The sequence below is a fragment of the Coptis chinensis genome, chromosome 5 (genome assembly GCF_015680905.1).
Source record: "Coptis chinensis isolate HL-2020 chromosome 5, ASM1568090v1, whole genome shotgun sequence".
Taxonomy (NCBI): Eukaryota; Viridiplantae; Streptophyta; class Magnoliopsida; order Ranunculales; family Ranunculaceae; genus Coptis; species Coptis chinensis.
Genome location: NC_141460.1, coordinates 72,228,015 through 72,300,103, shown reverse-complemented (window position 1 = coordinate 72,300,103; position 72,089 = coordinate 72,228,015). Strand labels below are relative to the sequence as shown.

General features: G+C 38.6%; 5 protein-coding genes across 10 annotated transcripts in view; 1 reads left to right on the top strand and 4 right to left on the bottom strand.

Moving 5' to 3' along the window:
* Positions 1–27,510: 27,510 nt before the first annotated feature.
* On the bottom strand, positions 27,511–29,586 carry LOC147498756 (putative pectinesterase/pectinesterase inhibitor 20). Its single transcript, XM_086560676.1, has 2 exons — positions 28,495–29,586; positions 27,511–28,314 (listed from the first exon to the last, which is right to left on the bottom strand). Exons 1-2 carry the CDS (start codon positions 29,510–29,512, stop codon positions 27,623–27,625), a joined length of 1,710 nt encoding a protein of 569 aa, XP_086416802.1. The 5' UTR covers positions 29,513–29,586; the 3' UTR covers positions 27,511–27,622.
* A 1,672-nt stretch (positions 29,587–31,258) lies between these two features.
* Positions 31,259–33,277, bottom strand: LOC147498755 (Plant invertase/pectin methylesterase inhibitor superfamily). Its single transcript, XM_086560677.1, has 2 exons — positions 32,324–33,277; positions 31,259–32,085 (listed from the first exon to the last, which is right to left on the bottom strand). The coding sequence occupies exons 1-2, from the start codon at positions 33,264–33,266 to the stop codon at positions 31,415–31,417; spliced, it is 1,614 nt and encodes a 537-aa protein (XP_086416803.1). The 5' UTR covers positions 33,267–33,277; the 3' UTR covers positions 31,259–31,414.
* A 3,669-nt stretch (positions 33,278–36,946) lies between these two features.
* On the top strand, positions 36,947–40,726 carry LOC147498754 (Plant invertase/pectin methylesterase inhibitor superfamily). Its single transcript, XM_086560675.1, has 2 exons — positions 36,947–38,109; positions 39,963–40,726. Exons 1-2 carry the CDS (start codon positions 37,068–37,070, stop codon positions 40,655–40,657), a joined length of 1,737 nt encoding a protein of 578 aa, XP_086416801.1. The 5' UTR covers positions 36,947–37,067; the 3' UTR covers positions 40,658–40,726.
* A 178-nt stretch (positions 40,727–40,904) lies between these two features.
* On the bottom strand, positions 40,905–47,546 carry LOC147498753 (sucrose synthase 4-like). Its single transcript, XM_086560674.1, has 15 exons — positions 47,149–47,546; positions 46,929–47,061; positions 46,691–46,842; positions 46,405–46,600; positions 46,199–46,317; positions 45,865–46,081; positions 45,606–45,701; positions 45,290–45,463; positions 43,980–44,096; positions 43,721–43,887; positions 43,256–43,480; positions 42,238–42,559; positions 41,922–42,166; positions 41,675–41,813; positions 40,905–41,178 (listed from the first exon to the last, which is right to left on the bottom strand). The coding sequence occupies exons 1-15, from the start codon at positions 47,244–47,246 to the stop codon at positions 41,146–41,148; spliced, it is 2,433 nt and encodes an 810-aa protein (XP_086416800.1). The 5' UTR covers positions 47,247–47,546; the 3' UTR covers positions 40,905–41,145.
* A 24,521-nt stretch (positions 47,547–72,067) lies between these two features.
* The window catches only part of LOC147498752 (tripeptidyl-peptidase 2-like), a 4,198-nt gene continuing 4,176 nt past the window's right edge, over positions 72,068–72,089 (bottom strand). For all 6 annotated transcript variants that reach the window (XR_015195589.1, XR_015195590.1, XM_086560671.1 and 3 more), the window contains one exon: positions 72,068–72,089. This exon is cut by the window's right edge and continues 467 nt beyond it. The gene's annotated coding sequence lies outside the window, so the exon portion shown is untranslated.

Genomic DNA, 72,089 nt, shown 5'->3' with positions numbered 1-72,089 from the left:
TCTCGTGTGTGAAAATGGAGGAGATCAAATCCACATTTTCGTGCATGGGATGAGGAGCCATGTTTTGGGCCGGAAAATCGAGCCCAAAGCCCAATTTCTTCAATCCACAAAGCCCTTTTCAGCTGGCTTTAACTTCAATAGACTTTTCGTCCACTTCTGCTCCTCTGATTGGGTCAAGATTTAAACCATTAGAAAGCTCTTTCCGAGACGGTCGTTTTAACATAAGGTACGCCCAATTCCAAGGTCTAAGTCCAAAGATACGCTCTTTGGAAGTTTTGCTGACTTTTGTGTGTTGTTTCTGCCCACGTGGACTTTGACTTTTCAGCTTTTGACCGGGCTTTACAAAGGCTTTTTCTCCTTGAATCTTGGCCTTTAATCACAGAACTTCTTAGCAACCAACCCTTGGTCTTTTATCTCGCCAAAGTGGCACATTTCTGTACATAATTGACTTCAATGCCTGAAATACATAAAAGCACGTAATCAGCATTAACTCTTATTTATTACTCGCATAATTGGTCTAAAAGTATTATTGTTAAGGGGTTAAAACTACAGTTTTGGGCTCTTATCAATCCTCCTATTTGTATATGGATTAGGGTTTTGGTGTAAATTTGATGTATACGAATGTATGGAATTTGAAGTTATTGTAATATAAATTTGGAATTTGAAGTTATGTGTATAAATTGGGTCCCCATATGAATTTGGAATTTGGTTCAAATTCACATTCAAATTTTAGTTCAAACTCACGTTCAATCCATATTCATTTGAGTTGAAGTTGAAAATTGCAAGTTTTTGCTCCAAATGACCCAGTTAGGTCGCATAAAAGTGTTCAAAACAATCTGAAGAAACCGTTTCCATACATATTTGCCCTTGACAACCCACGCAGACCGCTTGGCTTTAGACCTAAACATTAGATCGTTTAAGTATGCAGCCAAGCGACCTAGACATGTCGTATACATTTGCCTTAGACGACCTCATCACCTCGCGAGATCATCTTAAGATCGTAGCCACTCACCTCGCAAGATCATCTCAAGATCTAAGGGTCTGTAATAAAAAAAAAAACCAAACAAAATTAAAACAAAAATAACACATTTGCAATTTCAAAACTAGCGCCATCAAACCCTTAACCCTTAACTAAAAACTAAGAATTAACTCTGTCCACTAAATCAGCAAACCAATTCTAACTAATTCTCTTCTCCAGCAAACCTTTAAACTCTGTCAAGTTTCCCGCCAACCAGAAAGATAGATGGAATCGACGGCAACATTGAATGATTCAGGTGAGCAAACATTTATTTTTTCATACTTACATTGAACAAACAAAATTATTTGCATCCCACTTATATTGCCAAGTTATATTTCAAAATTATTTGATGTTGATTTCAAACTAGATTAAAATCCTCAAAGATGATTGATGTAGCTTTCAATTGATTATCTATTGTGTTTTCTGTAGAATCAATTGACCACATCTTTTTTCATACTGGAGTATCTGAGGAAAATGAAAATGAGGCCGCTTCGTCTTCTCGGCCAACTCGAGACGACATAGACATAGTGGATAGCGAAAAGATTCTGTATTTTGGGATAAATTTTACAAGTCTAGAAAATGCAAAATAGTTTTATATAGACTACAGAAAAGCATTGGGATTTAGTGTCGTTACTCGAAGTACCCAAAAAAGAATTCCATATTCAGACGAAGTGACTACTTGTCAAATGACTTGCGAGCGTTTTGGGACTTACATAGAACGAGTGAAAAAAAGAACAGATGAGGGGTCCGAGAAAGAAGTAGGGTCCGAGAAAGAAGTTATAAACAAGAGGAGAAACATGAATATGGTGAAATGCTGGTGTTTAGCAACAATGAGAGTGACAAAACAAGTCAGTGGATTATGGAAAGTGGTGAAATATGTTGGTGCACACAATCACAATCTTGTTAGTCTGGCAAAAAGGATGTGTATGCCTATTTGCAAAAATTTGCCTATTGTAGCTAAAATGTTGATTGACTCGTTTCGTGATGAAGGTTACCTTTGAATAAAGTTGCTGATATACTTGACGGACCACAAAATGATTTTTTTGACAGAGATTGCTAGAACCACTTAGGTCCATCGAAGGAGTATAAGAAACCTGTCAAAGGTGATGCTACCACAGTGCTAATTTTTTTTAAGAAGAAGAGTATAGAAGATCCTAATTTCTTCTACACAATACATATGGATAGCGAAGCACGGGCAATTTATTTTTTCTGGGTAGATGTTCGTTCACGTATGCAGTTTCAGTATTTTGGTGAGGGTCTTTTCTTCGACACCACATATCGCAAGAACGTATATGAAATGCCATTTGTGCCGTTTACTGGAGTAAACCACCACATGCAGTCAATCTAGTTTGGTTGTGCACTCCTATTGGATAAGACAGAAGAATCTTTTGAGTGGGTTTTTTAGACTTAGCTTGTAGCCATGGGCAGGCATGCCCTATCTTCAATCATCACAGATCAAGACAGAGCTATGACGGCGGCTATTGCGAAGGTTTTCCCAAATACACGACATAGATTTTGCCTATGGCACATTTTGAAGAAATTCCCTGAAAAACTTCCACATGTTTATTTCAAGAAGTCATCTTTCAAAAAAGCTATCAAAATGTGTATTCGGGAAACTTATATTCCTAGTGCTTTCGAAACGAAGTGGAAGGAATTTATGTCTACATATGAGTTGGTGGAGAATGAATGGCTCATAGGACTATATGAGATTCAAGAAAAATAGGCACCGGTTTATCACTTGGATACTTTCTATACTGGCACTAATACTACCGGGTGTTCCGAAGGTATGAATTCTTTTTATAAAAAAAATTTCCGTTCAACTACAACTCTTAGAGAGTTTGTATTAAAGAATGATAGGTATTTGAGTAGAATTGTTCAAAGAGAAAAAAGATAGGATTATACTACAGAACACTCGGATCGCATCGTCGATAGTAATGCCTTTCTCTTGAAGAGTGCATCAAAAGTTTATAGGAGGAATCTGTATGATAGGTTCAAGAAAGAATATGAGAAAGCTCGAGCCGAGTATGTCTTGGATGATGATGAAAAGGGTAGTGATGGCTACACGACCTACACATACAAGTCTCGAGTGGTAGGTGATCAGCGTCAGTGGAAGGTGAAGTTCAACTCAGCCACAAAAGAAGGTAACTATGAATGCAAACTTTTTGAGTTCCTAGGGATACCATGTGGACACCTTGTAAAGGTTTTTCAGTGTCGTGATATAGAGATACCCGATCACTTTATTCTAAAGAGATGGATGAAAGGGGTTAAGAAATATAGAGCTTAGTATGACGGTGGACTAGTAAGTGGCCATAAGAGTTCTGAGGTACTGAGAACTACCCAACTTCATATGGTTGCCAATCAATTAGCTAGTCTATGAAGCAGTTGAAGCAGATGAGACTTACCAATTGATGTTGAAAAGATTGCAGGAACTATCGTTGGAGCTCAAGGAAATAAAAAATACTAATGACCAGAGCAAGATTTCAGTTGTGGATTCGTGCACTGTCAATGAAAACTCACAACCTGCAATTTATGCCTCTCAAGTATTACTTATGAATCCCAACATCTCATAAACTAAAGGAAGGAAAAAGGAAGTGAAGGTTTACAAAAGTAGTACTAGAATCAAAGGAGGTTTGGAGAAAGGCATTGCAAAAGCTACCAAAGAGAAGATAGGCAGGAGATGTACTAGTTGTAACCAGGTTGGTGTTAATCACGACAAACGCAATTGTCCACAATCCAAATAGGAAGAAGGGGATAAGTAAGTAAAGTGATTTCCATAGTTTTCATTCATTCCTAGTTTACTAAATTTTCTTGTTTGGACTTCACTGTAAAATTGACATTTGTCATCACTTTCTTACTTGACAGTTATTGATAAGGAAATTGAGGATGTGGACGATCATAAAGATGATGACGATGACGAAAATAGAGATCGTGATGAAGACAATGAAGATAGAGATGGTGAAGAAGTTGAATTTAAAATTTGAAGTTAGAATCATTTGTGTTTGAATTTGAAGTTATGTACATAAATTTGGAATTTAAAGTTATGTATAGTAGGGTTTGAATTTGGAATTTTAAGTTAGAATCATTTATTAGCCGAGAAGTTATGTGCGTTTGAATTTTATGTTTGAATTTCATGTTATGTGTGTTTGTATATGAATATGAAAATGTGCGATTGAATTTCACGTTGAATTTGAATATGAAATTTGAATGTGAATTTTAATTTGAATTTGGTTGGATATGACATGAACTTGGTTTGGATATGAAATGATATTGGTTTGAAGTTTGATTAGGGTTTCGTTGGATATCAAATGAATTTGAGTTTGAATTTGGTTGGATATGTGCGTATATGAATTTGGTTTGGATATGAAATGAACTAAAATCAAATAAAAAATTTGATTAGATTTTGGTCTAGACGACCAACCCAGGTCGCACAAAAGCATCCAAAACGATTCCCAAATATCGTTTACAGACGAAACTGGTCTTAACGACCTCTATAGATCGCTGGGATACAGACCTAAACGATCTTATGGGGTCGTTTAGAGGGCTGATGAGCGGTCTGAAGAGATCATTTCTAATACTTCTCTGCGACTCACTGGGTCGTTTGGACCAAAATTCCAAATATTTATAACTGGATTTCGATTTATATTTCTCACTTACCATCTTTTAACACAGTACGAAAAAAGAAACCCAACTACTTAGAAACCCTAAGAACTTAGAACTTAAAACCCTAACCCTAAGAATTAACTTCTGTCAATTCCTCTGTCAATTCCTCTGTCAATTCCTCTGTCAATTCCTCTATCAATTTTTGGTGTAACAACGGTATGTCTGATTCCTCTGTCAATCTAGGTTAGTGTAGCCACATCTCACCTGATGATTGGGACCTGCGCTTCACTAATGTGCCGAGTCGCACTAATACATTGAGTGATTTTTAACATCGCAATGAAACGTTGGAGATACTTAATGATCGATATCAGGGAAATATTAGTCGTTGTGGAGAAGGGAAAAGAAACTTTTAAAGAGTATTGAAGAATTGAAGAAGGAAAATGATTCAATGAAGAAAAACATTTTTACTGCCAAAATTGTGTTGTTCTCAATTGTGAGTTTGTTGGTTGGTGTGGGCATTGGCTGGATGGTTTTGGTTTAATTACCCTTAATTAGGTGTTTGATATATGTAAATTATATTGTCTGTTGATGTAAGAGATCTCTATTTTGTCTGTTCATGTAAGAGATGTCTAATGTTATTTGTTCATGTAAGTAAGACATCTTCTTATGTGTTTTGTAATTAGTGCTTGTACGTATTTTGTTGCGTAATGTTATCTAATGTTGATTTATGCATGTTTTGATCTTTAAGTTCTATAGGAAATTCCATTGGTGTGGGCATAGGCTTCATGGTTTTGTATTTGAGGAATTGGGTTTGGTTAAGGATTAGGGATTAGGGTTTGGTTAGGGATTAGGGTTTGACGTTGAATTTGAATATGACATTTGAATTTGACATTTAAATATGAATTTGACGTTGAATTTGAATTTGACCTTGAATTTGGAATTTGAATTTGACATTGAATTTGACATTTGAATTTGAATTTGAATTTGACGTTAAATTTGAATTTGAATATGACATTTGAATTCAAATTTCACTCTAAACAATATTGGCAGACCGCTCGAAGTCACTCTAAACGACCCCTTCAAACCGCTTCAAGTTGATATAAACGACCCCATCAAATCGTTTGGCTCTATCGACCAGCAATCTGAGCAGGTCGTTAAGGCCATTTTCGTCTGTGAACAATATGTGGAGGTCGTTTTCTATGTTGTTGTACGACTTGGGTGGGTCGTTTGGACCAAAATCAAAGAAAATTTACTATTTGATTTAGTTCATTTCATATCCAAACCAAATTCATATATGCACATAACATCAACTTCATATTCATATACATACAATCAACAATCATATTCAAATTTAAACTCAAATTCACATTCAAAATCAAATTATATTCATATACATCAAACCATATTCCAACTCAAACTCAAATTCAAGTTCAAATTCATATTCAAATTCAAGTTCAAATTCAAACGCACATTTTCATATTCAAATTCATATACATCATTTCAAATTTGAAATTCATAACTAATAACTTCAAATATATAAATTCAAACTTCAAATTCCAACTCATAACCCTAATCCAACCAAACCCTAACCAATCCCTAATCCACCTTCAAACCCTAATCCCTAACCAAACCCTAATCTATATACAAAACCCTAATCCAACTTCAAAGCTCCAACTTTAGACACGATCACGACGGTAATGCCCACCAATAAACTTACACCGGGTCAAGTTTTCTGCTTTGTGGAATGATCTCCTTGCTTCCTTGGGAATCATAGGCCCACCCAATTGTAGACCTTTCTCAAGCATAAGAGTAGTTTCATCGAGAACATTGCTCTGTAAAAAGAAATACAAACCTAACTTAGCATTTACAGTTTTAAAAGAGTGGAACTACAATAATAAAAACACAAAACTCACCAGCTGAGCACTGGAACTAGGAAGTGATTGTAGGGAGAAATGAATAGGAAGCTGAGGATTTATCATGCGAATGTGAGTATTCATTTCATACCATTCCATGTAGCTGATAATAGTAAAATGATAGTTTTACTAATGAATAAAGCGATGAAACTCTAAACGAAAGTAAAACTAAAAATTGAACTTGTACTAGACTTATCAAAGATTTCTACTCTTGATACTATTGAAGTAGAGTTGGAATAGAAGATTCGTTCCACTCCTAGTTCTTTAGCATTCAAGTTTCCTACGACTATCAATCCTACCAAAGTCAATGAGAGAATTACGAATTATACTACAAAATGCTACGGAATACTAAAGGTGAATCTAGAATAAGAATTAGGGGGGAATTGAATCCACCTTGAATCCAACTTCAGAAACTAGCATAGATTGTTGTAATCCAATTCTTACATTCTTACGGTAAGAATTGGTCGTTCTAATCCCTAATTATACATGGCATCTCTACCAATTCATAACTAGCATGTGAGGACGTCCACCCATTCTCATGGCAAATCAACGACCTTCTAGAGTGGAATAGACTCTTACAACAATTCTAAGCTAACAAAATCAAGTTTTCATCAAGGCTTCATCAAACCCCTCTAATGAAGGTTTAGCCTCGATTCATCAAACTATCATTTCCAAATGAAATTGAATAAGATATAATATAAAAATTATAACTTTATTAAATTTAACTAAACAATAATTGAAATCTAAATTAACAACTAAGAAATCATTAAATAACAATAATCGAAATTAATCTAAACAATCATTAAATAACAAGATCGAATTTAACAAGAACTAACTATTTTATTTATCTAATTAATGATATTCAATGATTCAAATAACTAATCTAAAACAAGAAATGAAACTAATTAATGGAATGAAAACTAACTAATTAAAATCCAAAAACTATATCTAGAACTAAGCTTTTTAATGGCTACTCTAATGGCTACCTTCTAACCTAAGCTCATTTCTTTAAAAGCTAAGTCTTGTGTGTGGAAATAGAGGAGACCAGATCCACATTTTCGTGCATGGGATAAGGGTCCATGTTTTGGGCCGGAAAATTGAGCCCAAAGCCCAATTTTTTCAGTCCACAGGGCCTTTTTAGCTGGCTTTGACTTCAACAGGCTTTTTGTCCACTTTTGCTCATCTGATTGGGTCAAGGTTTAGACCATTGGAAAGCTCTTTCTGAGCCGGTAGTTTTGACATAAGGTGCGCCCAATTCTATGGCTTGAGTCTAAAGATACGATATTTAGAAATTCTACTGACTTTTGTGTGTCAAGTTTTACGCCCGCCTTGGCCTTTTTAATCCTTAACTTCTTAGCAACCAACCCTTTGCTCCTTTCTATCGCCAAAGTGGCACATTTCTGCACATAATTAACTTCAATGCCTGAAATACATAAAATCAATGAATTAGCATTAACTCTTATTTATTACTTTCATGATAATTGGTCTAAAAGTATTATTGTTAAGGGGTTAAAACTACAGTTTTGGGCTCTTATCAAACCACCCCCAAACAAAGATTTTGCTTGTCCTCAAGCAAATATGAGAAATTAGCATAAGTGACCAAAATGGAGTTCTAACTAATCTCGTTTTGCCGAGTGCGATTGCATTGACCATATGCAACAAGGCCTTAAACCAATAGGAATTCCCTAGTGGACGAGTTATAGCCTCGTGAGAGTTTTCCAGTGAAGGTACTCACAAACTTCATCTATACTATAACAACTCAGAAATAAACTATTGTTTCCTTATCTATGTCTCAAATATCTATACATCTCACTAGTAATGAATACAGAATAATCATGTCGAAACCTAAGCTAATATATGCATAATAATCAATCATCTACGAATAAACATATATACATTGAGTAATACTATGAGATGAACTAGCATGTTCATTTCTGAAAACTCGGAATAGCGCCCTTAAGTAGGTCCTCACATAAATGTCAAGACAAAAACCACTCTGAATTTTCCGCTCAAGTTTCGCTACTCCAGTGTGCAGTGGGACACTTTACCTTATAATCTCAATAACACACAAGGAAGCCGGAGTCGATCAAACACATCTGCCACTTACGATCACACTAACCTATTCCTAATTGAGCTAGAGGTCTTTATTAGGTGTTGCGGGGATTAGGAGATGGTTTAAGAATGAAGGAAATGGATATTCAAAAAAGACAAGTCTGAAATAATAGAGTCTTCATATTATGTAACTAGAGAAAACCTTATTCTTTACTTTTGCTTCTACACTTTGTTTCCATCCTTAGCCATATTTTTTTTTTCTTTTTCTTTGGCTTTTGACTCTTTGATTCTATTTTTGGAGTTCTAACTTTTTATTTTCTTTTTTCTTTTTATTTTCTTTTTTATTTTTATTTGGATGGAAACTTACTTTTCTCATCTGAGCGACTAACGAATTCTTGATTTCAAAGGTTCTTCTCTTTTCTATTCTTCATCTCTATTCTCAGACTTATTCAAAGAATTGGGTAGGTTGATTTTTTTATTTTGTTTTGTTTTGTAACAGGGTAAAGGATTTGTGGTTTGTGAAAGGCTTAAGAAAGGCTCAGAGGGGCGACTAGCGGAAAATAATTCATAGGTTTGAATTTCTAGCTATATCGATCCAAAGAAGGCCTAAATTCTCGCTTAGGATATTGTATAGCAATCAAGCAAGTGGACGTGTGATTTGTCTATCCGGATTTTACTTCTCCCTTGTGTCATTTCTCAAATGTTCACTCATATAAGGCTGCTATATTCTCACAGGATTTGTAGAATAAATACTCTAGCCTAGATTTCAGAAACTTACTGTCAACAATCATAGATACTCATGTAACATATTTATAGGTAGATGCAAGGATTATTACCTACATATTAGCCTAAGTTTCTAAAAATTATTCTAATGCAAAAGCTACGTGAGACTTCTAGATTATTGAGAGCATAGAGAAAGAAAACAATACCAATATTCCTAAGTGTATAGCATACTTTTTATTTATATATATTTTTTTTAATTTTTGAATTTTTTAACTAGAAAACAAGTGCATATTATACATGTCTATATCATAACAGATGCCTTAATTACACGTGTTTCTAATCCTCCCCCCCCCCCCCCCCAAACAAGAAGCATGTTTTGTCCTTAAAATATTTAAATAACTAGGGTAGAGAAATACCATTGAAACACGTGAAATTCTGGAGCATCTGCAAAATAAGGTTAAACATACTAATATAGAAAAGAAAACTTACGCAACTCTATAAGAGTTCCACCCGTTATGGGGTTAATGAGAAATAAATTACTTAGGACATAAGCAGACACTAACTGAAATAAAAACTAACCTTAAGTCCCGTTTAAACATTTTCCTCCTCATCCTTAATGAAGAAATGAGGTTCCTTCCCATCCTACCACGCCATGGTAATTTGTCAGGCTTCACGCCACTTATCGTCTACTATAGCTAACCTGTCAAGCGCCACTTGGTCGGATGGGGTGTAAGGCGCAACCTAATGAGGTTGTATCCTCTACCCTTGCCAAGTCATTGCACGGAAGGATCGAATAATACAATTGGTGGGTCTCACAATGTCAACCCCAACCCAATCCGTGAAACGGGCACAAAAACTAGGGAAGAAACATAGCATTATACGGCAAATTAAAACAGACATAAGAAGGTACTCATGCCTCTTGCCATAGGCTCGGGCTAAACTAGACATTAAGGTCTGGGGAATATCATAGAGTGTACGTCCCCCAACTAAAGCAAGGAAAATATCACAAGTTTCATCACTCACAGAAGAATAACGCCATTCCCCTCTAATGTTTAGCATAATCCAAAACATAATAGTGCACACGTTCATAGACAGGCTACCAAGGGCGACGTTATAATCCCCTTGGTCCTCTATAAATATTCCTGCCCCGTAATGCTCATGCAAATCATCATAGTTATACATGTACATATTATCTACCAAATAGGCCCATGAGTCTTGTATTTCGGCCGACATAGCAAGTCCAAGCACAAAGGCTATCAAAAACCTGGAAATTTCCATTGGTTCATCCCCGATGGTGATGGAGAACACTTGTTCTCCATCTGGTCTATCAAAGAACTTACAATTTTCATAAAAATACGATGTAAGTGCGGGAGAATAAAGTTCATCAGGACTTACCAATAGTGGCTCCCATCCTGCTAGAATGATCACTTCGCGAAACCACGCACCATAGGTGTCACTTTGAAACAAGTCTTCAAAAGACTGTTCCAGTATGATACGAGGGAATGTTATCCCTAATAAACTCACTGGAATAGCTGCGAAGGATCTTGGAACAACCCACAAAAAATTGGAATTTTTCTTGCCCACGGGGCTCTGGCGCGGGTTGCGCTCCACCTATGCCTGGATAGGGCGCGGGGTGCGTCTTGGTGATTTTTTCGAGTTCCAGGCACTTGGGCACAGGTCGCGCTCAATTTGTGCCTGGGATGGGCGCGGGTCGCACTCAGGATGAAAATTGGAATTCCAGTGTTGTAGGCGCAGGTCTCGCTCAGCTCAGGGCTTAGTAGGGCGCGGGTCGCGCTCTGATGAAATTTTGTCAGAGAGTGCCTAGGGCGCAGGTCGCGCTCCGAGCTGCTGATAGTGCTAAAATGGATAAGAAGATGGGAATCGTGGGAGTGAAAGGTGAGAGATGAATGTGAAGTGTAGTGTGGGTTGTGAGTGTAGAATGAATGAAGTTTTTATAGGTTTTAAGTTGCTAAAATGAATCGGAAAGTTACCAAAAAGTTTTAAGGCAATTGCCAGAAACAAAAAATTTCCAAACCTGAAAACGGAAACAACTCATATTCTCTATTCCAAAACAAATCTAATATCTTTTAGGTTGAATTTAGGATAGAAACTGCCTAATTCATTGAGATTTCATCCTATCACAATATCTATTCATAGTGATGCCCATATCGGCAATATTCTCAACCCTCACTCCAACACAAATTCTAAACCGGTGGATCATATAAAAAATCATGCTAGAATACATAATACCACCCCAAACAATTCGGGAAGGTGGGATTAATGATAAAAACAATGCACAATTTAAAAAGAACTGGATTATATTAAAACGGACATTCAAACAACATTTAACAACCAAATTCAAAATTAAGTACGGAATTCATAAATTAACATCCGAACTAAAATAAAAAGCAAATACAAAACAACATCAACTCATAATATTCCTAAACCACTCGCTGCTGGTAGTGGAAGGGACATGGGAAGGTGATGTCTCCTGAGCTCCTGATGGGCCAGAGTCATCCGTCCTGCGGCGATGACGCTCGTGCCTCACAGATTGCTTCTCAGAAGAAGCATCCCCCTGGGGTGGAAAGCGTGCAAGCATATCGTCTCTAAACTTGCGCTGAGATTCCATCTCCGCCCTCGTCTGTTCCCACCGCTCATCTTCGCGCTGGGCACAAGTCTCGAAGTTATGATGCATGGTAGCATGCCGAGTTCAGAGGTCTTCACAAATAGTATTGAAAGAACGCATGCCACGATGAATCACAGCCATGCGTTCTGCATCCGATCTACACCTCTTCAAGGCATCGGCATCAAAACATGTCATGTCCTCCTCATCCTCCGAGTCATCCTCTTCGACTACCCTCTCTTTAGGCAACCTCCAAACTCTTTGGATACACTCCGTATAAATATGAGGATTTCGGTGCTCTTTCAAGCAAATCCTATCAGAAGTCGGAGTCGCTCTCAAGGTCATCATGATCTTGGTTATCAAAACAGGGAGAGGTGCAATACTCTTCCCAACTCCCCTAATCATGTTACCCAAAAACTCCAAAATACAGAACTCGTACTTCTGCTCTTGGAGTATCCATAGAATGTGAAGGCAATTCAGACCGATGCCACTGACTTTCTCCTTTCCTATGACATTCCTACCAATCCACTGAGCTACAGCCAACTGGTTGGTTTTGAGAGACGACTGGAGAACACAATGCGAGCTCGCATTGTAGTTCCCTTCCGAAACAGTCACGTTCATCAAAGGTTCGACCCCAGTAAATTGGGAATCATGTAGTGTGGCATCGAGATGACATCTAGGCGGAATGAGTAAAATCTCAACTAACAACCCAGTAGATACTTCCCTCCTCCTCCCAGCCACCTTAACAAAAATCATATTTCCATCTAACTCCCTCATCCTATAAAACGTGTCGGACAAAATCTTCATGGTAAAAATCGTCTGTCGAGTACCACAAACCACTCCAATCTCTCCTAACCATCTCGTCACCGTAAAACAGCGTGAAGTGGTCAGCAGTAAACGTGTGTTCTGGCAAAATCCAACGTCTTTGAGCCATTTTAAGATTTAGGATAAGTTGGGGCTTTAAATTGAATGTGGGGATGGTGTTTTAGACAACCTCACTAACCAAACAGTGGTAATGGCGCATCAGTTCAAATTCATCAAATTTTTTTTGTTTTTTCTAATGTTTTGGTGGTGGGAATTTGTGGGGATGGTGGTGAGTGTAGTTTGGAGAAGATTTGGGGTGGATTTAATTGATTGGCATGGCTGTTATTAGATTTCTTTTTTTTTTTTTTTTATTTAGGTTAGGTTTTTGAAAATTGTTAATGGCGGTGGTGGGAGATGGAATCACGAACTGTTGCTGTGAAGGAAAGGGATACACGTGCGTGGCACGTGCGCACGAGTTTGGGCCCAAGCCTAATTTGATTTTTCGATTTTTGTCGAGTTTTCGCGCAACTTCAAACTAAAATTGCCGCTTCGTTATCGGTCTGATTTTTGCGAATGAGCTATGGAAATGATCAGGAGAGAATTTTCAATCCAATGATCCATAAAACACTCTATTCCGACCGTGGATGACATATAAGAAGATGGAAAATACCTCGAAGTACGTGTGTGATGTAAGTTATGCAAACGAATGAACTCTAATTTCATAGATAAAGTCAACCCAAATCGAAATACAATTAAACGGCCTACGCAACACAAATGGAAAGTTGAACAATCCAATACAGAAACGAACACCCCACCCCCAAACAAATGTTTGGCAACGAAGTTTAGAAAATTTGTTTTAAAAACGGGTCTTTTAAAGTCAGATTCCCGAGACTTCCTAAATTACTATTTTTATGATTTTAACAATTTTTATTTTTTATGAATAAGGTTTAATATAAGAAAAATAATAAAGCAATAAATGCATAATTCACACCATAAAAGAACATTACTCAAAATCCGAGAAAACATGCAAGAGTGGAAAACGTGAATTATGTTTAACGTGGACTTAGGATCCGGTACTTACAGCCACACACTCCATAAGGAGGGCCCGGTTACCTGAATGGTGCACTTACCAATATATGGAAATGAAAGGAAGTACACCAATGAAAAAGGTCAGTCCTCATAGACAGGGTCCTGTAAAAGGACTTCCTCTACATCAGGGGACAATAGCTTGTGAAAATGTTTCAACCGTTGCCCATTGACTTGAAAGGTACTGTTGTCCTTGGGATTTACCAAGGTGATTGCCCCATGAGGGGTGACTTCAGTAACCAGAAAAGGACCAGACCAACAGGTTTTTAATTTCCCTGAAAAAATATGTAGACAGGAGTTGTAAAGCAAGACCTTTTGACCTACCACAAACTCTTTGCGCAAGATTTGCTTATCATGAACACGTTTCATGTTAGCTTTATAATCCTTCGTGAGATCATAAGAATCGCTACAGATTTCTTCAAGCTCATTCAATTGCAACTTGCGCTTGACACCCGCCTGATCGACATTGAAGTTAAGGCCTTTTATAGCCCACATAGCACGATGCTCCAATTCAATGGGCTAATGACAAGGTTTCCCAAATACAAGTCTAAAGGGAGACATACTTATAGGAGTTTTAAAAGTCGTCCTATATGCCCATAAGGCATCAGATTGACGCTTTGACCAGTCCTTCCTATCAAGATTTACAGTTGTTTCTAATATCTTTTTGATTTCCCTATTAGAAACTTCTACTTGTCCGCTAGTTTATAGATGATACGGAGTTGCTACTTTATGTGTAACTCCATACTTTTTCACTAGAGATGCAACAACTTTGCTGCAAAAATGTGTTCCACCATCACTAATGATGGCTTTGGGAATGCCAAATCGACAGAAAATATATTCTTTAATAAAGAACACAACTGTCTTATGATCATTGCTACGGCAAGCCTTGGCCTCTATCCATTTAGACACGTAGTCCACGGCGACTAGAATATAAATGAAACCGTGGGAAACTGGAAAGGGACCCATGAAATCAATGCCCCATACCTCAAAAATTTCTACCACCATGATTGGATTCAATGGCATCATATTACGCTTTGTGATTCGCCCAAGGTTGTTGGCAACGAATGCACATTTTGCAATGCACTTGGGCATCTTTAAAGAGAGTAGGCCAATAAAACCCACATTGAAGAATTTTAGCAGCTGTTTTTATACCACTAAAATGGCCACCACACTCTTTGTCATGGCAAAATGAGAGAACCTCATTATATTCCCATTGGGGAATACAACGATGAATAATCTGATCCGCACAATACTTGAAAAGGTAGGGCTCATCCTAGTAGTATAGCTTAACTCTGGCCAAGAACTTCTTACATCCATTTCTTGACCAATCATAAGGAATAACATCAGACGCTAAATAATTCATAATGTTAGCATACCATGGTGCAGAAAAAATAGCATACAGATGCTCATCCGGAAAAGAGTCTGGTATAGAGTCAGAATCACTATCATCATCGTTTGTAAGTCTAGATAAGTGGTCAGCAACTATGTTTTCGACCCCTCGTTTGTCTTTTATTTCTAATTAGAATTCTTGCAGGAGAAGAATCCATCGGATTAAGCTCTGCTTAGCATCCTTCTTTGCGAGAAGGTACCTAAGGGTTGTATGGTCCGTGTAAACTAAAGTCTTAGAACCAACCAAATAAGGACGAAACTTATCTAAAGCATAAACGGCAGCTAAGAATTCTTTTTCAGTAGTTGTATAATTCCTCTGAGCATCGTTTAGAGTTTTACTAGCATAATAAATAACAGTGGACTTATTATCTAATTTCTGTCCCAAGACAGCACCAACTGCATAATCACTAGCATCACATATGAGTTCAAAAGGTTTAGACCAATCGGGAGGCTGTATAATGGGTGCAGAAGTTAAGGCGGCTTTTAAAGTTTCAAAAGCCTGTTTACAGTTAAAATTAAAATCAAAGATGGCCTCCTTTAAAAGCAGATTAGTTAAGGGTCTAGCTATTTGTAGGAACCGTTATTTCAGAACGAATATTTCTACAAACCGCGAGAACCCACACGCAGCGGAATCAATGGGGTTCTCACGATTTTGAATAAAGAACATACCTTTTGAGAATCAGCTTAGATGTAATCTCTGAGAATCAAAGCTTTATGAAATCCGAAATCAACCCCTTGATCTTCTGTTGTATTCCTTTAGAATATATTGGACATTGTGTAGGCAACGATCTACCAATCCCCTTCTTTCTCACAAAGCTAGATCCAATTTTGGATCTATCTTTCCTTGCCTCTTTTTTTAATCTAGTGAATAGTGAATAGGTTAATTTCGGCCAGAGAAAAAGAGTATTCTATTTATAGGCTACAACAGGGACCATAAGGAGAAATTAAGGTTGGGCCTCCTGACGGGCTTGGGTTTCCCATGTTCACCCCGAACACACGGCCCAAGTCCGTCAACAAATGGCTTATTCCATTAAAGGTCATTGTTGCACTACCGCCCTAATCCCAAATTACGTGTCAGTGTTTATGGGCTCCATATTATATGTTCGTTGATCTCCCCGTGTTTAAGATATCGAATGTCCGTTGATTAAGTCAAGTTACTGACAACTACATTAATCAACTTCTTATGTCCTTGAGTAGTACCACTCAACCTCATTATCATGTCGAAATAAATCCACCTGCAGGGTTTACATGACAATCTTTTTGAGCTCCTCAAGGGGACATCATCAACCCGACTTCTTGTAGGACACGGATTCCTTCTATAATCAATAGCACACCTTACATACAATATCATTACCTAATCCATCGAGTTTGTTGATTCACATATGAATCTCACTCATTGATAATTTAAAGCAATGTACAATACATGTAAGTGCCCGTTATTATATCCGGATTAGGAGGACAAGCATCCATAATAACAGAGGCGTTTGTTCTCTTATATGGTCAGTATAAAAAGAAACAACCTCATTTGGTCCTGTTAAATACACACAAAGTGTACTAGTGTAATCCTATAGTCAAGATAGACTAATACAAGATTATACTACAACCGTACTAATGGTTTGTCCAAATCCATCTAGGTTATGAACGATTACTTATACTTTATAAGATACTGATGATATGATCTTCTGTGTGTTCACACCATATCATCTACAACATAAAGTATTAGACACATGCATATAACTAATAACATATATAATATGCATAACATTTGCCCATATGATTCTCATTCAAAATATAAAGAATTAGAGTTAATATAAAAGTAATTCTTTTAGTATATAACCCTATCACTATTTTTGAAAAATCTTTGATAAAACGCCTATAAAAACCTGCATGGCCTAGAAAGGCTCTAATATCACGGACAGTCCATAGTATAGGTAGAGTCGCTATCTTATCTAGTTTGGCCTTATCTACTTCGATGCCATCACTAGATACGATGTGACCTAGTACTATGCCTTTTTTCACCATGAAGTGATATTTTTCCCAATTTAAAACGAGACTCTTCTCTTCACATCTTGTTAAAACTTTAGACAGATTAGACAGGCATTCAGTGCTGAGTCTCCATAGATAGAAAAATCATCCATGAACACTTCCATGAAACGCTCTACCATGTCACTAAATATATGAAGCATACACCGCTGGAAGGTACCAGGAGTATTACAAAGGCCAAAAGGCATTCGTTTATAGGCGTATGTTCCAAAAGGACATGTGAAGGTAGTCTTTTCTTGGTCATCAATATCAATAATAATTTGGAAATAGCCAGAGTAGCCATCCAAAAAACAATAAAAAGCATGACCAGTTAGACGTTCAAGCATCTGATCTATAAAGGGTAAAGGAAAATGATCTTTTTGTGTCATGACATTTAAACGTCTGTAATCAATACAGATCCTCCATTTCATAGGACCATGCGTGGCAACATATTCACCCTTGGCATTCCGTACCATGGTAATCCCTGATTTCTTTAGAACTACATGAATGGGACTTACCCATTCGCTATCAGAGATTGGGTATATGATACCCACATCGAGTAACCGTAAGACCTCTTCCTTGACCACTTCTTTCATGGCAGGGTTTAAATGACGCTGAGGTTCGCGGGAAGTCTTTATGTTATCCTCTAAATGGATACGATGAGTGCACATATTAGGGTCAATTCCCTTAATGTCGGCTAGGGACCAACCAATCGCAAAACGATGTTCCTTAATCACCCTGATCAACCGTGTCTCTTCCTCCTTAGATAATAGAGAAGATATAATGAACGGATGACTACCATCCAGATCAAGTTGAATATACTTTAACTCGGGAGGAAGAGGTTTAAGCACCGGGGTGGAAGGAATATCGATAAATGCTTCTGGAGGGTCCTCATCTTGAGTAATGAATACTTGCTTAGACAACAGGTCTTCAAACTCTGTATATGGAGCAACCGAAGGGTCTACGATTTGTGTAGACTCGAAGATGGTGTTGACTTCCTCTATGTAAGAGTCATCGACAAAATTTGAACTTCTAAAAGAAAGGAATTTATGCATATGGTTTTCTGGAAACATGTTATTAAAGTAATCTTGAGTTAACCTCTCGATCATGCTAACCTCTCCATCTATAGACACATCTGGTAACTGTTTCATCATTTTAAAAACATTTACCTCAACCGAAAGATGGCCAAAAGACAAGGACATTGAACCATCGCGGCAGTTTATAAGCGCGTTGGCAGTCACCAAGAAGGGATGCCCTATGATGATCGGAACAGAGTCGTTAGCGACTTCTGTATCGAGGATAACAAAATCAACAGAATAGTAGAAATCCTGGACCTTAACAAGCACATTTTCAACCACACCCTTAGGGTACTTAATAGATCAATCCGCTAATTGCAACGTCATTTTAGTAGGTTGCATCTCTTGTAGACCTATTTGTTTGTATAGATAATACGGGAGTAAGTTAACACTCGCCCCCAAGTCTAGTAAAGCGGTCGTCATGTGGGAATCTCCTAAGGTGCATTGTACAGTAGGACGACCCCCTTGTACTTAACGATTCCATTGTGTTCCGTTAAAGTTGGAAACTGTTCAGTTAAAAACGCGTCTTTAGGAATATTTGTCTTACGCCTTTTAGTGCAAAACTCTATGAGAAACTTAGCATGGTGAGGTAATTTTTTAATTGCGTCCAGAAAAGGTAAGTTTATCGTTAGATTTTTAAAAACTTCCCTAATCTCGTCGAAGTTTGTATCCCTATTTAACATAGCTAATTTCTGGGGAATGGAGAGTGGAGATGGCATTTAGTTCACATACATTTTCATTTTCCGTACTAGTATTACCATTTACCTCAAAGGCTGTGTTTGTTGTTTTAGGATTAGCTATCGCTTGACCTGGAAACACACCTTTGGGTTGCACTTTCTCTTAAGCTAACTGCTGTAAGAAAAGTTGGATGGCTTGTAAAATCTATTGTTAAGATTGCATAAAGGTATCAAAATGATCCGGTTGTGGAGTAGTAGTTGCTACTGGTTGTGTGACAGGAACTATGTCACGTTGATTATTAATGGGTGGATTTTGGTAATTATTATTTACCGGAACGATACTTCTATTAGTATTATAATTATTATTGTTATAATTATTATAATTACCCTGACCTTGTCCTTATCGTGGTTGAGCTTGGTTGTTATAATTATAATTATCCTGACCTTGTCCTTAACCTTGTCGTGGTGGTCCTTGGTTATAATTGTTTGCTGGCCTAACATTTTGATTATTAAACCCTGGAGGTGTTATTTGTTGATTATTTCTTCAACTTAAATTAGGATGTTGTCTCCAAGGGGCGTTAGGAATAGGAAAACTATTAATCGAGCAAACATTATCTTGTTATGACTGTTGTTATTCATAGGCGAAAGGACAATAGGAGTCGGGATGCTTTGGACTCAAACAGAAATTACATGGATTGGAGTTGACATTCATGACGGGGATCGGTGTTTGTTGAACAGAAATAGCCTCTACCTTTTTAGTTAGAGATTCGATTAAATTTTTAAGTTCCGGATCGAGTTTCATCTCAAACATACCGGCGTCTTTAACTATTGTAGAAGAACTAGTGGAGCGGGAGAAATCGTCACTACCCCCCCCATTATTACGCTTAGTTTGATCTTCTAAAAAATTATAAGCCTTCCTTACTTAGGAAACTACCCCCATTCATTATGTCAAGCACCTCCTTGTGGTGGTGTAACAGTCCCTTGAAAAAGGCACGAACTAGCGTGTCTTTTACGAGGTTATGGTGTGGACATTCTATAAGTAGATCGGTGAAATGTTTCCAAGCCTCTGAAAATGATTCATGAGGATTCTGTTAAAAGAAATGAATCTTGGAAAGCATTTCATCGGTCTTCAGTGGTGGGTAAAAATGTTCTATAAATAGTTGAACAAGTTTAGCCCATGAGTCCACAGAATTTGGCGCTTGGGCAGTTAACCAAAACGCCGCCTTATCGGCTAAAGTGAAGGGAAATACCCTTAGTTAATTTGTTCAGCACCAACCGTAGGATGGTGGAATGTAGTAAGGACTTGTTCAATCCTACGCATATGCTGATAAGGCTTTTCATGGTCTAACCCATGAAAAACGGGTAACAAATTAAATATATTTGGGGATTCGAAATCCCCAGGGTCCGATAGAAACGATGCAAGATTTAGGGCTATCGTTTAAGGCTTTGTAAAAGTCAGAGAGAGGAGACTCTCTTTCTTCAGCCATTACTTCATGTGGTGTGTGTGGTATATTAGTTAGAGACTTAGAGGTGTAGTGAGTGGTATACTAGAAAGGCGTGTTTATTGACGTTGCCGGTTGATTACGTTAGGCATTTTTCTTCGGCCTGACCTTAATCTCATGCAAGGCTAAGCCAATCTTAATGAACACAACAACACTCCAAACAATCCTGATATGCTAGTATGAACCTCTAACAGGAGATGCAAGGTGTGGAAGAAAAGAGTACCTGAATACCTCCTTGCTTCGCTTATAAATAGCATCTTGTTTACGCGTGCTCAGTGTGTATAACAAGTTAAAACACTGAAAACTATGAAAAAATGGAAATTTGAAACAAACCTGTGGAAATCGGGCGGTTCAGCGGAGGGCTGGTAGCACCTCGAATAATAGGCCTAAGTAGGTAGCGGTAGTGCTTCGGGTTCGAAATTTGGAGTTCCAGGCTCTTGGGCACGGGTCGCGCTCCGTGTAATTTTTCAAGGAAAATTTTCAGTGCTGAAATGGACAACCACAGTGAGAATCAAACAAGGGTGGGTGGGTTTTAGGACTTTGGAAAATTAACAATTCTAAAGAAAATAATGTTAAAGGTAACTAAGATGGCAGCGGCGCCATTTGATAATAGTAAAATGATAGTTTTACTAATGAATAAAGCGATGAAACTCTAAACTAAAGTAAAACTAAAAACTGAACTTGTACTAGACTTATCAAAGATTTCTACTCTCGATACTATTGAAGTAGAGTTGGAATAGAAGATTCGTTCCACTCCTACTTCTTTAGCATTCAAGTTTCTTACGACTATCAATCCTACCAAAGTCAATGAGAGAATTACCAATTATACTACGAAATGCTACGGAATACTAAGGGTGAATCTAGAATAAGAATTAGGGGGGAATTGAATCCACCTTGAATCTAACTTCAGAAACTAGCATAGATTGTTGTAATCCAATTCTTACGTTCTTACGGTAAGAATTGGTAGTTCTAATCCCTAATTATACATGGCATCTCTACCAATTCATAACTAACATGTGAGGACATCCACCCATTCTCATGGCAAATCAACGACCTTCTAGAGTGGAATAGACTCTTACAACAATTCTAAGTTAACAAAATCAAGTTTTCATCAAGGCTTCATCAAACCCCTCTAATGGAAGTTTAGCCTCAATTTATCAAACTATCATTTCCAAATGAAATTGAATAAGACATAATATAAAAATTCTAACTTTATTAAATTTAACTAAACAATAATTGAAATCTAAATTAACAACTTAGAAATCATTAAATAACAATAATCGAAATTAATCTAAACAATCATTAAATAACAAGATCGAATTTAACAAGAACTAACTATTTTATTTATCTAATGAATGATATTCAATAATTCAAATAACTAATCTAAAACAAGGAATGAAACTAATTAATGGAATGAAAACTAACTAATTAAAATCCAAAAACTAGATCTAGAACTAAGCTTTTTAATGGCTACTCTAATGGCTACCTTCTAACCTAAGCTCATTTCTTTAAGAGCTAAGTCTTGTGTGTGGAAATGGAGGAGACCAGATCCACATTTTAGTGCATGGGTTGAGGGTCCATGTTTTGGGCTGGAAAATCGAGCCCAAAGCCCAATTTCTTCAGTCCACAGGGCCCTTTTCATCTGACTTTGCCTTCAATAGGGTTCGTCTACTTCTGCTCCTCTGATTGGGTCAAAGTTTAGACCATTGGAAAGCTCTTTCTAATTCGGTCGTTTTGACATAAGGTACGCCCAATTCTGAGGCTTGAGTCCAAAGATACGATCTTTGGAAGTTCTGCTGACTTTTATGTGTTGTTTCTGCCCGTCTTGGCCTTTAATCCCAGAACTTCTTAGCAACCAACCCTTTGCTCCTTTCTATTGCCAAAGTGGCACATTTCTGCACATAATTGACTTCAATGCCTAAAATACATAAAAGCACGTAATTAGCATTAACTCTTATTTATTACTCGCATAATTGGTCTAAAAGTATTATTATTAAGGGGTTAAAACTACAGTTTTGGGCTCTTATCAGTAGCCAAACTCACACTCCCATGGATAACTTGCCCGGGGTCCTCGATTTTGGGGTTGGATCACGTGATTCTCCCATGTGGTCCAATATGCCGAAGCAAGATTCCATTTGACCTCGTACCCGCGTCCGTTGGTAGCTCTCGTCACGATATTTGGCTGTGGAGGATTAGCAGGTATAAGAAGCAAGTGACCCAACTGACGGACCGCCCTACAAATAGCATAAAGCTCAAAGACACCAAAAAAGCATATAAAGCTTTCAAAATAAACAATATCATCCACCGGGTGTAAAGCTCTAACATTGTTGTAGGGCCACCATTCAACCTGTCATATAAGAAGTTGAATAAATCAGTAATCACATACTCCAACCATCAATTGATCAATAAAATATTAAACAAGCCTATATACTTACCATCAAACAAGTTGTCTCATCAAAAAAAATTTGAAACACTGCAATACATGTTTTGCATTAACATAATGCGGAGCGGCAATTGAGTGCCTATGACATTGAGGCTGCGCCAACTCATACTCTAGGTTTGGGATTGGCCTGAAGCACGGGAAGTACTCGTAGATCCATGCCTAGAAGAGAAAATACACATACAATTAAAATACTATTAAGATAAAGGGTTAACATATAAACGGAAATACTAAATATTTTACCTGTAGGAGAGTGAAATAGCTTGAAATGCCTTTGACTTTGCCACCTGTGGCAGCCCCAAAACCACGGTACAAGTATGCAAGTATTGTTGCACCCCATGCATAGTCTTTGATCTATCTAAACTTCAACAGCAACCTCAAATAACAAACTGGCACTACAGTCCCAGACTTGTCAGGAAAGAGAGTACATCCAAAAAAGAATAACAAATAACCTCTGATAGCACACTGTACCTCTACCAAAGTCGATCCCTGCTTCACAACCCCTTTTACTTTAATCGCACGACCATGCACCTTCCCATCCATGTGATGCTTCAGGAATTGTAACCTTACTTTTGATATGAAGTGGCTGGCTTCCAACTCCTCCTTAATCGCTCCCAACAATATATTAAGAGCGCGGTTAAGAATATTCTGAGTCTGTTCCAACTTCATATCAATGTTCCCTTGCACGACTCTTCCTCTGATCGAGACTCCTAGGAGTTGGGAGACATCATCCAAAGTGATAGTCATCTACCCAAACGGCATATAAAATGTATTGGTCTCCGGATGCCACCTCTCCACAAACGCAGAGACCAATACTGAACTCTGATGCTCCTATACTCCCATCACGAGATCATACAAACCCGTCCTTCTGAGCTCGTTTTCAAATCTAGGAGAGTTTTTAAATTTTGACTCCATATTCCATTGATTTAACTTGGTTAGGTGCTGACCACACTTCAAAACTCTGCGCTCATAAAACAATAAAGACAACAAAGAGTCAATGAGGAGAAAATTTAATTTCATAAAAAAAAAAAATTAAAGTACTAATTAATATTAATATTACCTACCCCTCCCAAACATCGCGAGCAACGTACACAACATAGTCACACAACAGCTGGTCTTTGACACGTCCTCGCTCTCTAGTCGGACCACCACCATATGTGCCTAGTTGGTACTCTTTATCTTTCTTCGATTTTCTCACAAAAGTTTGAACAGGACGTACCACTGATGCCTCCATTGTTTCCTCCACTGCTTCCTCCTCCTCATCATCCTCTTCCTCATTGTCATCCTCCTCCAAATCGTAGTCAACCTCCTCCAGATCGTCATCCTTTTCGTCCCCCTCCTCATCGTTGTCACCAGACTCTTCACCATCCTCGATCCTCTTTCCCTTCCCCTTCCTCTTCCTCATCACCATCAGCATCCTCCTCTTCCCCTTCCCCTTCCTCTTCCCCTTCCCCTTCCCCTTCCCCTTCCTCATCACCATCATAATCCTTCTCTTCATTATCACCACCATCTAAATTCTCAACAAGAACTACATCGACATCCTCATCCTCATCTATATCTTCATCTAAATCTAAATCTAAATCTAAATCTACATCTTCATCTACAATAGGGCCCTTATTTCTTTCTTTCTTCTTATTTTATTTTTTTCTACTACCTCTAAATCACCTACACCTACACCTACTACATTACTCGGATCAGTGGCTTCTCGATCATCTCTACGGGCGGATGCCGACGTGGCCTTTCCTTTTTTTTCTCAGGCAGGTCGGGTCAGCACGACTCGAACTACTATTGCCGCTACTAAGCAATTTTTTCGCACCTGTGTAGATGGTTTTCGCTACATTCTTCACATTCTTTGATCAATGAGCCATTATTACTACAAAAAATAGTAATAAACAAGTATTAGTAACAAGGTAATTTAAAAAATAGTTGTCGTCTTCAGAAAATGACAACAAACAAAAACGAACATAACCATTCCAAATCGAAAAACAAATAAACATAACCACTAAAAAAAAAAAAAAAAAACTCCAAATCGAAAATGGCTTAATAACCATGAATATAGAGACTAGTTTTATGATCCATAGTACAGCTGTAAGTGGGATGAACACAAATAACGGATAGAGTTGGCCAGTCTAGGAATTGAATTAGATCTTCAAAAGACGGTGAGGCGGGGACTCTAATTTAATTTTTGGTTAACAAAAAAATATTAAATACTCGCATCAAGGATCCAAGTTCAACCTTGACCTTTCACAATCTCTGAGTCTATAGAAGATTGCTAAAGCTACCCTACTTACAAGATATGTTACAAGTCCCAGGCCTCTCGCTCTAAAAGGAGTAAACTCTTCTCTCTCTTTCTCCCTCTCCTAGTTTGAGATCACCAACTCTATAACCAAATTTAAGAATACAACATTGTATGTTGAGAAAACTAATAAGCTATCTTGTCAAAGGTGTCAGTACCACTTAGGTGCCTTATAGAGTGAAAAATGTTGTAGATTGTTGTCAAAGGCGTTTCCATGACGTTGCTAAGGAGCTTAATGCCTAGCTCCTCCCTCGCCCTTTACAAACATAGCTTGTAAGAGAAAAGTATAAGATACTGAACAGATTGATTATGACGGTAAGATAAAGACAAAAAGCAGTAAACTCACACAAAACAAACCAGTAACCTCCATTATATTCTTCACTGACTAAGGACTTATAAGGCTCAAGGCCCATATCTCCTGTATAGCAAACCTAACAGTAGTTATTGAATAAGCCTTAACATCATAAAGAAATTACGTATTCCAAATTATCCAAGAGGATGCAACAAAAACAAACAGAACAATAGAAATCATCTACAAAGGTTAGTAATTTAGTATCACTCAGAAAAATAGGACAATTGATAAAAATCTGTCAAAAATAATAGTTACAAATAATAATAGTTACAGCAATAATAATTTAACATCTTAGTATCCACCATAGGACAATAGATACTCACAGACACAAATTCACAGACACAATATCTTATCATATGTGGGAGTTTGGAGTCTTGCCAAGGGTTTTAGTCTTCCCGATAATCCAATGATTAAAGATAAGTTTTTGAACTTATGTAAAAGTTAGGCTCACAGACTTCACAGTTATCCCATGTATTACAATATTTCAAGAGAGACGATGACATAATTAATACTTTAATAGCAGTTGCAGTAATATTAGCATAAAAAACCTAAGAATGTCCATACAGCAACAACCAAGAAAACAACAGATCAGAAATAAATTTCCTACATCTGTGTAGTTTATCTTCACAAAAAGAGATCTATCGTCAAAACATCGATTACAAGGTTAGTTTACAGCTTGCAACCGTATCCAATCACTACCATTCCCAAACCATTAACGATCCATTTCAAGGCTGCTCCAATAAGTATTTCAAAATATTTGTGTGTGTGTGCAAAGTGGAGGTGATGAACTATATGTGTTCTCTCTACTTTAGTGCATTGTTTAGTTCCACATTGGTGAACCACCACTAGCAAGTGAGGTATATGAGGAATTCCTCTAGCATAAGGGCATGCCCTTAGGGTACAAAGGCTTTTGTGTTAGGAGGGGATCATCCTTTACAGACGTCCATAGAGTGAGTATACCAGCGAATCACCATACAGGGAACCAGAAACCCATCTTATTCTTCTTCTCTTCTTACTGTGAGCTGCCATATAGAGAACCAGAAACCCATCTTAATCTTCTTCTCTTCTTACTGTGAGCTGCCAGAGAGTTATATTGCTGTTCTAGAGTAGAGGGTAATCTATTCTAGTGCAAAGTCAGGCTGCTGTTAAGAGAGTTATATTGCTGTTCTAAAGTAGAGGGTAATCTATTCTAGTGTAAAGTCAAGCTGTTGTTAACCATTGAATTCTGTGAGGAAGACGCCACTGTTGCCTGCCACTGTTGCCAAGGGGCGAAATCTTTCCTTAAGGACAGCCTAATCCGCGCCTTGGTTATTACCTGTTATTCTGTCCTTGTCTTCTATTGTTTTCTTTTATCTGCTTACAACAGGTGTAAGTTATCGAAGGTTCACAAGAATTTAGCAATGGCTCAGCTAGCTCAAATTCTAGTTCATAAATCATTCTAGCCTTAAATTAAGTCAATCACATTTCAACAAACATCATTTTAGAGCATTCCATACACATTCTATAACACTAATATAATTCAAACAAAATGAAGAAGGGGCAAAGAGAGTTAAAAAAAAAAAAACTAATAGCGGGATTGTATTTCTTGTACTTGCGAAGCTTATAAACAAATCCAATATTGCAAGTTTACAAGCACCCATATCGATTTTGATATTAGAGTTTTACAAGTTTGAGAATTTTGATATTAGACTTGTTTTCGTTTTTGCTTGGGAGTGGCTAGAGACAAAGGGTTTTTTTCTCTATTTTTGTTATTTCATTTTTTAATTTTGTTTTAATTTGGGCCATGAGATCTCGAGATGGAGTGGGCAAGATGAGTGCGCGAGATTTGGAGTGGGCTGGAGTGGGCGAGATTGGGAGTGGGCGTATCCCTCCCCATTATTTATCTCAAATTTGCAGGGGTTAGAGTCAAACAATAGCAGTACTTAAAAAGCAGTGAATTATTCCGAAGCCACAGATTGGCAAGGGTTGGTTATGTTATTCATTGTGATAAATGAAACAAATTATAAGATTCGTGAAAAACAAGGAAAAATGGATCCTTGAAAATGCAATTTACAACAAGCCACCAATATATGGCACTCCAGTCGCAGGCAACCAATTGTTTCCGAGTATGAAGCTGGTGACTGTAAATTTGGTTGCATTTGTTGAATCTATAACACTATACCCCGGCCAATTTACCCTGTTAGCAGTGCTTGATCCAGGTCCTCTATTGTTGTACTCAGAATAATTAAGGGTGCTGAGTGCGAAGTTCCCAGACCATGCACGCCAACCAGCTGGGTCGATCAAGCTATCTATGAAAGACTGCATGTACACCGTCCTAGAGTACTCTTTCCACGGTCGACCTAGATATGTCTGGGTAGAACCATTGTTCGAGGCCAAGTCTGGAGCTGCTTTTATGCTGCAATTATGAATTGAAGTACCGGTGTTCTGATTTGGGTCCGTTCTACCTTGAGCTGTGAGAGCATTGAACTGTCCTTGCAGGGGAAGTCTTGCGTATAAGTTACAATTTTGTAACACAACTGCTGCATTGCCAAATATAAAGTCTACTGTCCCATATATGTCGCAGTCTCTGTAGAATTGTCGCATCGAATGAGTATACAATGTGTCTTGATACGCTTCAAAGCTACAACGATAAAAGGTAGATAAGTCCGCCCCATTTCGAAGAGCCACAGCTTGGTTCTTGATTGCTCCTGCAGTATTCCTGATAGTAATATTCACTCCGACAAAACCTTGTCCAACAACGACTGAAAAAAAGGAAAGGCGTAGTAACATTAGAAGATATTATAATAATAATATCACAATCAGTAAATTTAGTACCAGGATGAGGACTCAAAGGTGGGTTTTTCAAGGTATAATTTCGGCTGTGCAATCAAAGACACCCTAAAACGAAATAGAAGTTGACTAAGTTAACAGAGTTTGCTTACTGAATGTCGCTGAATTGAAAGTCGTGGATCCGTCGGCAACGTTTCGGTTGCCTGTTATGATAGTCTGGTTGATACCATCTCCTATCATCATTATATTCTGCTTGTTCTTATCAATGTTTACATATTCCTCGTAGACCCCAGAAACAACATATATTATGAAATACCCATCTGTAATGACTGTTTTGTTTGGAGCTGCAGCCACGGCACCACTGATGGTGGTGAAATTCCCACTTCCATTCGGATTCACGACAACAATGCCACGGACAACGACAGTATCTGATGATGATTGGAGAAGCTTCCTACCGCTTGCTTTCTCAAAAACTTCACTGTGCTGGCTCGACAGACTCAATGGCAACCGACCATGTCGACCAGATTCCGTGTCCGAGAACAATAACTTCCTCCCGCGTCCCCATTTCCCCATGTTAACCTTTTGTCCCCAACCACGGTTAAATAGTCCTAGCGAGACACCGTACAGTTTACTTCCATCAGAAAGAGGAGTGTATAGTCCATTCCCAACATTCCAAGCTGATGCAGTGGCTTGAAGACCTTCTAAACAAGTTTGTTGGTTAGTCACTACGGCGCTAAGCAAACTATGTAGGTAATCAGTCTGCATGTTTTGGAGAGTTTGCGTCATATTGATTGTACCACTGGTGCTTTGCAGGAAATCTACATTTAGCCCTGCTAGAAGTTGACAATCTTCAAGAGCTTGAATTGCAGATTTCGTTAATGTTGCACTGCCTTTCAAATATTGATCAATCAGAGCTGCAAACTTCTTTGCAGACCACAACGATTGGCCGAGTGAAGACCGGCAATAGCCATAAATGTTTTGTCGTCCTCCCGTAGTAGGGAGCACTGATTTGCAGTACTTAGGATCAAGGGAGGTATTACAAGCGTTTTCTGGTGGAAGCGGTGTGGTCGAAGGGACTATATCTGCAAGAGAGGTTGAGAAGAACAGAATGAATATGAGAGAAATAGTGTAAAGAGAAGCGAAGTGCGTTGAAGTCATGATATATTGCATGATAGGCTGATTTGATGAAACGTAGACTATGTTCGCCTCAATATATAGAAGTAATCAGTTCATGGTTATTGGTTAATGCCCCCTAATTGATTATTAAGAAAATATGCAAGATTAAATATTTAAAGTCAACTTTTAGCTATATATAACCGTGTCCATTTTGCTCATCTCTTAATCTTCTTCACGACAAATGATACCAAGCTAGCTAGCTGTTTGATATATTATGATTCTGTGTCTAGCAAGGATGTTCACTTCCTTGGTACTTGCCTTCCCAACAGAATGAAAATGTGTCCTTTGAGGAGTTAACCCCTCTAATGAAGTTTGAAGGCCGACCCCGACCCGTACAACGAGTTTGTTGCGTAGTAAGAACCCCCGACCTTAACGGACAATTTTACTTATCACAGGAACAGGTCTAGTCACAGTGCAATTTTGAGACCGTCGCTCCCTAGCATTTGCATTACTCTGAACTGTGAACTTGTCAAGTCAAAATTCATGACACATATTTCTCGCAGCAGACCAAATACTAATTATTATTGACGTGGTGTACACTTAATGAATAATCAACAATTTTTGGTACTCTTCAGTTGATAATGATGTACCTTAAATTCGAGTATATATGCTGTAGCTTGTGAATGCATGGAGTAATTCCTTTCTATTGTAAAACAAGGTCAATCCTACATAATTTGAAGCAAGCTTGCAACTCAAAAATTGTCTGCGGCATACAGTTGCACACTAGATTTGTGAAAAAGCTAGCACAGATAAATTAAGTATTGTATGAAAGCCTTGGCTACTTCAAAACCAGATCATGATGATGAGTAACAGGTACAAATGTTATATTAAAAAAAAGGCAAGTAGAGAGGTTAAATGCTTAAACATTTCGCACCATTAGGCTCTTACTTGAAATTGCAGGTGCGCTCAAACAGGATAAACTTTTACTTAACAAAGTTATACCATTGTTGAATGCGAATATAATAGATCAACGTGCGAAATAGTTTATACAATTCTACTACATTGAGTTAATAATCTACATGTTGCTTAAGTTAAAATTAGCAGTTAGAGACTACGTAAGTAAGACTTGCCTTAATCCCAGCTACAAAAGTCATACTCGAATTTTCAAAAATCAATCCATGCCTTAATTTATTAATGTAAACCAAACACAAAATTGGATGTTAGGCGACAATGCAAAAAATAAAGAAAGTAAATCAAGTGGGAAGAATATTTGAGCTTTGACAAATTAAACCAATTGAACCAGGCTGGCTTAACTTCTGTTACTCAGCAAGTCTTTTGCCCCAGTTCTTTTAATCAGACTCCAAATATAATTTAATAGCAAAAATCTGTAATAAGGAATTTGTTTGACCATGCATAGGATGAACTGGGTGGGAAGTGGGAACGAGCAAACACAAGTCAAAACAAAGCGCCAAGCCTCTAAATAAACGCGTTTCAGACAAAAAAAATCGATCATATGAAAGCAATAGAAGCATGGGAATACGATAGTTATATTTGGAAATTGGGCCGTACGTGGTGCATTTCAGCTAAAAGATTTGACCTGGTCCAATAACCACCATGTTATTAACATTATTATTGGCAAAACCCCTGGTTTGAAATACAGTGATACACTGATAAAAATGGTTGTATGGGCCAAAAATATGGCTTCAGAAACATTATTACTATCCCCTGTTTGAAATTTTGAATACACTTAATGTTGGCGATATAGCCTGAAAACATAAAAATGAAAAATGAAAAAGGGGATAGTAAACAATATACTTGGTAATTCTGTAAGTAACAATACACAGTAATAGTTTTTAATACTAATGTAATTACAATCTATGCTACTTTTGTGATTTTATACACTTTTGAACTCATGGATACAATTATAAGAAGGCTAGTGATGTCTAGAACTTGGAATCAAGTGGTCAAACCAACCTGAAACTTGACACCAGTTGCAGGCAGCCACGATCGTCCATCAATAAACCGTCCAACTGTAAAGAAACGGGCAGTTGCAGCATCGCGTATTATATGGTAACCTGGCCATTGTATTCGACGAGCCACTGATGAACCGGGTCCATAGTTCATGTATTCACCATAGTACAATGTGTTAAGGGCAAAATCCCCGAACCATTCGAGCCATCCAGGGGGCTGGACCTGACTGCTCATATATGTTTGCATGTAAACTGTCCTAGAATATTGCTTCCATGGCCTGCCTAAGTAAGTCGGCTCTGTGGCATACACATAACTATTTTGTATAGAAAATCCAGTGCTTTGGTGTGGATCTTTTCTGCCCTGGGCTGTAATTGTGACCTTTTGGAATGGTAATGGCTTTCTTGTGAATATCTTGCAACCTTGAAGAATAGCAGCTCCATTTCCAAATATGTAGTCTATGGTTCCATAGATGCTACATTCACGATAGAATTGACGAAGCGAGTGGGCATATAAAGTGTCTTGGTAACCTTCCATGCTGCATCGGAAGAAGGCTGATTGATCTGAATCAACTCGGAGTGCTACAGCTTGATGATTCCAAGGTCCTGCTGTGTTACGAAATGTGATGTCCCTTGCAATGAATCCTTTTCCCGATACAGCTACAAGAGACGTTCAGGAAAGTTGTGATTTGTTGTGGCAAAGGAGAATTGGAACCTCATATACGTTTTTCATATTTCTCAAGGCAAATACATCTATTCTATGGTAAAAAGGGAAATATCAGGAATTGATTAATCTGACAATAACGTAACATTGCTTCTAGCGTTCTTACTAGCAAAATTATTTTTATCAAATTTATTATAGTGTGTTATGTTGTATCCGATAAGCAGGAACACTCACCAAATGTAGCGGTTCGAAATGTAGTCCAGCCTTGCATGAAGTTTCTGTCGGCAGAAATGATTGTTTTCCCAATCCCATCCCCTATTAGCATTATATTTGTCTTCTTTTTCTTCATATCTACATTCTCTTTGTAAATCCCTGTCTTCGCATATATAACATATCTCCTTTTACTGTAATTAGGAGCTTCATTTATTGCTTCCGTGATTGATTGGAAGCGTCCGCTCCCATCCAACGCTACTACAGCATCAACATGCATGCCTTGTGCACCTGCAAGTACAAGCTCGCGATCTTGGTCTATCATCCAATTTGGAAAATCTGTATCCTCATTCTTTCTTGTACTATTTTTATGTGGCTTTAACGGCTTACTATGCATTGAACTATACATGGTTAGTACATTTCCTATGAGTTGTGTGACTTGTTTTACGCTTCCTCTGATGAAATTCTCTATACGGCCGGGGGTGCCCTCAAAACCTTCGAGGCAAGTGTCTTGATTACTTAGAGCTGCACTTAGCCATGCTCTAAGATTTCCTTCATGATGAATAATTGTACCATTTTTAATTTTCTCCATTTCTTGCATAGACCATGCCAACTCTGCCACAGAGTAATCAAGTAGTTCCATGCAATCTTCAATAGCAATTTGTTCCCGGGGATTAATTGACAAGCTTGTGAACTGCGTAACTAAATCAATAGCGTGTTCAGCTTCTGTCATTGTTGCCTTAAGCGCAGCATTAAGAATTGAAATGGGACTCTTAGAGATAATTCTTTCGTGTTCAGAACGCATATGCGAAAAGCAGGATTCTTGGTTGACAGTGCCAACACAAAAATTTCTAAACATAGTTTGCATGGTTAGATTTTGTTCATGAGAGAAGGAAGTAGTAGTACTAGAAAGAGCTTCAATTGAAGGTAGTAGAAATAGAATAAGAAAGGCATTGGGTATTGACATTGTTCTTGTGTGATAACAAGAGAGAAATATGTTAGTCGTCCTTCTTTAATATTTAGTACCCTTATGTAAGAATTGAGCATGTTTGCAATGCAAGCAAGGTTTATAAAGAGTCTAGACACTTTCTTTATGCTTTCTCCTCGACAAAGTTGAAGTTGTGTTTCTATGTATATGGAGCTAGTACGGATTTTATTCCATGCTTTGGTGACTACTGTTTTGCTTTATCAAATTCCAAAGGAGCCTTTCACCTATGAGATTCCTTACCTTGGTCATGGGTGTGTGGATGTTGAGAAGGCTAATTAATTACTGAAGATGCCTATAAACCGAAATGTGAGTTAATCGGAGACATGTGCTCCTAGTACCCGACGGAGGTTTGAAACGAAAATCCACAAACATGTAATGGAGTACGGGCGACATTGGTTCAAGTTCTGATTTTTTCTAAAGGATGTTCTCAGTGACAAAAAGGATGGTCATATCCAAAAATCAGTATAGATAGGAAAGCTTACCCCAAAATTACTGTGTTTCTTAAACAAGGTTAAAGATCAAAACATTTTATTCATGTCAATCACAAAATACAAATTAAAACCAAACTGAGAAAATGACAAAATACAAATTCAAGCACTTAGAGCATCTTGAGGAGAGACACTATCCTAGCATCAAACACCAAATTAATAATTTGGTGTTTTTTCATCTTCAGAAGAGACACATGTTGATGAAAACACCAAAGCAAACACCAAATCGAACCCCCCATTAGACTTGTTCTTTAGGAGAGATACAAAAAAAACACGAAATATTTGAACCAAACCAAACCAACACCAAACAACTTCAAGAGAAACATCAAATATTCGACACCAAACCACGCAGACTTTCACAAAACCGCGCAAGAGACCAAGTCCAAGCCCACACAGTTTTTGATAAACCACACGATTTTTGATAAACCAGGACACATTAAAATTTGGTGTTCGAAACACTACGAGATAGAAGCCTAAACTAACACCAAAGCCCACACGGTGTTCGCAAAATCGGCGGTTTATCCAAAATCGAGAGAGATTTGATTTGATGTTGATGAAAAACAAGCAAACACAAACACCAAATCGGCAAAAATTTGGTGTTTTGGCAAAAATAAATCAAATCTCTCTTTTGATTTTGAATAAACCGTCGCCCAGATTTTTGCGGCACCCTGTCTTTGTGTTAGTTTAGACTTCGCTCTTCCATTAGTGTTTTTTAAAAAAAAGTCATCTTCGCGTCGGTTTATCAAAAAAACTTTGCTTTTGACTTTTACTTAAATTTTTTGAAAGTCCATAGCGATTTTGGTGTCCCAATTTGATGTTCTCCCGATTTTTGAAAATATTTCGTGTTTTTTTATCTCCTAAAGAGCAAGTCTAATGAAGGTTATATGGGTTGCTAAACATTCGAATGGAGATGCTTTTTTTTTTGAGTCTTAAATTTGGAAAGAGTCAAAACACTCATCCCTAAGTTAAATCATTTTCTAGCCTAAATCAATAATAAGTTTAGGAGATGAACGTGACATAGTTAATGTCGTCCGTGTGTTTAAATTTTTACAGATGGGCCAATTGTGCGGATTGGTCCAAAAAATTCAACTTAAGTTACAAAAAATAATAAGGCGGACGGTAAACTTTAAGAATTGAAGGTATCATTTAGCACTTTAAAATAGAAAACGCGATTGGATTGGTTTTTTTATTTTAGAGTGCCAAATTTAAGTGGGCAAGCTAAAAAAACCTATGTCACCTTTTAGACTTGCTCTCCATTAGACTTGCTCTAAAAATGCAGCCAAAGTCTGTATGACTGGAAACAATCTCTGCAAGACCAAAGCAAACTAGATCGACCTTTTAGTTAAGACAGACCTGGTGTATGGACCATAGCTTCCCATCCCTTCCCATATTTCTAATGCATGGCGCATCTTTCAAATGCCGTTTTGTAGCAAAGCGTCAGACCCGGGAAAGAGGGGCAGTGGGGCCCAACATGTTTTGTTGCCGAAAAGATAAATCAAAGGCGGATCTAATGGTCCGAAAATAAAAAACAAATCCATATTCTCTCTCTTTCTTTTTGTTTTTGATTTTCGGATTCGGATCCAACGGTCTCAAAACACTCATCCCTATAGGGATATCCTCGTGGTAGCCCAGATCATCAAAGAAAGAGTTTAGCATAACACGTGGAGCAAAAGTAGAACCGATATACGGCAAGCTAGACCACGTATTTTATATGGGCCACGCCTTCTATAAAATTACTTTTTCGCCCCTGAAATATATCAACTATTAAAATTAAACTGGTATGTACATAATTATAATTGTAATTTAAGAATTAGAATATGGGTAAGACCGTCCGATAAGCTGTTAGAACCGAGAGACAGCAATTTGGCTAGCTAGCTCGCGTGCCCACTTATAAGCAGTAGAGAACTAGAGACAGAGATGATGTAATGGATTCATGGACATTTTTAAGGAGGTCGCATCGAGTCTCCTTTCAAGGGATGCTTGCTTACTGAGACAGGCTTGGATGCCTAGCCTCTAACCACGGGCAAATTCTGTGCTACTGTTGCAAGCAAAAATCAGGTTGCCTAGAGAAACAAGAAGAATAATTAAAGCCTCGTAAAGTTCATAAAAGAATAAACATGGAAAAGCTAGTTTAACTAAAGCCTAATCACTTGTGCAAATTAGCAATGATTATTCAATCCCAATGGATTTAGCTATCGCCAAATATCAATTACTGTTTGGCAATATTGGTATACTGTAAGAGGAGACAAAGTTGGACAAAAGCAAAAGAGATATCTGAAATGGTGCATATTACGAAATTAGTTAATGATGGTCAATTAAGAACTTCACGTGGTTTTGACATAGACACATAGGAGCATAGTTCGGGATTTCAGAATTTTTGAAATTCCGCTAAATCTAAAAATCGAAATCTAGTAAATTTCGACCCTATTACATTTGGAATTTCAAATTCTTTTAGAATTTCAATTATTTCAACTCTATATTTGGAATTCCGGAGTTTCGTTCGGAATCACGAACTATGCATAGGAGAGTACTATTGATATAGTGAGGTAGGGGTGTCAAATGGGTTGCTCTGGCCTGGTTCTCGAACAATGAAACCCTCATGTGTTTGAGGGTCTGGTCAATGCTTAAATCTCGAAGTCCTTACATGCCTCTCAACCCTCTTAAGAGGTAAGGAGCAGGTTTGAGCACCGAGTACCATTTTATACATTTTATTAACAAAATGAATATAAAGAAATATGTATTAAACATTTAATTTAAACATGATAAAATTGTACTCACTTCACAATTAAAACTTGAATGTACTAAAAAACTTTTTTAGTTACATTTGTCAATTAAGATCAACTAAATGTATTTAAAAAAAATATTGGCAAAAAATGTTAAGCATTCTTTTAAGTGATGTGTATTAAAGGTGAAATAAAATATATAATACAAAAAAATAATAAATCTATGTGATAAATGTTGAGGACTGGGCTTAGGTCAGCCATAAGCTTCAAAGTCTAGACTTTTACCCTCCTCTCAAAAGCTTGACCGAGTTGGCTGTTGGCCCTTTGGTAGTGTGAGGACCTCATTTTGAGGGCTTTTTATAAGGGCCAATTTGACACCCCCTATTATTTAGTGAAGCAAATTTTCAGTTCTGATTCTTTAAAGTCCAACTGAAAGTGCAGCCTATCATCAAGTCCATCAACCTATCTCTCAAGTCTCAATCACCAAAGGTCCATTAAGTATAGGCGGATAGGCCCAACATAAGAACAACAATTTATGTCATCAACCACCACCCAATCTGCAACCTTCAATGCTATATGACTCCCCCTCCCCCTCCTGCTGTTGCTTTTGCTCATCAGTAATCACAATGCATACACTTTCAAGTAGAGCAAAGTTCCTATTTTCTTTCTTACCCATCCCAGCTCTTCTCTTATTTCTAATCTTTACACTGAACCCCCTCAAACCAAGCTCAAGAACCTCTCAAAACCAACCAGTAATGCACCTCCATACACACATTCATCTCACTCACTCAGCTTGTCATGGCACTTTATATCCAGAACTTTGTGTTTCAACTCTCTCTTCCATTCCAAACCTCTCTTCTAAATCACTTCCACAGATCATTTCTGCATCTGTTAACCATACAGTTCAAATGGTCCAGTCCTCTGCTTCTAACTGCACTGGCATTCAAAAGAAGGAAAGGAGACTAAACCTACGCCAAAAGCAAGCTCTAGACGATTGTCTTGAGCTCTTAGACCACACCGTTGATCAGCTTGATACCGCTCTATCCGACTTATCCAACCAGACTTCATCTTCAAAGCATTTCCATGACTTACAAACATTGTTTAGTGCTGCAATGACAAATCAGTACACTTGTCTTGATGGCTTTACTTATAGTGGTGGAAATGTGAGCTTAATTACGAAAGGCTTGTGCAAAATATCACATTCCCTTAGCAACTCTCTAGTGATGCTCAAGAAAATCCCCAAGGTTAACAATTCTAAGAAAGAGATGTTTCCGGAGTATGGTGAAATGGTGGGTGGATATCCTGGATGGATTTCTCGAAAAGATAGACGACTTTTACAAGCTTCGACCAATGCAACAAAGTTTGATTTAGTGGTGGCTAAAGATGGGAGTGGAAACTTTACGACCATTAGTGCAGCTGTCGACGCAGCACCTAATTCAAGTACAACGAGGTTTGTCATATATATTAAAGCTGGTGCGTATATGGAGAATGTAGAGGTGGTGAAGAAGAAGACCATGTTGATGTTTGTTGGAGATGGAATTGGTAAGACAGTTGTGAAGGCTAGTCGGAATGTTGTTGATGGTTGGACTACTTTCAGATCAGCAACAGTTGGTAAATTTACTTCCTCTATTTTTACATTTTAATTTCTTGGAGGAATGCTAGTTAGACACTACCTGATTATTACTTAGATAGAGTGAGAACTGGGAAGCTTAGAAGTCCACCAATGCATTCAAACCTCTGCATTGGGCCAGAATCTTACCATTTAGGGAAGAGAGTCTAACGGCATGAAAGGATGTAGTCTTGCTGCAATTATAGATAAACAATGTATGAGATAGAGTAGTTTAAATTTTTCGAATTTTTTTGATCGAGTGTATTAATATCAAACCACACAAAATAATCCAGTACCGAAGCTAGCTGTATATTATATGTCTTTTTTTTTTCTACTGTCATGGTTGTAGCTGTGCAACAATAAAGTTTACTCCGTATCAGGAGGGCACAGCCTTTTTTGGCTGCCCATAGGATTTCAACCTATTTTAAAATGTCGCTTCCGGATATGAGATCACATATTTTTATTGCTGGAGATTCCACAAGATAACGTGTTAATGAGGGGTAGGTCTGCAAGTTGAATTTCTGAACCATTTTTTGGATATTAATTTACAGCTATAATGTCATTGAATGGAATGAACATATATTATTCAGGGATGTAGGCACAAGCTCGGCATTTTGTGTGTTTCCATTGCCAATATTTTAGCATATATTTCACGAATATTTGAAGGTACCGAAATGAAAAGTGATAGAGCCCGTGGTCCTTACGTTGCCTCTCCACTGTCTTGAGATGCTCTTTACAGTGTATAACAGGGCAGAGGGACAAAGGCAACATATAAGGGTTCTATCCATTCTTAGAGTAGATCAGGACTACTCGTTTGAAAGAGTTGCACACGCCTAAGCAATTACGGTTACATATATTTCATAAGCGGAAAAGAGTCTGTGAGCACGAGACATCAATGCCCATTAGCCCATGTGCAGATCCATAAAACCTTAATTTCATGGACCCGAAGTAAATGATATTCAAGCTGTCCATATTTTCTGTATCAGTTGATCAGTTTTATATTATTACTTGTTTTACTCTCATGATTGTCGGTAGTCATCCAAATCAAGTAAAGTGGTAGTCCCAGTTTTATAGAATTGAATGGCAGAAATCTTGACAATTTTAGCTAAAGATGTTTGTCTTCGTTATTTCTTTTAGATTACTCTGAAACTAGTATTGTCTATACTCTGTATATAAGAAAAATGATGAAGAAATATAGCCTAAGCGAATACTTCCTAGTAGAAGTTGTGGAACTAACTTTCATGCAAAGTACTCTTCTAGAATACTATAGACATCTCCAAGGCATTTAAGCATGCGTCTTTCTTTACTTACAAATCAAGGGAAAAAGACTTTTGTGGCACCATGATTGAAATGGTACTGCTCCATGAAAACATCTACATGGCACGCATTTTTCACGCAAAAATGGTTAATGGTCCAACTCCTCTGAAAGAATATACAGTATTGAAGTTTGTTTTGTGAAAATTGAAAAGTAACACTTGACATCATGTGTGTAGAACTAGGACCATTCTTGTCAAGTAAAATTTACCGGGGTGGACGATCTTATCAAACGATTTAGAGAAAAGTCAATATCAATCATGTGCTGCATCATTGGCTAGGCGTAGTGGAACTGTAGACTGTAGTCTATGTTTTGTCTATAACAATATATACACCTCTTTGCTCCCTTACAAGATTATTAGGAAGTAGCACTAGAACTTTGAATTTGAAACAATTTTGTTTTGGTAGGCAAAATAATGGCATGAGAACCACATGCAGGTGGTGAGGGGGACATAACAAGGGCTATCATGTTCAGCAATAACTAACTTTTAAATCATTTAAAATTATCTTATGAATCTTTTTCCATGTCTTATTCACGCAGCTGTGGTGGGGGATGGATTCATTGCGCGAGATATGACATTTGAAAATGCAGCAGGACCTAGTAAACATCAAGCAGTGGCGCTTAGAAGTGGTTCAGATAAATCTGCATTTTATCGATGCAGCTTTGTAGCTTATCAAGACACGTTATATGTGCATTCTCTTCGACAATTTTACAAAGCATGTGATGTGTATGGAACAGTCGACTTCATATTTGGAAATGCAGCTGTTGTACTTCAAAATTGCAACTTATATGCTCGAAAGCCAGATCCTAATCAAAAAAATATTTTCACTGCTCAAGGAAGAGAAGATCCAAACGAGAACACTGGAATTTCAATCATAGGGAGCAAGGTAGCTGCTGCAGCTGATCTTCTTCCTGTAAAGTCATCTTTCAAGACATACCTGGGCAGACCATGGAAAAATTACTCTAGAACAGTTTTTATCAATTCACAACTAGATGACTTAATTGATCCTGCTGGATGGCTAGAATGGGATGGCAATTTCGCTTTAAGTACACTTTACTATGGGGAGTATATGAACAGAGGTCCTGGTTCAAATACAACTAATCGTGTTAAATGGCCTGGTTATAGAGTAATCAACAGCTCAACTGAGGCGAGTCAGTTTACGGTAGCCAATTTTTTGATAGGGAATGAGTGGTTACCATCTTACAATATCCCATTTTTTCTAGGTTTGAGCTAAAAGGCTACATTATATTGGGGATTTTTTCATTCAATAAAGCAACTGTGGAAGTCTTTATATTTTCTTTTAGTGATTGTTTTTCGTTAACCTGTTATATGATTACTCCAATGTGTGGTAAAGATCAATTATTCAATTCACAGGGCCAATTTCAATTAAAATTGGAAGATGAAGCCCCATCAAGTTCTTTTGTACTAGAGGTCCATGTTCAATAAAATCAAGGATGAGATTTAGTTGTCTCTTGGACCAATTGAAAGAAGACATTCCCGCACTGCATTATCCTTTGCAACTTCTTTCAAATAGATGGCCAGTTCATTGAGTTATAATACTGTTACATTCTTCACTAGTTCACTACGTACATAATAATATATATATTTTTTATTGAAATAATATACTGCAGTCTGAAATAAAGTCACGATTTCATCCAAATTCTACGAATAAGATGTCCCGTTTGTTGAGTCCAGCTCTCCTCCGGTGAACAGGTTCAATTGTTAATCATCAATCGCCAACGGTACAGACTTTGCCTGGTGTACACAAATGCAAGAGGTAAGCATCAACAACTTTACAAATAGATAAATGATTGAAAATAAGACAAACTTGACAACTTTCTGTAGTTGGACTGTATTTACGATTACCAAACATAAAATAGCGCAAGGATTTGTCAGCAAAAAATAGTAAGTCTGTTTTAGGGGCTTCGAGTGTTGTCAAATTCACTATGAATATTATGCAAATTAGGCAAGGCATTGCTGCCACTTCAAATCACAAAAATGAACGAAAGTTGCCTCCAACCCATCCCTTTGGAACCAGATACATTCTTCAACATGAGTACATGACCACACCATATACCCCTCAAAGCACCATATTTCCCTATTCAGACTTCAGCAGTCAAAATTTTGCTTTATACCAAGCAGAGTGATAATTGCTGTCTTACAATTCTTCAGCTCTCTTTGCAGTACTAGATAATAAAAGCTTAATTTCTTCTTTCACTATACAAAGAATACAGACATTAGAAGCACTCACCAGGTCACGGAACTTCAGAATGTAGAACATCTCCAAGTAACGTCGGGTTTCACGCCTTTCAAGCTTTGATACATACTTCCAGAAGCCATAGACCCCAGCTAACGTCAATAGCCTTTCAGAATAAATCTTCCAAGTGTACCTGTTAATATACAAGTGGGGACGGTTATTAAACCTTACTCTTCTTTACTGACACCTCTACAATCTACATCACTTTATGGGAATATAAAGTTCAACAAGTAAGACAAACCTATCATATATCCTCTGAAGCCCCGCACTAGAGATCTTATCCCAGTGGCTGGGATCCTTCTTGCACTGTTCGAAGAATGAAGCCAAGAGATCAGCAGCTTGATCAGGATGATAGGGATCAATATGGAAACCTGATATCCCATGTTCGATTATCTCAGCAGGACCTCCATGAATAGTAGCAAAAGTTGGAAGGGCAGAAGTCATAGCCTCCACAACTGTAAGCCCAAACGCTTCATATAAAGCAGGCTGCGATCAAAGGAAAGTCAGAGACAGCGGAATGAGTTACAAGAATAGCATGAGACCGAAGAAGTATATACCTGCACAAAAGCTCCTCTTGTGTCAGCAACGTAGCGATAGAATTCTCCATTACGTGCCGTGTTCATTTGGGCTGATATCCATCGGAATTGTCCATCCAAATTATACTTCTTAATTAGACCATGCATATTTTCAATCTCAGCAATTTCTTCTCGGTCGTTGGACTTCTTCACGTCATTGTAACCAGCAACCACAACAAGGTTTACATATTCCCTTAATTTGGCATTCTTCCCGTACATCTCAACTAGACCTGTTATGTTTTTTACCCTATCTAGCCTCGCCATGGAATAAATGATGGGTTTTGACCGATCACTCAAGTTACCACTGGTAAAACAGATAAAGACCAACATTTCAATTAATAAATGCAAAGTTATTTCATGAAATTCTAATGCGTCTCACAAGTTATTTATAAGTAAAGAAAGAGGATACAGTTATTACATGCCAATATGCCATGAAAGATAAATACTTGTGGATACATAATTATCTATGTTAACTACCCACACCGTGATTTGCACAATAAGAATACTGACGCAAGAAGAGAGGTGAAGTTTCAACAAATTCCTATTTTTAAATTATTCTTCGCAAGGTTGATAATTTATGACGCAAAGGAACATATATAGTTTGTTTCTGCCTTTCTATGCAGATAGCAGTGAAATAGTTGGAAAGCTCATAGATTCATTATTCACAGTCCACAGTAAGTGTACTCAAGTCAGAGTGGTTCATTTCAAGATAAAAGTCTTGTGACAAATGGCAATCAAATGGAAAAGAGAGAAATATTCACTTTCAGTACATAATTGTAGAAAATGGTTATATACAAACAAGCTTTTTAAGCTTCATTTCATTTTAGAAAAGCTTTTCCACCTTCAAGTATAACTTTACATATATGAAAGGTGTGTTCGATACAAAAGAACATGAACTTCCATGTCCTTATATTGAGAAATGAGAATCAAACAGAAATTCAATAATATCATGCAACTATGCAAGCTAATTCCAGGAAAACTGACAACAAAGTGAACTTACATGTGTTCTTCATTTTGTTCTGGATCATATAACAGCTTTTCAATTGCTCCATGCAATGCAGTAAGTCTTTTTTCCTTTTCTGAGTATGGAAAGTATATGGACATATCCGACCCTGGTGAAACAATATTAAACTTGGGATCGAAAACATCAATTCCATGAACAACTCGATAAAGCCCTGGGAGAGTGTAAGCTGTGTGGCTTTCGTACTGTCCAACAGTATTTTTACTGAAACAAAGAAAACATTAGTCAGCATTACTTATATGGTAAGCAACACACAAGGCTAGGCATGTTTACCATAAATAGATTGCACTGGAAATCAACCAAATAATTAAGAGAAAAAGAACTACTGATGAAACACTACCGTACGACACATGTCAATTCACTAATCTGGATTGGAAAAAAAAAGTAATTTTACATAAAGAATACTATTGGGAATGGATACTAAATGGTGATAATAGGCTGTACCTTCCAGCAATCTCTTGAAATGTACTAGTGATTATAAAATCAGCATTGTTCATGGCAATCAGATCAGCAGTAAATTGACACGCGAAGTGGTACTTCTCATCAAATTTTCTCCAATATATATCAGAATCTGGATACTTTGTTTTCTCCAATGCATGTGCAATGTTACACTGCACGTATAATGTGAAAATACAAAGTTTAGAAAAGGTGACCAGGTTAAGTCAACATTACCTAAACAGAGAAGTAGAAAACCATATCATACCTGTGTGATTCCAAGCTTATAAGATAACAAAGATGCGACAAGATTTCCATCACTGTAGTTGCCAATTATTAGATCAGGAACCCCCTGTAGCTCTGCAGATATTTCACTTGCTACATCCTAAAACCAACAAATATATGATAAATTACATGAATTTTCTGCTGCTAAATGAAGGGATAATCCAAAGGAAAGTGATCCCTGGGTAGCACTAAAGTTAATTCTCAAGCCCATCCAATGAAGACAAAAGCATTCATCAAACGAGTACTTCGATATTACAACTTCAAGCCTTCAAGGCACAAGCATCTTTTGGACACCGAGTGAATGAGATTGTTAGGAAAAGGTGGCAACTTCAATTTATAAGGATTTAGGGTGAACTAGTGTTACCCCACTAGATGAGCCAATTAGTATTTCCCCCCCACTAGATGGGAAATTAGGGTCTCCTCCCTAAACACACGGTCAACTTGGTTTGACCGTTAACTTTCTAGTCAAACAATTGAAAATGACATAAATGCCCTCATTATTTTCAAAAAGAAAATGTTCAATTTTAATTAGGTGGGGGCATTTGTGTCATTTTCAGTTGTTTGACTTGAAAGTTAACGGTCAAACCAAGTTGACCGTGTGTTTAGGGGGGAGACCCTAATTTCCCATCTAGTGGGGGGGAAATCCTAATTGGCTTATCTAGTGTGTGTGTGTGTGGGGGGGAGGGGGGGGGTAATACTAGTTAACCCTAGGATTATTATAGTCCTTGATAGATGCAACTTGCAAGTAGTCTAAGCTTACGAGTCCATAAAAAAAAAGGCCGATTCTTGAGGTAATAACTACGGGACATACTTTGTAAGTATGTAACATGCATGAATGACGGCCAACATGCACGTGCAGCGAAGTAAAAAACACCTGAGAGTACTACATAAAAGTTTCCTATAAAATAAAGTAGTCATTATACTGGAGATTTTAGTTTGAACTGGTGGATGTTGAACCTCCAATGGTGATGAAACCATATAATGTGAAAAAAGGAAAGGATATGCAAACAGTTTAAGCTGTGTCTCACTAATTTTTATACGATACAAACACATTCCATCAATAAAACAGAGTCTATTTATGGATGGGAAGTAAAGAGAAGAGGAGCGGAATACTTTGACTTAGGCTCTAGTTTAGTAGTGTGTGTGTTTTATGACAACTCGAATAAAGACTTGAGAACTTCAAACCTCACCCAAGCCCAACTGCACTACTACATCTAACTGAAGAAGAAACACAAGGATCTTATAATAGAAATACTCGGTACCAAAATGATAAAGATTAACAGAACACTGTACCTCTGCAAATGTTTCAAGGTATGGCCAAACGTCGAATCTTGAAATCCATTTACGAAGAATTCCTTTCTCATTTTTAAAGGGTACTCGCAAAATATGTGTATGTTGGGTTCCAGTGATTCTTTCCAGACGTTGATTGCATGTCGTCCCTTTTGCATCAGGGATTAGACGGGTCACCTTTAGAGAATTGAAAAAAATATATATAGTATCAGATATAACTAACAAAATCTACATTAATCCACGCAGGTCAAGGGAGAAATCGAACAACTGGAATTCTATCAGGTTATGATTGAAGAGAAGATCATTGAATCAAACTTACGATTAGTATTCTAGGAGAAATGTTCAATCCTTGTTTTTGAATTCTCTGAAGCATCTCTTTCTCCAATGCACGCACTTGATCAAGTATATATACAATCTATGTAACAAATTTAACAAAAAAATAATCTTGTTTAGTAATGCCTTAACATATTAAACAATCAAAACACAGTCACTATAAAGGAAGATACAAACATTTTAAGATTAAAATAAAGGTAAAGTTCTATACTCTTGCAGGTCTATAACATAAGGGAAAAGAATACCTGCCCACCCGTGTCAGGTAAACCTAAGACATTTGCTTGTCCAAAGTATCCATGTGGAGATAGGATGACAACATTAAACACCATTGGTACCCTCCCAAGAAAGTTTTCCAGAGTAGAGGGATCAGGGGCCTGAAGGATGTCCAAGAGAAGATGTACCATATCTAAGACTCGCTGCACATTATCCCCCCAACCTCTTTCTAACCCCAGTTCTTGGAACCTGCATATAGTTTTGTTTATTATAAAGGGTCGTGTTACATACTTAAAGTTAACACTCTAAAACTACATTTGCGACATACACAACTAGGTAAATGAAAAATAGATATTCAAAGCTTACTTATATTCGAAGTCAGAATATGGTGCATCTGGTGAGAGCTTGGAGAGATGTTCCTCTGCTTTCACTAAAGCAGATTGAAGTCTGGAAACGCTTCGTATCCGATCGTTAAGCATTATTGCCTGATAAATTTTACAGTTCATTATAAAGAAAACAGTATAAACCAAGTATGCAATTACGACTTCATATAGACATAATATATAACTAACCTGTCCTTGATGCTTGTGTACACGAAGAAAATCAACCAAAGGCTCCAAACAATCCTTATTCCTAAACATATTAGACGACAGATGTCGATTGAGAAATTGCACTCCATTACCAATAGACGACGTACGAGTGCATCGAGGAAATGTCCCATTAAACGGTTCAAAATCAAGCTCAAGCGTGTACTTATAATCTTTCCCCCTAAATCAACAATAAAAAAAACCAAATTAACCACAAGATAAACACTACATATACACACACAACAATTTCCTTAAAAAAATATACACTTACTCGCCATCAACAAGCTCTTCTTTGAAACTAAGATACTCCGAAACACTCAATTGCTCAACACTTAATTCATGTATATTAACCCGAACATATTCCCATACACCCGGCCTTGGTCGTACCGCAATTGCAACATATGGTGGTAACACAATTGCTTCCTATACTCAAAAAACATACATCCAAGTAACATTAAAGTCAAAGTTTCACAAAATAACCATATACTATAATTGCAATATTAAATTACCTGAGCAGATTTGAGGATTTCCCCGAAGGGGCCATCGAGTAGCTTTTGACCACCTTGATCTCTAGTAACATTTTTTTCTAGTTCATCAATTAAGTGATGTGGTTGTAATATACACTTCCCTTGTTCAACATATCTACAAAACAAAAACAAGAAAAGTATATATATTTATATTATGTACGGACAAAAAAAAAAAAAAAGATGAGAGAGGTAAAATATATACTGAGAGAGAAGTGAGACAAGTTGGTTACGGTGAGCAGAAAGAGTGTCTTCTACACGTTCACGTAAACTTGGAACTCTTTCTAGTTTCGGGGCTGACATGGTTAGCGAGATGTGAGGAGTTGGTTGCGAATGTGAAGAAATGAAGAAAAGAGAAGAGTTTAAGTAGAGAGAGAGAGAGAGAGAGTGTGACGTGTAGAGAGAGAGAGAGTAGCGTGACGTGTGGAGAAGTGAAACCGCTTATTGTTGTTGGTTTGAGAGTTTGCATGGAGGGGATGTGATTGGAAAACAGTGGGGGAAATGAAACTAATAAATTTTATTACAAAGTGGATTACTCTAATTTGTAATTTGGATTGTTTTGTACTTTTGTGGAGGTACACACAGAATATATCGGAGTGCGTTACATGATTACAGTAAGAATGGAGACAATTTAGTCAGAGCAGAGTACCGACTTAATTTCCAGATTTTTTTAATTTGAAATATCTGAAAATAGTACGGTTGATCTTATCTAGACAGCTTCTTGCACGATAGCAAAAAGAAAAAAAAAAAAGAAAAAGGAAAAGAAGAATTATCCATAGATGAAATAAAAAAGACCGACGGACTATTCTTGTATACTTTGATAAGGTGAAATAAAAAAGTTAAGCTAATGAGCTTGAGCATGCCCAATGGCTGTCTCATATGACTTGCCACCACAGTTCAAAGGCCCGGCCCTGACCCTCAAGTCCACTTGAAAATTTCATGGTTTGAGGTCCGGGGGGGTTTTAGTGTTTTACACGCCTATATCTAATTGTAACACAAAACCCCAAGAACAGAAACCACAACACCAGTGTAAAAGTTGATTTCAATCATAGTTTTTTACCATGCAATAAGTTTTCTACAATATGGCAAACCTTCTGCAGCATGGTGTCTTTATTTTTCGTCATAGTTCTGATTTTAGTCAATTAATTGTTGCTAATCTTAATAGTTCTTCACCGTGCGGCAGAAGACCTGCCATACAGTCAAAGACTTGCACAAATTCATCCGTTATTTTTCTGGCCCAATTTTACCACCAAAATGACAAATAAGTGAAATAACATAGCTATTTTAGTATTTAACACAACCATTGGGGACACAAAAAAAGGTTGTGTCAAGTATAGTGTAGTGGCCTAACAATGGGATGTGGACTAGGTCAACTGGATGAGGAAGGGGATGTAACATAATAGGAGTAGGGAATTGTGACCGCTGAACCCTAGACCGCGGACGTGACATATGTACAGCAGAAAGAGGAACCGAGAGATGGGAAGACAGATGGACGATCCAGATGGAGTGGGGAAGGGGTATAAAAAGAAGATGATGGATAGCAGAAAAGATGGAGGCCGGACAGTGAGAGTGAGAGATAGAGGAGAAAAGTGAGAGGAAAAAGGGAGGAACAAGAGTGAACACTAGCGCCAGTGATTTTGGCTCTTAAATTCGTATTTCAGATTTAGAGGTTCATACATTTGACACCGTCTGTGGGGAGATCAGAGCAAGTTAGATATGGCACCAAACGTGAAGAGAAGGGTGGGCAGACCAAGGAGGGTAGTGGTTCAAGAGCCAACACTAGAGGCGGTGATTGATGAGGAGGGAGATCAAGAAAAGGAGCCCGCAACAGAAGAGACCCGACTTATGCAAGAAGAGATTGTGAGGCTGAGAGAGGAGAACGACGAACTAAGAAGAGAAAAAGAAAGGGCTGAGGAAGAAGAAGGGGAAGAAGCAAGTGAAGAGTCTGACAATGAGGAGGGTGGGCCGAATCTCGTCGAAAACCCGTTGGCTGGCTTGACCATGAAACAAGTTCAGGAGATGATAGACAATGATAGAGAGGCGAATCGGCAAGCGAAGAAGAATCGGGCGGTTAGTCAAGTGGTGGCCAGACTGAACCGCAATCCATTAGCAGATGCCATCTGGGCTTCAAAGGTCCCGAAGCATTTCAATCAACCGAGGTTCGAAAGATATGATGGCAAAGGAGACCCGGCGGATCACATCCATCATTTCTGAAAATAGATGCCTCTTTGGCAAGAGGCTCAGTATGATGGGTTGCGGTGTATGATGTTCCCGACTAGTCTTAAAGGAGGGGCATCAGATTGGTATTACAGATTACTGGCGGGAAGCATAAGTAATTTCCCAGGAGTTGGAACAGGGCATTCATAGACCACTTCATACACCAGAAAAGGCAAGTGGTGGATATCGCGGCGTTGTTCAACGTTCGACAGAGATCTGCGGAGTCAGTCAGAGAGTACCTATGTCGATTCAAGGCTGAGACATTGAAGGTTGAAAATCTGGATGAGAGAACCGCGGTGATCGCTTTTGAAAGAGGATTGCATCTAGGGACAGGAGTGCATCAATCCGTGGCAAAGAATGAGATCGCGACCTTGCACGAGCTATATCTGCGGGTGGAAAAATATATAAGGTATGAGGACACTATGCATAAGAATTCCAGGAGTGCCGAGAAGGCAGTGTTAGCTTTAGAGAAAGACAAGCTAGGAGCACCGAAGAACGGAGACATCTGGAAAAGAAGGCGGGGGGTATCGCGGATACCCCCCGAGGGCGGAAAGAAGCCGAGAGGGGATTCGAAGGGAGAACAGAGAAAGGAAGTCATACCATGAGATAGAATCGACACCACTGAATAGACCCCTGAGTGAAATTTTACCCCTTATTAAGAACCTGCAGGGGTATGAAGGGCCGCAGATCACACCGATAGAAATACCGGATAAACCTTTCTGCGCATATCATCAGATACGAAATCGTGAGACTAACGACTGTTACGCGCTAAAGTGGTTGGTGGAAAAATGGAGAATGAGGGAGTTTGTGAGGGGTGCACAGAATGAGGAGCACTTGTCGCGCCAAGACCGAATACTGGGAACTATTAATGTGATTTTTAGTATGGAGGTTCTAAGTCATAACGCTCATAGAGATAGGGTAAGGAGAACCACGAGCATCCAACAGGTCAATGAAGGGACAGACAGGTCGCGACCAAGGGTAGGGTTGGCGGAGGACAGAGACAAGATTGTCTTTAGTAGTGCAGATTTACGGGCTGTGGATTCCCCCATGAAGACGCGTTGGTCATCACAGTAGCGATGGGCAACTATATGGTGAAGAGAGTGTTGATCGACTGTGGTAGTGCAGTGGATTTGTTATTCAAAGGAGCTTTGGAAGAAATGGGAATTGATCCTAGGCAATTGAGGCCTCCGCGAACTAATTTATATGGGTTCAATGGGAGTATGACGGAGCCTATTGGAGAACTCTTATTTCCTGTGACCATAGGTCCAGTGACGGTCTTCGCACAGTTTATTGTGGTAGACTCTTCTTCTCAGTACAACACAATTTTAGGGAGGTGAAGGATTGACGAGATGAAAGCTGTTCTGTCGACGTATTACCAGGTAATACGATTTCCCACCCCAACGGGCATGTATGAAGTTTGCGGTGATCAGGTGACCACCAAGAACAGTCATCGGGGTATAGTGAAATGGTTGATCCGCGGACCAGAGGGAGAGACTTCGAACCCTAAGAAAAGGCAAACATAGCAATTAAAGTGCGTCTCTGTCACACCCCAAATTTCCAGACAATAATTAAAACAATTATATTCAATTATCTGGAAACCCGGGGTGAAACAAAACCCAAAACCCTGTTATCAAACACGATATATACAAAACTGAAATCAAAAGAAAACTAAAAGGAACAATCCTTAAATCACATTATTAAACTTCAAAGAAACTAACCAACTCTATTAATCTGTCTCAAAATAAAACCGTACCCTTCAGAAAATCTTAAACTAGAAGACTTTAAGAGCAACTCCAAATCAAGCGTCTTCATCCGCTGCATTCCACCATCGATATCACAAAACTTGAGATTGTATCTACTAGAAAAAACTGGAAAAAACCGTCGCGCCAATACTCCTTAGCTTCTTCATTCTTCCTTCCACTTTTACCTCTGTCTCTCTCACTCAAGCACTCTCCCGCAGTAAACACTATTCTCTTTTTTTTTTCTTATACGTCTCTCTCTCTGTTTTTCTTTTTTTATTTCAAAAACCTGAAAAACCAACAAAAAGGGAGAGTTCGGTTGTAACCAAACCCCTCTAACTCTCCCATGTTTTTATCTTATCTTATTTTATCTTTATCCTTTTCTTTTCTTTTTAATATTATTATTACTTTTTAAATCTTAATAAATAGGGAAAAAATAAAGAAAATAACGGGGTGTTATAGCCTCTGTAGAGAGGGAGGAGGAGTTATCAATGGGGTCGAAGACTCTCGATGAGATTGAGATAGTGAATATTGGGGAGGGGGAGGAAGAGAGGTTCACATCGGTAGGATCCAGTTTGCCAGAGGAGTGGAAGAGTAAGTTGGTACAGTTCTTGTTCTAGAATAAAGATGTCTTCGCTTGGGTTGAGGATGTTACGGGATTGGACCCAGGGTTCGCATGTCATCGGTTACACATGAAGGAAAATGTTAAGTCAGTGAGGCAAAGGATGCGAAGCATTAGACCAAAGTATGCTGAAGGAATTCGCGAGGTTAAAGGGAGAAGGAATAATACGAGAAGTGGAATTCATAGATTGGTTGTCCAACGTTGTTACGGTACCAAAACTAATGGCAAGGTTCGTATGTGCGTCGATTTTACAGATGTGAATTTGGAGTGTCCCAAGGATAGTTATCCCATGCCACGAGTGGATGAATTGGTGGATAGAACAGCAAGATTCAAAATATTTTCGTTCATGGATACATCTATGGGGTATAACCAGGTCGCGATGTACGGACCGGATCAGGAGAAGACAACCTTTGTGGTGGAAGACAGCACGTATTGCTATACGAGGATGTCATTTGGACTGAAGAATGTTGGGGGTACCTTCCAGTGATTGGGAAAGAAAATATTTGAAAGTAAGATTTGGAAGGGGATTGAAATATACATAGATGACATGGTGGAAAAGAGTATGTCTGAGGAGGAGCATCTAGAGGGTTTAAGAGAGACACTCTTGATACTGTGGAAATACAATCTGAAGCTAAATCCTGAGAAGTGCACATTCGGGGTGACCACGGGGAAATTCCTAGGTTACATTGTTACTCATCGGGGAATAGAGGCTAACCCCGAACAGATAAGATCCTTGGTGGATATGCCATCACCGCAGAATGTCAAAGAAGTACAGCGCCTGGTTGGAAGAGTTGCGGCTTTGAATTAATTTATTTCCAAGTCATCTGACAAATGTAGACCGCTGTATCGATTACTAAGAAGTACACCATATTTCTTATGGACTTCAGAATGCGAAGAGGCATTTCAAGAGTTGAAGAGGTATTTGGGCAAAGGCTCTTTTGTTGTCGCGGCCAGAGCAGGGGGAAAAGTTATACTTGTATTTGGGGGCCACCGAATATGCAGTTAGCTCAGTTCTCGTTCAACTCGTTGACAAAGTGAAAAAGCCGGTATATTTCCAGAGCAAAACATTATTGGATGCGGAGACGCGGTATAGTAGAATCGAAAAATATGCCTTGACGTTAATATTCTCGGCCCTAAAGCTTAAACCTTACTTCGAATCACACTCAGTGGTGGTGGTGACAAACTTGCCTCTAAAACAAGTATTAAAGGCAGAAAAGTCAGGCAGAATGTTAAAATGGGCGGTGATGCTTAGTTCTTATGAAATACAATATCAGATAAGAACTACGGAGAAGGCGCAGGCGATGGCAGAGTTCCCCGCAGAAGATCCCACTTGGGGAGAAGAGATAGTCATGGAACTGGAAAGGGATATAGAGTCCGACCTCCTAGACCCGTAGGATAAGTGGAATGGGTGGAGGGTATTTGTAGACGGATCCGCCACGAACACATGCAGCGACATAGGGGTGGTACTGGTTACACCTGATAACACAAAATAGAGCAGATAACGAAGCTTCGCGACATCCAGTAATGAAGCAGAGTATGAGGCAGTGATAACAAGATTGAGAATGGCCGAGGATTTGGGGGTGAAAGAACTGACTGTGTATTCCGATTCAAACTTAGTAGTATGTCAAGCTAATGGAGGATTCGCTGCCCGATGCCTGCGCATGGCAAAATATTTAGAAGTGTTGCACAAAAAGTCCACCAAGTTTACGAAGCTTAGGTTTATACACTTGGGTCGCGGTGAAAATAGGCATGCGGACGCCCTTGCATACGTTGCCATAGCCATACCTGGGTCAGAGGAAAGAACGATACAAGTGGGAAGGTTGGAGAAACCAAGCACAGAGGAGGCGATGGAGGTAAGTCAGATCGCGGAAGAAGAAGGGGGATGGATGGATCCTATTAAGTGCTTCTTGGCAGGAAGGGAGGTGGCAGATAAGAAAGAAAGAAGAAGGTTGGAATAGACGTCTCAGAGATATGTTATGCTGGAAGGTGAATTGTACCGCAAGAACTTCAATGGGCGCTGTTGAAATGCCTATGACTGCAGTTAGCATTGGAGGTGTTGGCAGAACTACATGAAAGGAATTGTAGGAGCCATTATGCAAGGAGGACTACGACACATAGACTCTTGACATAGGAGTATTTTTGGCCCCATATGAAAAGGGATGCAGTGGAGTTTGCTAAGAAGTGTGACAAGTGCCAGAGATTTTCACAATTGATCTTCGCCCCCGCGGAACCCCTACATAACGTGTCTAGTCCATGGCCATTTGCTATGTGGGTGATGGATATAGTAGGACCATTGCCCATGACTAGCGGCAAGAAGAGATTCATGCTACCAACGGCAGATTACTTCACAAAGTGGATAAAGGTTGTACCCTTGCAACAGGTGAAGGAGACGCAGGTGATTAAGTTCCTATGGGAGAATATCATATGTAGGTTTGGGTTGTCGTATGCCATCATCGCAGACAATGGGACACAGTTCATTGGAGCAAAGGTGACAGAGTTCTTGCAAGGATACAATGTGAAACAGGAGTTCTCTGCCCCCTACAACCCCGAGGGGAATGAACAGGCTGAATCTTCCAACAAAACTATAATGAACAACCTTAAGAGGAAGTTGGAAGACAAGAAGGGGGCGTGGACGAACGAGTTGAATCATGTCCTTTGGGCTTATCGAACTACTCCTCGGACAACCACCAAATAGACCCCATTTCCCTTAGCCTATGTCGTGGAGGTCGTGATTCCTTCAGAGATGGTGGCATCTACAATGCGAACCAGAGCCGTGGAGGAGGGTTCGAACTAGAGCATCTTGGCAGGGGATTTGAATTTGGTGGAAGAAAGAAGAGACTCGGCCTGCATTCAATTAGAAGAGTATCACAGGCGCTTACAGAGGCAATACAACAAGCAGGCCAAGCCGCGTCAATTACGGATAGGAGACTTCGTGCTCCGTCGGGTGACTCCTAGTACAAAGAGGGAGAAAGATGGGAAGCTGGGTCCAAATTGGGAAGGACCCTACACCGTGGTGGAAGTAGGAGGGGCTGGAACTTACAAGCTACAGACAATGAAGGGCAAATTGATAGAAAAGCCATGGAACGTGAGAATGCTAAAAAGATTTTACAATTGAATGTAATGAAGGTACAAAGCAATGTAATGGAGGTCCAGAGCAAGGGACTAGAGTTGTTTGTAAATATATAATACAACGGCTCCTTTTGTGAATAGAAATTTGCTTACTATGTTTGGTTTCTAAGTCAGACTGTGGACAACGGCATAGAGGAGCCCTTCACGGAATGGTATAAGCCCTTCGCAGTCGGGGAGTATAACTACACGTGGGGCAAAGAGATGGGTCCCCGCCAGGCTGCTCAGCCCATAAAAGGGAGAGATAGCGAAAGGGAGGAGCCTTTCGCTGACACGATGCCAAAGTCGAGTCTAGGGCCAGAAGAGTTGCCCTGGCCTAACAGGCTACCTGGTATAATAGAGTCTACAAAATGGAATGAGCCCTCCGCGAATAAGAGACACAAACAACACATGGGGCAAAGAGAGTTGCCCCCGCCAGGCTACACATCCCATAAAAGAGAGAGAGAGCGGAAGGGAGAAGCCTTTCGCTGACACAATGCCAAAGTCGAGTCTAAGGCAAGATGAGATGCCCTCAACGGGCTACCTGGCGTAATGGAGCCTGTGGAGTAGGACGAGCCCTCCACGGACAATAGCTACAAACGACACATGGGGCAAAGAGAGTTGCCCCCATCAGGCTGCATAGCCCCTAAAAGAGAGAGACGGCGTAAGGGAGGAGCCTTTCGCTGACACGATGCCGAAGTCGAGTCTAGGGCAAGATGAGTTGCTCCAACAGGCTACTTGGCACAATAGAGCCCGCGGAGTAGGATGAGCCTTCTGCGGATAAGAGACACAAACAACACATGGGGCAAAGAGAGCTGCCCCCGCCAGGCTACACATCCCATAAAAGAGAGAGAGAGTGGAAGGGAGGAGCCTTTCGCTGACACAATGCCAAAGTCGAGTCTAAGGCAAGATGAGATGCCCCCAACGGGCTGCCTGGCGTAATGGAGCCCGTGGAGTAGGACGAGCCCTCCATAGACAATAGCTACAAACGACACATGGGGCAAAGAGAGCTGCCCCCCATCAGGCTGCATATCCCCTAAAAGAGAGAGACGACATAAGGGAGGAGCCTTTCTCTGACACGATGCCAAAGTCGAGTCTAGGGCAAGATGAGTTGCTACAACAGGCTACTTGGCACAATAGAGCCCGCGGAGTAGGATGAGCCTTCCGCGGATAAGAGATACAAACGACACATGAGGCAAAGAGAGTTGCCCCCGTCAGGCTACACAACTTATCAAAGAGACAGAGCGGAAGGGAGGAATCTTTCGTTGATACAATGCCAAAGTCGAGCTAGGGCAAGATGAGTTGCCCCAACAGGCTACTTAGCACAATAGAGCCCACAGAGTGGGATGAGCCCTCCACGGACAAGAGATACAAATGACCCATGGGGCAAAGAGAGCTACCCCCATCAGGCTGCACAACCCCGAAAAGAGAGAGATGACGTAAGGGAGACCCCTTTCGCTGACACAATACCAAAGTCGAGTCTAGGGCAAGCTAAGTTGCCCTTAGCAGGGTACCTAACATAGTAGGGCCTGCGGAGTAGGATGAGCCATTTGTGGATAAGAGATACAAACGATATATGGGGCAAAGAAAGCTGCCCCCATCTAGCTACATCACCTATTAAAGATAGGGACAACAGAAGGGATGAGCCTTTCGCTGACACAATGCCAAAGTCGAGCCTGGGGCAAGGTGGGTTGCCCCCAACAGGCTTCCTGAGACATTAGAGCTCACGGACAAGAGATGCAAACAACAAATGGGGCAAATAGAGCACTAAAGAGGGACTGATCAGGAGCCTATTTAGCTGATACAATCAAACGGGGTTTTAGAGGAGAAGTAGAGTCATGAAAATCTATATGTGGAGGTACTTTGCAATTTAAACAAGTAGACAGAGTCAAAGGATAGAGCAACAAACACACGGGGCAAAATCAAGTACCATATTAAACAAAATATTCGCAAAATATACGCAGAACAAGATGTGAAACAAATAACTGATCATGAGTTTTTAAGAATGTCTTAGTACAAAAAGAAGATTTCTAGAGCATTTCAGATGCAGGTCATCACATCAGTGACTTCCTCAATGGCTGCGGAGACTTCATCAGTGGCTTCAGCACTGGTCTCATCGGTGGCCGCCACCTGGGTGGTAGGTTCCTCTACCACGGGGTGATCAAGAATTACCTCGCTGACCGACACCTCTTCCCTTGCGACCTCAGGGGCTTCGGTCACCGGGGTGGCAGACCTTTCTGGGAGAAGACGACCTTCTTGAATGAGGCGCACATGCTCCTCTTGAATTTTCTTGGCCACCTTCTTATCGTCTAGGAGCTTGAAGTGTTCGTGAAGTATGGTCATATCCGCTTGGTGCTATTGCAGAAGGGCTACGGTGGCGTCCTGATGCTTCTGAGTGAGGACCTCCATGGCTTCTTTATGTTGTTGAGTGAGGGCATCCAGATTGACCTTGATGCTGTTGGAGTAGTACTTCCCTTTGATGGCTGAAGTGTTTGTTAACCTTGTCCATGTATTGTTGGTGGGAGGACTCTGCGGATTTTAGCTCATCTTGGGCCTAGAGTTTGGCCAAATTGGCAGCTTCTAGATCCAATTGAAGGTCGACATAGGCAGTTCTTAGTCTAGTAGGGCCGCTATATTCTTTCTCAAGGGACTCCACCTTGGCATTTGCACCGAAAAGGCCGCGGATCATGTAGAAGACATCCAGGCTCACCTACGATCAAAGAGGAGAATGAAAAAAAAAAGATGGAGGAAGAAAGAGATTGTACCTTCTCCCAGTTAGTGTATAGAGAAGTCCGATATGCTACTCAAACGACCCACCTTCAGTGTATGTTAGGTCTTTGGGCAAGTGAGACCCAAAGAATATGGAAGAGGCCACTGCTGGGTTCTCCAGTGCGGAGTCAACAGTAGTCACCTTGCGATTGCACACCTTAAAAGTAGGACGGAAGTCCTCGGTGGTGGCAAGCTCGGACGCCGGGGCGACAGGAGGAATGGGGTCTTTTCCGGATCGGCGGGTGCGGGGTGAAGAGACCACAGGTTGAACAGGTAGAGTGAGGGGCACAGGCCCTTCGGACACTGAGGTCCGCTGTCTCTTGGTTAGAGGCTTGTCAACTGGAGCCCGCACCTCCGTGGAAGGAACCTCCCTCACTTCATCATCACCCTCGGAGTCACTATCAAACAATTTCACTTTGTGGACATCCATGTCGTCAGGAGGAGAGGGTGGAGAAGTGTATTGGTCGTCCCAAGTTGAGATAGAGCGGTATGAAGGGACGTCTTCAGGGGCCGGGGAGGTAGGGAGATCGCGAGATTCAAAGGAAGCAGGGGAGGGTGAGGAGGTTCGGGGATGGTGACGGTGGGAGGGATGAGTGCAAGTCTTTTTCTTGGGAGGAGGAGATGCTCTGGGTTTCTGCTCCTTGGAATTGGGAGGGGGAGGACGATAAAAAGGAGCTAAGTAGCCGCCGATAGTGTGTAGACCAGAGAGTGGCAGCAGCAGACGAGTAGCGATAGTAGGGTGGATACCCAGATGGTCAGCCTGGGCAGGACCAAGTTCGCGGAGCCTTTGAAAAATGGGACACGAGATGCCAGAATAGATTCTGGACTTGGAGTCTGACCGCCAACCTGCAAAGAATAGTAACCGCGGTACAGTTGATAACAGGGAAAGCACATCAAGAGAGAAGGGAAAAGCTAGGATACTCACCGCGGACTATGAAGGCAAGATGGTTAAGAGTTAAGTCAGAAGGAATGTCTGCGGACAGAAATTGCCCCGATACATATAACGGGTAGTGATGCCACACTTTATCGGAGGTTGTGACACGGAGTACAAAGGATTGCTTCGAGGGCATACACAAAAAGATTGGTACCCTATACTGACATCTTTGGTACTTGTCTTGATATAATATTGAGAGAAGATATCGCGGCTCGTAATCTTAGGTTCTCCGGTCTTGTTATACGAGTTCGCGACATACATAATTCTCCAAAAATTCCCTATGCCTTGGCAGGGGGAAATGTTGAAGTGGTTACATACCTCAACGTCTAGTAGAGTGAGTGGAAGCCGTAGACCGGAGACAATTTGACCTACAGTGATTACAAGGTATCCCGGACGTCGGGGAACCAGATGGGGGTAATGGGTGACAGATGACACGTGTTCCAACACTATGTCGGCCGGAATACCGTAGGCAGCCCTAATTGCTTCCAAATTAGGTCTACGGCACCGAGATGGGGGTGGTAGTAAAGGGACCTGACGTCCAGAAGTGGAGGGGACCACTGTAGGGGCAAGAGTGGGTGGAGACGTTACTCTATCGGACCGGGAAGAGGAAGAGTCACCGGATTCAGAGCCCGACATCAGAAAAGGAGATGAACAGACGCGAGATATTGAACAAACTCAAATTCACCGTGCAAATAAAAGAAAGTAAATCCTAGAAAACGTACCGACGGAAGTGAGGAGAGAGATGATGAGCCCGAAGAGAGTGCTTTAGGGAGAAGAGGGTCACCGAACAAATGAAGGAAGCGCACGCAAGGCGGAGGTTGATCGGGAAAGGGAGAGGTGGAAGAGCAGTAGGAAAGCAAAGGAAGAGGGGGAAAAACTAAAATGAGAAGAGAAAGAGAATGAGAAGAGTTTAAATAGGGGAAGAGTAAAAGAGTAATTTCTGAGGGTTGGGAAAATTGAAGAGTCGGGCATGTGAACCAACCAAAGAGTGACGCGTGGAAGCTCGAGGTACGATGGTCTGCAGAAAATGCGCGTGATGATTGCAATCTACATCACACGCAAACCGATGAGAAAAAAATATTATTAGTTGTAAAGGGAAATAAGTGGTAGGAGTTTTCGACCCCGGGTCCATTAACAGGACCACAGGGTCGAGAAGGGGCATTTGTAGTGGCCTAATAATGGGATGTAGACTAGGTCAATTGGATGAGGAAAGGGATGTAACATAATAGGGGAATTCGAGGAGTAGGGAATTGTGACCGCTGAACTCTAGACCGCGGACGTGGCATATGTACGGCAGGAAGAGGAACAGAGAGATGAGAAGACAGATAGACGATCCAGATGGAGTGGGGAAGAGGTATAAAAAGAAGATGATGGATAGCAGAAAAGAAGGAGGTCGGACAGTGAAAGAGAGAGAAAGAGGAAAAAAGTTGAGGAACAAGAGTGAACACTAGCGCCAGTGATTTTGGCTCTTAAATTCGTATTTGAGATTTAGAGGTTCATACATATAGATTATAACACAACCATTGGCAATGCTCTAAAGATAAACTTTGACAGGCCATACATTATAATAACAGCTTTTTCCATGTGCACTATTTTCCTATACGAAAGGGTTGATAATGTGGGGAAGATACAGTTTTTTCGTGTATCAGTGAATTATAGTAGGAAATAAAACTTTAATTTTCTCAGCTTTTTTAGTAAATGTTTTCCCACATCCTATTGGTAAACAATTACTTGCATGGAACATGACTGCAATTTTCCTCATTATTAACGTGTTTTTCTTGACGATGAATCAAACATTTTCGATTATTGAAAAAAAAAAATCAAACATTTTCACATGGAGAAGACGTTTCTTCCTACGGAAGTTCAAAATTGGAAATTGCAGAGTTCTCATGTGTAATCAAACAAAATTACGATACATTTTATATTTTATAAAGGAAATTTTTCCCATAAACTTTTTGTTGCAAAGTATACTTCTTGAGAAATGGCCAAGCGATTTTCATATAGAGTTATATTTGTTGGTAAATTCGATAAGTATGATATAATTTGATCTCAAATTATTGAGTACCTATGTATTGCGCTTATTCGAATCAACTTTGATTTACATGTTTTATTGGTTTTCTTTAAAATGAATGTCACCACATCGCGCAGTTTGAAGTGTCTTTCAATATGGCAGTTCAACAAGTCAATGCAACACAATTGCACTGTGATTTTCCAGTGCACACTGCACAATACGGATTCACTTTTCTCGATCGACATCAATATTGTACTGAACTTTCTGTACCTCGATTTGCAGTGCGACACCAATGTCAGCTGCAATAGTTTGCCTTGGTCTTATACTTATTAAATCAAGTAAGGGGGACATTTGCCATAAATCCCCAGCAATCCAACATTGGATTCAGGGAACACCGTGGAATTTCAAGGGGAGAATAACACATTAGTTAGTTTTACTGAGTGCAAAAGAAAAGAACAGAAGAAGAATCTTTCGATCTGATCTTTAAGTATCACTGGGAAAGCTGTTTTTTTTTTTGGATAAACTAATCACTGGGAAAGCTATATATATCTCTTGCTCCTGAAATCCCTACCAGTCCAACTAGGTAAAAAGCCTTGCAACCTGGAAAAGTGGTCCCAAATCCCAAATACGAAAAGAGGAGGATACTCAAATATGGATAGACATACATGCATAATCTTTTTGCATTATAATTGAGGAATATGCATGTGTTCAGTATACCATCAAAAGGAAATCAAACTTATCTCTTATTTTATCTGTCTACGAAAATTTAAGGAAAAAAACTTGATCTGCAAGAAAATGGGAACTATATAAACAGCTTAGGCCTCACTGGATGCCTTTGGTGTAACTCAAAACAAGTGTACTTCTTAGTCTAGTAGTAATTACGTACTGTGTGGTTTGTTGATCGATCAATGGCATCACCGGCACACCTAAAGAAAGTAGGAAGGGAGGGATTTGCTATATTGGAAGCAGAGCTGAGGTTTCAACAAGTCCAATCTAGGAAAGAGCCTATGGATCAGGCAACCCAATGGTATGGTGGCGTGATAGGTTTTGATGGTCGTAACAAGAAACTTTCTCCTATAGTTTTTGATGGTCATAACAAGAAACTTTCCCCTAGGCCTATCTAGATCAAGAATACATCTTGTGTATTTCCCTTTTAATATAGAAGTATCCCTTTTATAGTAAATGTATCCTTAAATAAATTTAGCGAAAGGTTAATAAACCTTGTTTAATTTTCTCTCTTGCATCTCTCTAATGATCTATGGAAGCCTACTCCACCATTTTTTTTTTATGTGGATCAAGGTACGCAGTAATGGATTGTATAGTATTTTACTATCCAACTTTTATATATATACTTTCGGAGGAGCAGTTTTCAGAACGCAAGGCATACATCAAAGAATATTATGTACATTTTCTTATATGTTTTTCGCTTCATTTTTTAACAACACACTACTGAGTTATGTACTGATTTATCGTTAGACTGTTGGACTCACTTATAGAGGATAAGTACATATACTAAAGAGTGCCACCTGCTATCTGCACATCGAAAATTCTATTCAAGGTTAATGAGTTCTTATTACTCATAAGTTTCGTATTTTTCAAAATAATTTACTGCATCATCTAAAAGGTGTATTATCTGGACAAAATTTGTGCGCCAGTTTTAGAAAATAAATTCTTTTGATCTAGTGTGTAGCAACAGGGGTCAAGTCGTCAGGGCGATGCATGATGAGAAAGGGGTTTAGGTTTATCCCAACTTAGCATTCGTAATTATTTTCTAAATATCCAATGTAGTAGTGAATCTCCAATGCGAATCTTTAATGTCAAAATTCTGTAAGGCGTTTAGCTTATCGTTATCAATTAAATACATTTAAGACAGTCATTCATAATCCACTTCACTAATCTATTACACCTGTCGGGCTGCTACCTTGATAGTCCAATATATGGTTGAATAAATTTTTTAAGTATGTATGTATTTTATGAAAGCCATTAACTAAACTAGCAAGATGCACGTGCTATGCACGCGATGTTAAACAAAACTTGCCGAAAAGTGTAAATATAATTTGGGTGAGCACACTTACAATTGAAATTATGTCTGAGCAGACCCACTGACAGCTGTTTAAATTTTGAATTGAATGGAACTTCATTCCTATTTGATTTTCAGACATACCTAAGCAATAAATTTTTAAGTATATCTCCAAATAACATGTACTTTGAGCCTCTCATCATAGCAAGTGCACGCGTTAAGCGACAAAAGATAAAAGGTTAGTGCATAAAAACACCTATATAACGCTATTTACTCACTGGAATCAGTATCCAACCGTTAGGTAAATAGGTAATATGCAACCGTAAGTATTGAATCGGAAGAATGGGACATACACTCAAGAGCTGAGTCATTTGGTTTGTTAATCAATCATCCAAAAAGGAGTTATAATGGCATATGCGGCACAACGGCATACTCAATCTACATAGGATATTACATCAATATAAGAATTAAAGTACACCAATAACAAAAAAAAGTAGGTCACTCTGACTTGTCCCCACTATAATAGCTGGTATGTTGCAACCATCTACTCGCAAGCAGCTAGGCGTGGGTAGAGTGAGACGGGCGGATAATCTATGGAAGTACGTTCTTCTTATGAGTGTTCATGCATTGGGCGTTGGCTTGAAAATGGGCCCCAGATACGACCATAAACTTAGCAATTGTCAAAGGGAATGATTCTCGTATAGTAACTGCATTATGAAATGGAATGCATCATACTCACATATATGCAAGAAACCATCAAGAATACAACCCATTGAATCCATTGATACTCCAATATGAACTGAGTATCTTTGGGATGAACTTAATTCAGTTAGAAAAAATTTCTTTACTCATTTAAGTTGAAAATTATGTCAATAGTCAAGTCACAAATAATAATTCAAAACCAACAAAAATGCAAATTCAAGAGCGAAATCACCTTCCTCACGACAAAACATAAATTCAAATTGGAAATATTAAGTTTTTATAAATCTAATGATTTTGGCAATGCCGTAAACTTCTAAAATTTACTAACTTATTGAAACCTAGAGTTCCAAAATTTGTTGGTATGTTTATATAGTGAACAAATCAGATATGAATTATACTAAAAAGATTATAAACACAAAAGCATATATTCAAAGCCAAAGACAAAAATCACTAAGTGTAATTTATTATTACTATAATCTACACCAAGTTTAAGCAATTTCTTCAACCGTAAAATGAACCCAAAAAAGCATATATATATATATATATATATATATATATATATATATATATATATATATATATACTAATTTTTTACATTTCAATTACACATAACACAAATCAGCTAAATGAAGGTGGAATAACTCACTCCAATCATGTTGATGAGTCTCAATTCTAATAGCATAACTACATGTTGAGCCAAGAAAGAGAACTATTTATTCAGGCCAAAGACAAAAATCACTAAGTGTAATTTATTATTACTATAATCTACACCAAGTTTAAGCAATTTCTTCAACCGTGTAACAGAACCCAAAAGCATATATATATATATATATATACTAATTTTTTACATTTCAATTACACATAACACAAATCAGCTAAATGAAGGTGGAATAACTCACTCCAATCATGTTGATGAGTCTCAATTCTAATAGCATAACTACATGTTGAGCCAAGAAAGAGAACTATTTTTAGAGGAAAAGTTTTCACCAAGTTTGTAGATTCAAAGTATAAATACAATTAACTAATAGGTTCAAAACAATAGAAAGCTTCAACACAGAAGATTTGATTTTGATACACACACAAAATAACTAAGATTATCAAGTATGCAATGTCGCCGAGCTAGGTAGCTGACAGGTGAGTACCAACTTACAAATGTGCATGGAATTTGCAGTAAGTCAAGTGGTCTTATTGTACTTATTATTGTGTACACTGTAGAGATAATTGATTGGATTTCATGACTATCTATGGTTGAGGTTTGTGGTACTGTTTAGTAATAGAGTTTACAATGAACCATTAAGAAAAGTTATCAAGATGAACTTAACCATGTAAAGATAAAAATTCCTCAATAAGAACTTAACACCAAATTCCATCAAGGTTTTATATATATATAAAATAAAACCCCACATATTCAACACTAAACTGCCCGACACAAAACATGTTTTAAAATCAGTCTTAAATCCCATCATTTAGAAATATGTACCATTAAAGTTCACTTAGCATAAGAAAAGCAATAAATAGACACTCAACATGAAGATGAACTTACGGGAGTTCCGGGTTTTGCCGATCATCAACCATATTCTCCTTTCAGCATGCAGCCCGTTATGTTTGTGCACCTCCTATCTTTTTGCCAATTTCAAATTTTTGTTTGGCCACCTCAGCAGTTCAGCCACAATCCCTATTCACACCAAGCTGACAACTAAGGCTAACAACGTCGACTGACATTAGAAACATGAAACAAAAAGGAAAAAATCAACTAATAATGTAACCCTAAACGATATCACACCTCGTTGTTCATTGCCCTTCTCTGGGAAAGTGATTTTGGTTCCCTTTTTCCAACCTCGGTCCGATCTCTATTGTCGATTTCCTCTCGGTGTGGGTCTCCTATAAATACAAAGCAGAGCACATAATTAGATCAAAAATTTTAGGAAGTTATCGATCAATATCATCACATACAGACATCTTCTTTATTTTTTTACTGGTAGATGTTTTTATTAGTATATATTAGCGATAGAATAGCGATTCATTACAATTAATCTCACCAAACACATAATTCAAGCCTTTAATGTAAAAACAACGGAGTTCCGTATAAATTTGTAAAATGCAGCCTTCCAAATTGCCTCCCCAATCTTTTCCCAAAAAAATAATAATAAAATTAAAAAGATAGAAGAAGAGAATGAATGAGGAGGGCATCAACGCAAAAACAACTTCTTCAAAGCTAATAATTTGAAAAGCCCACCTCCTTCACTAAAAGTGACTAAATATTCTAAATGAACATCACTACTTTTGTTTCCTTGACCTTGAGACACTATATGTTCTTCCACCGATAAACTTTCAATTATTTACGAAATTAGAGCTTTTTTGTTGCCCAACATTTTCTCGCAAACCATCCTATTCCAAAAGCGATTAAGAGTTACTACACCCTTGTGTCTTTGTCCCAACACAAATAGGCATCCCCTGCATGGAAAGATTTTCAGAAACAATCGGCATTGATTTCAGCAGTATCTACTCCCCCCACCACCAACAACGATGCCTCTTTGTGTTCAGACAGCACTTCCGATATATTTATCAACCATGTCAATTTCTTTGGAAGAAGTAATATGTTCATCTTTACCGCTATCAATCGTATTCTAGGTGAAATTAGAGTCACTACTCAATTTGGAACCCACGGCATAGATTCAAGCTTCTCCACCTAACTGGATGGGTTACCCATTTTTTTGCCATGATCATGTAGCTTTGTGTCCTCAGAAGTTTGATCATTCAAGTTCAGAGATCTAGCAAAAGTGTCGGGGTCCAACATTTTAATCTTTTATAATCGTTTTTTAGTATTACTCTTCTTCTTCAACGGACACAAAGCTACTATCAAGTACTAAAAACCATGAGACCAAAGTGCAAAATGAAAACTTTATAACAAAGTTCATAATAAAGATAAAGTTTTACCCGAGAAGCAGAGATAGTAGAGTTCAAAACCACAGTGCATGGAAGGATATTGTCCGAGAAGACAAAGATAGTAGTGGAAATCTGGTTTGTGCAATCTGTGTTGGTTTGGAAGCACCCTCTCTTCAGGTTGCAGAGCAAAGTAATCTGCAGTCAGCCACATGGATAGGCAGTGCAGTCCTTTTGGAGTAGTCCTTGAAGCAAGCTGAAGAGGCTTGCCAATAAAAAAAAAATAAAAATAATATGGCAAATTATGAATGTGGTAAACTTTAGAAGTGCTATGCAATTGGTCGGGGATGACGATAACAAATGTGGAAAGAGAACCCCTTAATTTAACACGATAGTGCACTTTGTGATATCATAAAACGGATATATGAATCTCAATAGCTATCGTAGCAGTGATTAATGATCATCTGGTGGTGCCATGTGAACACAGTTGGCAATGACGAAAGCAGTCATTAGTCCGAAAAAGATGACGGTGTAGATACATATGCTAGCAATGTTGTCTTGCTATGGGGTACCCTTATCCATTCGGGTTTTCACATTTCAGCCATTTCATGGAAAGAAGATATCACGGACATTGTACACTATTAATTTAACCACCTTTCCGGGATGAAGGTTAGAAATTGTAACGAAATGGTTCGGTGCTACTTTGAGGTACGATATCAACTTCACCTTCTCAAGGTGGCACTGAAGTTTTGGTGAACACACCTGAAAACTCTACTACCACGGGCGATCTCGATCCCAAACCAATGGACAATCCAAGTTATACCAAAAAGGTTGTCTAATGTTAGGTCTTTGAATAGCATGAGGTAAACTCATCCGGAGGATGTGCCGCAACTAAACATTGAAAGCGGTATCAATTGTACCGAGTAGTGTAATTCAGGACTACACCTTCAGTCCACCCCAATAGCCATGAATCTGACTTGAGGGGTAACAGGTGTTCAGGCCTTCAGGGCACTTCATGCTCTTCCTTACTCAAGGCGGTATAATGTGTTTTGGGCGACGAAGACTACCCTGGGCTCCTATTTGGATTGCAATCCATCTCCACTCCACCAAGGTCGACTCTTCAACTATTTTTGATAGACGGGATATGGCTTCCTGAAAAGTTTGAAGTAGTTGTGAAATAGTGGATCTATTTTCGAATGCGCAAACTCCCTCTCTCCTGTGGTCTTTACTGGTTTTCATAGAATCTTGATTTCAGGCACAATCTTCAAATGCAGCCATCAGTTATGGTCGACAATCTCTTAATTGGCATGTGGGCTCTTCATTACTGAGGAACTGAATCGACACCAAATTTTGCCCCTGCTATAGCCTACAAACCATCATCGCATCTCTACTGGAGTAGAATGAAGAAAAGTTCTAAGCTGCCATAACTGGTTAAATGTCTGAAGGCATGGTGTTCTTAGAAGCATTGAACATGTTTTACATAATCTGTTTTAATTAATAGAATACGCAACTCATGTCCCTGAGTACATCTTATGAGGAGTACAAACCATTCCTACATATGCACATGCAATGGGAAGCATTCCAAATGTTATTATACGTGGTTTATGCTCGGTACATCTGACTAATCTTAAACAGGGGAATACTTGTTTTTCATTTTAAAAATGTTGAATAACTTTTGTAATTTAATAATAATAAAACCAACCACAGACATGCCCAATGTAGTTAGTTCATATAAGAAATGAAGTGCACATGTCTTGGCAGAACTTGGTGGACTGTCCTGTATCTAAGATAGCTTCCACTTACAGGAAATAATTAGATACCATTTGAGCATAAAACTCCAATGTAGATTATATAAATATATACCCTATTATACACAATTTACATGGAAATAATACATGAATATCTATAGAAAATGAAGGTGACATACCTTGTATACTACAACTTGCTATAGACGGAGCTTGTAGCTAATCATTTCTTTTGTAGCTAAAGCAGAAAAATAGTCGGGGATGCTGAAGGGATGAATTCATGAGTAAGGATTTAATGGTCGGGGATGCTACAAACGCCAAAATAGTTCTACACCTAGCTGCCACATCAGCTAGCATCGTACACCGCATCAAAGATACCAGACACGTGGTGTTAGGATAGACGCATAGAGCTGCCACATGAGGCACCAACTGGACTGAGCATGTGATGTTATTCTTAGAACTCTGTCAGCAATTCTCAAACCAACTTTTCCAATCACGAGATTGGCACATGATGCCTGCTGCAACATAAACAGCTATTAGAGGGGCTCCTTTTCTGATTATCATTGTCCTTTCTTTTTCGATTCTCACTCCATGTCCTAGGCTTTTAGTCTATTACCTTCCGTAAGTTTAGATCGCTCTTGGTTACTCCTTACTATTTCTTCAAGTTCAACTCTATTGTGCCTATTACACTTGGTAACTCTCATCCAAAATCAGTAGTGTTCCTCCTACACTTCATATCCTTTTTAACTCACCGAACTCCTATGGAGTCAAATTACGTAAGCTAAAATCTAAATACTCCTAAAAAACCTAGAAATCTATAGGACATCTTTCATTGGGTTTCTAATTTAACTAAACATCTAACTATCTCATCTATCCTAAAAGAGTCTAGAATCATTTTTCTAATGGTAGATCTTTAGTTCATATTAATTAGATATAATCAAACCCAAATATAAAATAGTAATAATAATAATTAAACTTTTTTTTTTTTTTTTTTTTTTCCCTTTATACTCTCTACATTTAGGCACGCTAAGTGCTTAACAATGAGGTTATAAATGGAACGATCCTTTACATCTTGAAATCATTCATCGAGCTAAATAGAACAACCCCTTTGTATCTTATAATCCAAGAAATGACATTTACAAATCTTGTCCTGAGTAAGATACTTTGGAGGAATTAGTTTGTCTAAGCATGCTCGTCGCGAGTAGTAAGGGAATAAAATGCTACCTAAGGAAGAGTCCGACAATGACTCATTGATAATCAATTACTGATCAAACATAACTTAAAACCTCTGGAAATAGTAAGTAAATAATCCAAAATAAACACACATGTAGGCACACAAACGGACGGGGAAAAACTATATTCCTTTTAGTAGAAAATGCATGTGGTATAAGCATGGTAGGTCCCGACATCACACAAAATGTGACCAAAATAATCACTTAGAATTAGAAATGTACAGATTGCATGATTCAGTAATTCCATGAAGAGTAGAATAAAATAGCCGACCAAACATAGAACACACCTCTTTTGGCGCCGCGATAATTTTTTTCCACAGCTCTTAAGCATCCATGTCTCACAAAAAGCGAATATGCAACGAAGATCCCCGTAATGACGATAAAATTAGGAGAATTGGCAATCAAATTAATATAGTAAAGTGTAAAAACTGACCGGCAATAAGGTAAATGAGGGAGGCGAAGAAAATAATGGAAGAAGGAAGAAACACAACCATCCGTAAAAAAATCGGCCAGACTTCTTTCTCGATCCAAATAAAAGCCCCTAATCGACGATGCTTGATAAGATTAATCGAAAGAGGGGTGAAGTAATGATGCATCATTACTGAAAAGCTAGAGGCGTTTCCCTTGATGATTTGGAACTGAAATCGACAACTTAAAAATGAATATTTGGTATTATCGGATAAATGTACTATCTCGATTGCGGAAGAAACCCAACCGGAGGAACAGAGTGTCAAGGATATCCGAATTTGTGTTTGGAAACAAAAGGCCTACCTGAATTGTCTTGACCGTAGGCTTTTGATGGGCTCCTTCCTCGGCGACCACGCTAGAAACCACCACGCATAAACATGAAATTTGTGCGAAGTCCTTCTTTAGTTACGTTCGATCTAACCGAATTGGAAGCATAAAGCAAAACCAGATCTTGGAAAGAGTTCATGAAGAAAGGAGGGAAGTTGAAAGAACTTCAGTATTAATGGTAGTTAAGTGGGTATTAATGGTATTTAAGTGGGTATTAATGGCAAGGCAACACACAGCGTATTATGTCAATATAAAAGGCGTGGATTTGGTTTTGCCCTGAATTTACATAAAACTCCTTTGTCCGTGTGTTGTAATTGAAGGGTATAAATAGAAATAAAAAATTAAATGATCTAATAGTCCTTTTTAAAGACATTGAATAATATTTTTTTGTATTTAATTAGGGGTATTAGGTGGTAGAAAAAAGGCTGGTCTAATTTAAAAGGCCAGGTTAATTATGGTGTATTTTACTAATAGAGATAGAGTTAATTTGGATCTTTTCTAAATATTGTTTTATTAGTAAGTTTCCTAATTGGATTCCACTTTTATTAACTTATTAAAAGTTAATATATTTATGTGGAACAATGTTTTATATATTCTTAAAATAGAGTTGTAGTGTTTGCCAAAAGTGGGAAGGAGTTCTCTCCCGCTTTTAAATTCAATTAATAATCTTACCTCGAAACTGGAAGCAAAGCTCCAAGGCATGTTTTGATAGACCGTAGCCATTCATAGCCTTAGCTTTTGATTTGCTGCGGGTAGAATTCTCAGGGGTGAATCTCAATTTGAGCCAACAAAAGCAAACTCATTAAATTTACATAGAAGATCGGTCTTATTTCTGGCATTGATAATTCATTGTGACGACTCTTTGTAACCTTCTAATATATACAAGTCGACCTTGTAACCTTCTAATATATAAAAGTCGACTCTATTCTTCTTCTCTGTTTACTTTCAATTTTGTTATGTTATATTGGCTTTTGGGTTTTTTCCGTTTCTTATACTTGTCTATATGTCTATTCCAGCTAATATACCTGGTTGTGTAACTTGTGCATGTAAAACTACAAACAAAACAAAGGAGTAATCAAAAGAGATGGAATTTATTAATAAACATTATTAGGGTCACTGCGTAAACTAAGAACATGAATATTAAGAATCACATTGTTTTCCTAACACTGGATCTTCCAATCGGTTGTGAATATTTACTCGGGAATTCTTAGGTCGTCAATTTCCATATTTGGTCCGCCTATAAGCAAGTATTCGTTTATTCCCTTTAAATAAGTATTCTCTTTTTTCAATGCTTTAATCTGCATATGAAGTTCTTCTACTTGAATATTTGCTTCGTAGAGCTCTTCACGTCTAGTCATGAGTTCGTTGTAGTTCACATCTAGTACTTCAAACTTGTATATCTGTTGTAAATAGCGTATGACATTTCCTGCAGCAACATTTTCTGAGTCGACTTTCTTGGTTTGATATGTTCCAAATGATGTTTGTATGATAGGATAATTTGGATCTTTATGGTATTCTCTTAGTATAGGCACATTGATTGCAACATCCGCTACGTACTGATAGTTCTCAAATATCGAACTGTAAACTGGTTCTTCATAAATCTTTTCTTTTTTGAGAATTTCTGTAAGTGCATTCTTCAGTGAAACATTGTGTTTTGTTTTGTACTCCATGATCTTCTTGTTGTATGTTTGAATCTCCATGACCTGCATTTTTTAATTATAGTAGTTTAATAAAAAACATATATTGGAGTGGAATAAATTGTGTTGAGCATGTATGCGTTTGGTATATATATTTCATAGGGTGAAGAGTTCATTTTGTTTTGTAATTTGACTGTAATTAGAAGTATTTTTAATTACATATGGAGATAATGATACTATCCTAATTAAAATATATAGTTATATGAATCTTATACGATTTTATTGCAACTGAGGTTAAGACTCCTTTTTTTTCCAGTTATTTGATTGTAATTAGAAGTCTTTGTATTTTACTTTACTTTTTCCACAATGATTATTTTGGGTCCATATTGTTTGGAATTTCTCAATAACTATTTTAAGCCCTTATGTGTTGTTTAAACCCATACATTGATATTGAATCAATTTTAAAAAAGTATTTTGCTTTGCATAATGATTAATTGAATTCAAATATATGAAGTATAATTATTGGTCCTTTTGTGCTGACATTATGTCATTCTATGATCCATTCCGAGGTTCCAATTGTTTTCAACAATATTTAAAAGAGTCATACCTTCTGACAGATTAATAGTCCAAGCAAATCACGATAGTCATTTGATTTTACATATAATGAACCATAGAGGTGCTCAATACAATTCCTGGATGACTGTGAAGTGGAATGATCAATGAAGGTGGTATACA

Bases quoted from the DNA above. Each gene is read 5' to 3' on its own strand.
- LOC147498756 (XM_086560676.1), bottom strand. From the start codon at position 29,512: ATGCAATATATCATGACTTCAACGCACTTCGCTTCTCTTTACACTATT. The intron at 28,315-28,494 runs GTAAGCAAACTC...CCTTTTTTTCAG, and splicing joins TTTCAATTCAGCGACATTCA to TCGTTGTTGGACAAGGTTTT.
- LOC147498755 (XM_086560677.1), bottom strand. From the start codon at position 33,266: ATGTCAATACCCAATGCCTTTCTTATTCTATTTCTACTACCTTCAATT. The intron at 32,086-32,323 runs GTGAGTGTTCCT...CGTCTCTTGTAG, and splicing joins ATTTCGAACCGCTACATTTG to CTGTATCGGGAAAAGGATTC.
- LOC147498754 (XM_086560675.1), top strand. From the start codon at position 37,068: ATGCTATATGACTCCCCCTCCCCCTCCTGCTGTTGCTTTTGCTCATCA. The intron at 38,110-39,962 runs GTAAATTTACTT...TTATTCACGCAG, and splicing joins TTTCAGATCAGCAACAGTTG to CTGTGGTGGGGGATGGATTC.
- LOC147498753 (XM_086560674.1), bottom strand. From the start codon at position 47,246: ATGTCAGCCCCGAAACTAGAAAGAGTTCCAAGTTTACGTGAACGTGTA. The intron at 45,464-45,605 runs GTAAGTTTGATT...AATTCTCTAAAG, and splicing joins TTTCTCCTAGAATACTAATC to GTGACCCGTCTAATCCCTGA. The intron at 44,097-45,289 runs GTACAGTGTTCT...TGTTGGTTTTAG, and splicing joins ACCTTGAAACATTTGCAGAG to GATGTAGCAAGTGAAATATC.